Consider the following 70,963-nt stretch of genomic DNA (forward strand, 5'->3'; position numbering starts at 1 on the left):
GCAGTTTAGTTATATAGATCAATGAGACTTTATATTGGCAGATGGATAAGGCAACAGTGCTTGGAGATGCTATAAAGTATATGAAACAATTGCAAGAGAAAGTGAAGACACTTGAAGAGCAGGCCAGGCAGAAATCAATTGAATCTGTGGTTTTTGTGAAGAAATACCAGCTCTTGGGTGACATTAATGATGAACTTTCAAGCTGGGATGAAATTTGTGCCCCATTTGATGAGCCATTACCAGAAATCGAAGCAAGGTTTTGTGACCAAAGTGTTCTCATAAGTATTCATTGTGAGAAAAGGAAAGGGTTTCCTGAGAAAATCATTTCTGCAATCGAGAAATTTAACCTAACAGTCATCAACAGCAACGTAATGACATTTGGGAGTTGTGCTCATATCACCATTGTTGCTCAGGTACTTTGATTCCAGTATATATATATATATATAGGAAACCATTAATGTAAATTTTTGGTAAAAATACCTCTACAATCCCTCTCAATTTCAATATTCAGCAAATTGGTCATTCTCAAAAAATCGGACCAATTTAATCTCTTTCAATTCTAAAAGTGAGCAATTAAGGACAATTAATCACGGTGTTATGTCATTTCTCAATTGTTATAATTTTGAATAGTATAATAACAAATTTAACCCTCGATATTTAAATATTTTGTCAATCTGATTTTGATTCTAAAAAGTTCAACAAATTTAGCCTCATCATTTATACATTACACAAATGTTGTGGGTTAAATTTCTTAAATCATGACCAAATTGATAAGATGTGTAAATTTTGAGGAATAAATTTGTTATTATATCAATTAAAATTATGTAAAATTGATGGAAAACATTAATGTTGTGATTAATTATCCTTATTTGCTCACTTTTGAAACTGAAAGGGATTAAATTACTTTGATTTTTTTAGAGGGATCAATTTACTCAATACCAATATTCAGAGGGACTGAAAAGGTCTTTTTACCTATTTTTTCTTCAATGATATTCATATTTTTTGCAGATGGATATGGAATTCTGCATGACAGTAAAGGAGCTTGTGAAGAACCTACGTTCATCTTATATATTTCTAGTGTAACAAACTTCTCTTTAGAAGATCGGAATTACATATATTGTTATGAATGCTATTAGGTGGATATTCAATCTTTCACTTTTTATCTTTCTTTAACTTTTCACATTTCAACTCCTTGTAACCTTTTTCCTATTTATGTATTATGAAATGAGGAGTCTAATCTCCCTATATATATATATATGTAGGAGTATACTACTTGGAATGATGATGAAGATGAAGAGAAATGCAATAGAAATCCTCCTTATTCTCATATATTATTATTGTGTTCTTTGCATTATTATTATTATTATTATTATTATTATTATTATTATTATTATTATTTCATAATACGTTATCAACACAAGTGCTTAAATTAATCCAAGAGCTTTGCAATTTTCATTAGTTTGGATCAAGGTATGTAATACATTTTATCATGATGTCCATTATGATAAAATTACTTGTAGTTCTACTAACCCCGTAATTTGTTAAAACTTCTAACATAGGCAAATTTACTTATAATTTATTTTGTGACTAAATTGTTGTAATTATCTGAGTACTGTTTTGTTATGTTATGCTTGAAAGTTTTGTTAAGGGATTACTTATGTTTGCTTGAAAGTTTGTTAAGAGACTACTTATATTTATATTAAATTTACATTGTAGTTGTATCATTAATGTCGAACCTTATAAAACTTGAATTTTTGGCTCTTGATATTACTGGAAAGAACTATTTATCCTAGATGTTAGATACTGAAATACATTTAGATGCAAATGGCCTTGGTGAAATTATAAATGAAGAAAATGAAACATCTAGTCAAGATAATGCCAAAGCTATAATATTTCTTTGCCATCACCTCCATGAGGGATTAAAGACTAAATATTTCACTGGTAAAGATCCACTTGTCCTTTGGAATAGTCAAAAAGAAAGATATGACCACCAGAAAACCGTAATACTTCGTGAAGCTCGCTATGATTGGCTGCATTTGAAATTAAAAGATTTTAAATCTGTGTGTGAATATAACTCAGCTTTGTTTAGAATCACTTCTCAATTGAAATTATGTTGAGAGAATATAACTGATGAAGATCTATTAGAAAAACATACTCCATATTTCACACAAATAATGTTGTCCTGCTACACAATATCGTGAAAAAGGTTTTAAGAAATATTCTGACTTAATATCTTCTGTTCTTGTGGCTGAGCAAAATAATGAACTTTTAACGAAATATCATGAGTCACATCCAACTGACTCTACTCTATTCCCTGAAGTGAATGTGACATCATACAGCAGAAAGGAAAAAGGCCACGCTAGCGCATGGCCTTGCCCATGGTCATGGTCACAGTCATGGTCGAGGACGTGGACGAGGTGGTCATTTTAGGAATACCCACCAGAAGCGGGATCATAATGATGGAAAGAATGATAAGTATACAATTGGGAAAGTGAAATGTTTGTGTTACCGTTGTAGCGGTAAAAACCATTGGTCCCGTACCTGTTGTACACCAAAGCATCTTGTGGAACTATATCAACAATCATTGAAGGATAAATGGGAGAAAATAGAGATAAATTTTGTTTGTGAGAATGACGAAGATGATTATGGCATTGTTGATACAACTCACTTGGAAGCTGTTGATTTCTTCACCACCCCTAAAGGGAATAATTGATCTTTTAATTTCATTATTATAGTCTTAAAGAATAAATTTTGTACTAGTTTGTTATGTTATTAACAACACGATTATTATATTATGTTTTGAATCATTTACAAAAAATTTTATATTATTTAAAAATTTATGTGACATTTATTTATTTTCTTTGAAGAATATGAATACTTCTCAAATTCAATTAGTGATAAATGGTGAAGACATATGCTTAGCAGACGGTGCAACTACTCATACTATACTTAAGAATAAGAAATATTTTTCTCATTCGACAATGCAAAAAAGCTAGTGTGAGTACTATATCAAGTAGTACCAAAATCATAGAAGGTCCTGGAAGAGCAAATATATTGTTGCATAGATGAACTAAGTTTCAAATTAATGATGCGTTATACTCTCCTAAGTCTCAAAGAAATTTATTGAGTTTTAAAAATATTCACCATAATGGATATCATATTGAGACAATAAATGAAGGGAATGATGAATATCTTCACATTACAAGTGTGATTCAAGGAAATAAACATATTTTGGAAAAATTGTCTGCACTCTCCTCTAGTTTGTACTATACGAGAATTAGTACAATTGAAGCACATGCTATAATAAACCAAAAGTTTACTAATGACTTTATTATTTGACATTACCGGTTAGGCCATCCTGGTTCAATTATGATGTGAAAAATTATTGACAATTTATGGGACACTTATTGAAGAGCCAACAGATTCTTCAAGCTAATATTTTTTTATGTGATGCTTACTCTCAAGGCAAATTAATCAATCGACCATCACTAGCCAAGATAAATTATGAATCTATCACTTTTCTAGAATGGATACAAGGAGATATATATGGACCAATGCATCCTCGTGTAGACCATTTAAACATTTTATGATTTTACTCAATGTTTATACTAGATGGTCACGGTATCCTTGTTATCAACTCGAACCTAGAATTTGTGAGGTTATTTACTTAGCTGATCAAATTACGAGCACATTTTCCAGATTTCTCTATCAAGACAATTCGTCTTGACAATTCTGGTGCATTTACTTCCCAAGCTTTCAATGATTTTTGTATATCTATTGCAATAAGTGTTGAACATCCTGTAGCACATTTTCATACACAAAACGGTCTTGCTGAATCATTAATCAAACGCCTTCAATTGATTGCATGACTATTACTTATGAAGTCAAAACTTCCAATTTCTGCTTGGGGCGTGTCATACTACATGCAGCATCACTAATTCGAGTTAGGCCAACAAGTTATCATAAGTTTTCTCGTTACAAATGATTTTTTGTTAGGAAACAAATATTTCCCATTTGAGAATTTTTGGATATGTTGTATAAGTTTCGATTGCTCCACCACAACACTCTAAGATGGGTCCTCAAAGGAGGTTAGGAATATATGTTGGACATGAATCCCCATCAATAATAAAATATCTTGAGCCATCAACGAGGAATTTATTTATCGCTCAATTTACTAACTATCATTTTAATGAGTCAGTTTTTCCAATGTTAGGGGGTGATGGCTGTCAATTCCACCAATATAAACCTACACCTAATTTTCAAATTAAAGTAGTATATGGAGTAGGGTCGATCCCACAGAGACTGAGTTTACTAAAAATTGCTTATATCTCGACCAGATTTATGTCTGGGCAATTGTCGTGCCCGCGATATTTAGGGGGGGAATAAAATATGAAACCTGAAATAAACACAAAAAAATGTAAAAAGTAAAAGATGAAATAAGAAAAACAACGAAGTAATATGAAGAAAAATCAATTAAACTTAGCTCAGCCTTAAGCACGGGTTTTCTCGTCTTTGACCCAATCTTCGAAATTAGGTGAACTCCTCTTTTTCGATAAACTAGTTATAGCTACCAAGGACGCCTTGGACACTAACTCTTCCTTGTGTAAATTAGTTATGGAACGTCCTATAACTAACCCTTACCGATCGAACAACCTACGAAACGTTCGTGATTTAGAACTTAGGCAGCTTTGTGTTCTAGAAGAGCCTGGCTCGAACTAATGCCCTTAAACGTTGGGACATTTAAATTCGGTTACTACTTCCCTTGGCGGAACCAAACAGCAATCCCCACTTGGCACGCCAATGTGTTCACGGAAGACCAATTAGACAATCGATCCCTTCAGAATTCCAACTGTACGTCTAGCCACACTAACTCAAACGACGTCTTTTTTGACTTAGTATTGACTTGACTTTGTGAGTTGACGAAGTCATACTCTTAATCCGGAGAAATAATAAATATCGAAAGTTGGGAGTTAAACAGCTCGGGTTCGAAACTCACGGGTTTTTTGACGGGGTTAACACCGACTTAAATCTGAAAGGGGTTTAGTGTGGCATGAATTTAATCATGCTTGAAGGTTATGGATTGTGTTTTGGCTTTGTGTGAAGGATGATGAAATTTTGGAAAGGAAAGGGGACTTGGATAGCAATTGAACCAATTTGGGTAAAGAAACAAAACCAAATGAAAATTGACAGAATGCTAAACTTCAATTTGAAAAGGGAAAATGAGAGTATTTCTATTCCAAATAGAAGTAGGAATACAAAGACAAGAGATGATTTTTCTAAGAACTAAAAGCCCCTATTTATTTAGATAGGGTTTACTAAAAATAGCTTAATCCTAATAAAATAAAATAACAATAATAATAAAACAAAATAAAATAATATCTTCTATTTTTAGCTATTTACAAAGTCAAATTTTGATGTTAAGTCCTTGGCCTTCCCATCTTTATGATTTGGCCCCAACTCAATGATTTGTCCTTCAATTTGGCCCCCTTTTTTGCTCGTCTTTGACCAATTACATCCCTGACAAGATTAAATCATAAAAACATCAATTAAGCAGGGATTAATTCAGAAATAAACCAATTTAGACACATGAATTATGTAAATTAATGTGTTTATCAACTCCCCCCTACTTGGCTCATGCTTGCCCTCAAGCATGTTGTTCTTTCAAACATTAAATTTATTCTACAATTCATTAAAAACCGAGCCTCTTTTCCGCATACATAATCAATGTAAACAACTTAGGCAAATATAAGTAAATGCTCAAGATACAAAGTTTGAACATCAAGTGTCATAAAATTGAAATATGTAAACTAAACAATTCTACTAAATTGAGTTTGATTTCAATAATTTGCAAGGCATTATTTAATTAACTAAGCATTAAAGAAATAAAATTATCGACGTGGACAAACCTTTTTACGCGAACTAGGATGACAACCCAAGCACCCTAGCCCGGTTACTCAGTTCAAACAGTCTTAAAATTTATTTATTTATTATATATTATTTCTCCCCCTTTTTTTTGTAAGCTCAGCGGAATGTTTATAAGTTATCGACTCGTCACTCGAACCTTTTTACGCAAGATAAGATGACAACCCAAGCACCTTACCTCGGTTACTCAATCCAGTCACATTTTCGAAACTTCACTCATAACTTGAACCTTTATTAATTTACTTATTTATTCATGCACAAGCAAATATATTTTCCAAACAATCAATTTATACAAAAAATCTAGCTACATATAACAACTTTAAAACAAATATCGATTAATCTATATACTTGAACATTATAATTCAAAATTTTCCCAATTTTTCCAAATTAACTAAGTATGAGATTAAAGGCTCAATGTTTAAATAAATTGTCGAATGAACTTAATGCAAGATTTAACACATGCAAAAGAGCAAAAATCATGCATGTTTACCATCCATCTCCCTACTTAATCAATGATTGTCCTCAAGCATATATTATATGAAAGAAAATTCAGCAGCCCAAATGAAATAAAAAAGAAAAAGTAAAGGATACTCCCATATATGTTAAGGATGTTGTTGGTGTTGGGAGTAACGATTCTGTAGGACGTCGAGGATTGTGGAGACTTGGGTTTCCATTGTTCCAAGACGAGATTCGATTCGATTTAAATAGTCCTCTACGGTTAGAGGTTGTTCCTCTTGTTCTCGAGTAACGAAATGTAGGCGTTGGCGAAAAACCATATTCCCACGAGCAGTCCGTGTACCTGGAGGAACAAAATAACACGCAGTAGGGGTGCCGGCAAGCAAACCCATAGAATCCAAACAATATTTATCTAGGTTGTACATATGATATGCACATGTCAAGGACGAGAAATCAATTTCAAAAAAAAGTGTAGAGGTTAAGTTCGTGATATACGACCCAAGTATTAGAGGACGATTACAACGCAAAACAGCATGAAATTTTTTTGCAAACCAATATCCTAAATTAACTTTATAATCGGAATGCATACACCACAAGAAAAATAATTCAGTTCTCGTTAAAACAGCGGATGAATCGTTTCGTCCCGAAAAACTAAATGCCAAAAATCGGTGAATATATCTTAAGGCAGGTTCATTTACCAATAAGTCTTTTGTGGTTTTCGGATTATAAAGTTGATTAGAATTGGTTAACACACGGTAGGCATCTTGAGCATTAAAGTCGCTCGGAATGTCTAACAAAGTAGTATGATAAGAGTCGGATTGAATATTGTCAGGGTCAACGAAACCCATGGCAATATTAAAATCAGATATCGACATTTGAAAGTCTTTTCCAAGCAGACGGAAACAAACAATGCCTTGTGTTTCAATAGTCTGTAATGCACTAACATTGAAGCTAAATGTGGTGTAAAACTCATATATCAGCTCATAATATGCATCACAAGAAATGTTTGTAAAAGAGCTCCAACCAATAGCATCAAAATAAGTAGTCACAGTATCATGAATATTTAGCATATTAAGAGTGGTGAAATCGATTTGCTTACAGACCGGGAGTGTGCGTTGTTGAATGTCATCCTATCGTGTGCGATGCTCTGGGGTCGCAAAATCTAAAAATCCTCGCAATCATCCTTCGATGGGAACGGTGTTGGCACGACTTCGTCTATTACGTTGGCTATTTTGTGCTGCTCGCACATATGCGTCGGGTGAGGGGGTGGACTTGAAGTTTCAGCAACATCAGTAATGCTGTCCGGCGGTGTCGTTGGTTCATGTGTCTGTTGTCGACGAATTCGAGTGGTGGACGATCGTGTTTGGTGTTGACTGACACGCGCATTTGAGGTTGAATGAGCCTCGACGTGGTTGCGAGATGTCTGAACCTCGTTCAAGTTACCTGCATGATATGTCAGTAAAGGTAGATTAAATGGAGGGTTAAGTGTCGACCTCTCGGGACTATCGGGGCTGCTGTCCGAATGCTCTGGTTCGACCGGAGTCGAACGTTGTTGGCGTCGTGCTCTCGTTGGTGGCGCAGTTCGTCTAGGAGGCGGTGGAGGAGGTTTATTATCGTCAACATCGACGATAGGAGGAGCGGTGAATCGGTGCCAATTTCGATTGAGTGAAACCGGGATATTGTCTGTCGCTTGGTTTCAAGTTCAAACCATGGTCCCGATTGTAGCTCCAAAAATAGATGTTTCAGATGGTCTCGGCAGCGACGAATAGCGGCGGCGTACAGCGGTGATGACGGCGATGATGGCATGTACGGAAAAGGCAACAGCATTTTGGTGCAATTTTTGGCCGATTTTTGAATGGTAATGGTGGGGGTGTCAGTTTTGTATGGTTTAAAGGAGAAGAAAATGAAGGAAAAATAGGGGTTAGGGGAAAAGGAGCAGCGACGCATGGTAGTGGTGGCTCTGAACGGTGACGATGGTAGGTGGTATTGCTCCGTTCGACAGTGGTTAGGTGGTTGGGGGTTGAAGGAAAGGAGGAGGGAAAAAGGAAAAAGAAAAGAAAAATGGAGGGGGTTGGTTTCAAGTTTGTCGGCGTGAGGTGGAATGGCGAGGTGCTACGGCGGTGATGAAAGGCCGACGAATGGTGCTGTGACGGCGACAGTCAGCGATGGGGACGGCGTGGCTTGGTGTTGGGTTAGGGTTTTGTTTCAGTAAAGATGAAGAAGATGAGAAGAATTTGGGAAATTAGGGATTTTGTTTTTTTTTGGGTGTTTTAATTTTCTTTTTCTCTTTTTTTTTTATTTTCTTTTTATTTTCTTTCTTTGGGTCATCTAGGCCGTTTGGCCCATTTCTTTTTGCTCACTTGGGTTTGTTTTGGGTATTATGTAGTTGGGTTGGTATTTGGGTATGGGTGAATTAGATTAGGTGTTGGATAAGTGGATTGGGTGGTGGGTATTGGGTATGGTAAGTTAATTGGGTTGGTTAGGAATTTTATGGGTGGGTGTTGGTTTTGGGCTTTGGTGGTTAATTTGGTTTTTGGGTTTTGGGTATTTTAGAATGTGGGTAAATGGTGTGTTGGGTATTTATTGGATTTGGGGTTTTCTGTAAAATGGGTTAGTGGGTAAATGGGTTTTATGAGGAGGATTTTATTGTCACCACATTATCAAGCCGTGCTCACGCCACCTTCATTACTCGTCTTTTTGAAAATTAATGACTCCTATAGTGTTCCTGAAAACATCAAATTGACTAAGTTAAATAAGAATTAATTTATTTATTTACATACTAATTTACTTAAACTAAAAATAAAATAAATGAAAATAAATAAAAATAAATTTGGGTTGCCTTCCAAAAAACCGCTTTTGTTTAACATCGTTAGCTTGACGACTTGTTATTCAAACTTTGGGATCATCGAGAACAATTTCCTCAATTGTGTGTGTTTGAAATTTCTCGAAAAATGGTTTTAGTCGTTGACCATTCACTTTAAAGCGCTTTCGTGTCTCTTCACTTTGAATTTCCACTGCACCATTTGCAAATAAATTAGTAATAATAAACGGTCCTATCCATTTGGATCGAAGCTTACCAGCGAAGATTTTTAAGGTGGAGTCGTATATGAGCACTTTTTGTCCTATTGAGAATTGCTTCCTAGTGATGAACTTGTCATGAAATGCCTTCGTTTTTTCTTTATAAACTCGAGCATTTTCATATGCATCGTTTCTGATTTCCTCGAGTTCCTGGATGTCTCATTTTTGAGATTTTCCCGCAAACTCCATTTTTATATTACACTGCTTAACTGCCTAAAAAGCTTTGTGCTCTAACTCGACCGGAAGATGGCACGGTTTACCGAAAACGAGTCGGTAAGGTGACATGCTTATTAGTCCCTTGTAAGCTATCCTATAAGCCCAAAGTGCGTCATTCAGTCTCAAACTCCAATCCTTCCTGTTAGGTTTAACTATCTTTTCCAGAATAGACTTGATCTCTCGATTTGACACTTCGGCTTGCCCATTTGTTTGTGGATGGTAAGCGATGGCAATTCGTTGAGTCACTCCATATTTCTTCATAAGTGCACTTACGAGCTTATTGCAAAAATGAGTTCCTCTGTCACTAATTAATGCTCGTGGAGTGTCATACTTAGAAAAAATAGGACCTTTAAGAAAGTCAACTACAGTCTTAGCATTATCATTGCGAGTGGCCTTTACCTTTATCCACTTAGAGAGATAATCAACAGCTAAGAGTATATAAAAATTACCAAAAAAAGAAACGAAAGGACCCATAAAGTCGATGCCCCACACATCAAAAATTTCACAAATATGAATAGGAGTAAGAGGAATCTCATTTCGACGACTAAGGTTGCCAACTCTTTGGCATTTTTCACAAGTTTTGCAGAAATAAAAGGTATCACGAAATATGTTTGGCCAAAATAATCCACATTCGAGAATTTTATGTACGGTGCGTTTAGGTCCAAAGTGCCTTCCACATGCATAAGAATGACAAAAAGTTAAGATAGATTGTACCTCTGTTTCTGCTACACAACGTCGTATTACCTGATCCGACCAATACTTCCAAAGGCAAGGATCGTCCCAAATGTAATATCGTGCATCCTTTCTTATCTTATCTTTTTTAGACCTTGGCAAATCTGAAGGAATAGTACCTGTGACGAGGTAATTTACTATGTCCGCATACCAAGGATGCACTGCATTTGCTGAAAATAGGTTTTCATCTGAAAAGTTGTCCTTCAATGGTGTGTCATCTACTGGAATCAGTAATCGACTCAGATGGTCAGCTATTAGGTTTTCGCATCCTTTTTTATCCCGAATTTCAAAATTGAACTCTTGTTGGAGTAGAATCCACCTGATTAATCGGGATTTTGCCTCCTTCTTACCTATTAAATATTTCAAAGCAGCATGATCAGAAAAGATAATTACCTTAGTTCCTAATAGGTAAGATCTGAATTTATCTAAAGCAAACACAACAGCTAATAATTCTTTCTCGGTCGTTGTGTAATTGCTTTGGGTAGCATCCAAAGTCTTCGAAGCATAGTAGATAACATGAGGCTCTTTCCCTATTCTTTGGCCAAGAACAGCTCTCACACTTTGGTCACTCGCATCACACATGATTTCGAACGGGAAGTTCCAATCTGGTGGCTGCATTATGGGAGCGGAGACCAATTTCTGCTTCAGCACATCGAACGCGTCTTTACAAGTCTGGTCAAATTCAAATTCTTTATACTTTTGTAACAGACTACAAAGTGGTCGCGCGATTTTCAAGAAATCTTTCATGAATCATCTGTAGAATCCTGCATGGCCAAGAAACGAACGAACTTCCCTCACTGATGAGGGGTAATGTAACGAGTTAATAATATCGATTTTTGCCTTATCGACCTCGATTCCTTTCGAGGAAACTATATGACCCAAAATTAATCCTTTGTCAACCATGAAATGGCATTTCTCATAATTTAAAACAAGATTAAATTCTAGGCATCTTTGTAATATCTTTGCAAGATTATTGAGACATTCATTAAAAGAGTTACCATATACCGTGAAGTCATCTATAAAGACTTCGATGATTTTCTCGACGTAATCAGAGAATATGCTCACCATGCATCTTTGGAAGATGGCCGGAGCATTGCAGAGTCCAAACGGCATCTGTCTATACGCAAATGTTCCGAAGGGACACGTGAAAGTCATTTTGTCTTGATCGTCCGGAGCCACTGGAATCTAGAAAAATCCTGAGTACCCATCGAGACAACAATAATAGGACTTACCGACTAATTGCTCGAGCATTTGATCGATGAAGGGGAGTAGAAAATGGTCTTTTCGGGTAGCTGCATTCAACTTTATGTAATCGATGCAAACCCTCCATCCATTTTGGACTCGTGTAGGGACCAGCTCACCTAACTGGTTTTTCACCACTGTCACGCCAGTTTTCTTGGGCACGACATGAATCGGACTAACCTAATCACTGTCAGAAATCGAGTATATCATTCCAGAATCTAACAGTTTCTGGACCTCCTTCTTTACTACCTCCATCATGGGTGGATTGAGGTGCCTTTGAGCATCCCTCTTTCATTTCGTGTTGACTTCGATGGAAATTTTGTGTATACAAGTGGATGGACTTAGCCCTTTTATGTCGGCTATCGTCCAACCAATAGCTTTCTTGTAATCTCTCAAAACTCGAACTAGAATTTTCCTCCTCGTCTTTGGTTAATTTGTTTGACACTATTACCGGTAAGGTTTCTTTCTTTCCCAAAAAGACGTACTTAAGGTGGTCCGGTAATGCTTTAAGCTCCAAGGTCGGTGGCTGCAAAACCGAGGGCAACATTTTAGTTTGGAAAGGTAATAGTTCAAATTGGTTACCTCGGTTTGTCAAGAAGGTTGCGTTTTCAATTGATTGACAATCTCTTGCAACGGATCTTCGATGACTGCGAATTCCTCGAAGTGATGTAAAACTTCCATGTCAATGTTTCTGTAAAGGACAGTTTCCAACTCATCAAAGTCATGATATTCAAAATAAGATTGAGTTAAAAAATCTAAAATATCAATCCTAGAAATATTTAATAGTGAGCTAGGATGACCCATGGCCTCGTAGACATTGAATTTCACGATTTCGCCATCAAACTCCATGGTCAGTGTCCCACTTCGAACATCTATTTTTGCGTTTGCGGTACTTAGAAACGGCCTTCCAAGCAAAATTTCAGACGAATTAGTTGAATTATCATCTTCCATATTAATAATGTAGAAATTTGTAGGGAAAACTAATTCGTTAACTTTAATAAGGACGTCTTCAAGCAGCCCTTCGGGATAGACGACTGACCTGTCCGCCAACTGGATTATTACTCCTGTCTCTTTTAAAGGACCCGCGTTAATCAGCTTATAAATAGAATAAGGCATAACATTAATGGAAGCCCCTAAATCACACATGGCTTTCTTAATGCCTCCATTACCTATCTCACAGGAAATAGAAAACATACCTTGGTCCTTGTATTTGGGCGGAACTTTCTTTTGCAGTACTGCGAAGACATTTTCTCCTACATTCACTCTTTCGTTACCTATTAACCTCCTCTTGCTAGTACACAACTCCTTGAGGAATTTTGCATAACGAGGGATTTGTTTGATAGCGTCGAATAAAGGGATATTTACCTCCACCTTCCTGAATGTCTCGAGGATTTCTTTTTCCTCATTCTCTTTCTTATCCCTTGCAAGCCTCCCTCGAAAAGGAGGTGGCATCACAACTGGTCTCTAAATTTCTGATTCTGGCCTGGCTGTTGGATCAGAGATATGCTTTTCTCGTTCCTTATCTTGCCCATGACTTTTGGATGGAACTGTTTCCAGAACCTTTCCGCTACGAAGAGTTATTGCACTGGCATTCTGCCAGGGGTTCGGCTCTATCTGGGAAGGTAATCTACCTTAAGACTCCAAGCGATTAACTGCCATCGAGAGTTTACTAACTTGATTAGTTAACTCTTGTATTAATGCGTCTGTCTTCTATTGATATTTTGCAACATCGGCAGCAAGTCTTTTCACAACAACTTCTAGAGATGTGCTCGGCTTGTGTTGTTGTTGTGGTTGTTGCAGAGGTCTCGGTTGGTATAATGGATTGTATCGGGGATTAGCTCCATAATTCAGGTTAGGATGATCCTTCCACCTGGGATTGTAGGTGTTGGAGAAAGGATCATAGCGTCTTTGCAGAGGTCCCAGAAAACCTCTGACAGCATCAACATGTACCGTTGAATTGTCGTTAAGGATTGGGCACAAATCCGTCGGGTGTTCGACGTAATACAAATTCCACATAGTTGGGTCAGACTCTTTTTTTCTGTATGCAAAGATTGAACAACATTCGTAAGCTTATCCAATTATCTTCTAAAGATGAAACATTTACCCCATTTACCCGCCGTGTCGGTTCCGAATTCGGTCGATACTGTTGAGAATTTGCCGCCATGGTGGATATTAGTTCTCTTGCCCTTTGAGGGGTCATATTAACAAGCGTCCCACCACTAGCAGCGTCAATCATCTTCACTTCCATAGGGAGCAAACCCTCGTAGAAATATTGAAGAAGTGATTTTTCGGTCAACCCATGTTGAGAACAACTTACACACAGTTTTTTGTACCACTCCCAATAGTCGTAGAACGATTCGCTTTCCATTTGGCGAATTCCCACTATGTCCCTCCTAAGCTCAGCTGCTCGTGACGCTGGGAAGAATCTGTCAAGAAATACACAAGATAAGTCATCCCACGTTGTTATAGAACCGGGGGTAAGTAAAATAACCATTCTTTTGCTGTATCAACTAAAGAAAAAGGAAAGGCCCGAAGATTGATTTCATCTTCGGGTACTCCCTGGGGTTTTATTCTTGAGCAGACCATGTGGAATTCTCTCAAGTAAGTGTGCAGATTTTCGTTCTTCAAGCCTCGAAAAGTGGGCAAAAGGTGAATCAAGTTTGGCTTCAATTCGAAAGGGGTTCCTCCGGTTGGATGCATAACGGTGTTTGCTCGTTGGGAGCAGCGGCTAGTTGACGAATGGTTCGGTTTGCCATCCTTTCTGATTCACCGAGGTTGCCTTTTGTTTCAAAGAGTGGTTCAGTCTCAGGTTCAACCTCTTCGACTCGTTTCCCACGTCGAATTGCCTCTGTATGAATTACCTCGCTCAACTTTTCAACATCGGATTCTAGAATCCCTTGTCCTAGCTCAACTCTTGCTTTACTTGCACGTTTAAGAGCTTCTGTCCCTTTTCATCGTGCTTACGCCGATTTCTCAATCTCTAGGTCGTATTCGAGATCTCCTGATGAAGATCTGGTCATGAAGACGATTTAAACAATTGTAAGTGTTGCTAGTCCCCGGCAACGGCGCCAAAACTGATGGCTGTTGATTCCACCAATATAAACCTACACCTAATTTGCAAATTAAAGCAGTATAGGGAGTAGGGTCGATCCCACAGAGACTGGGTTTACTGAAAATTGCTTATCTTTCAACCAGATTTATGTCTGGGCAATTGTCGTTCCCGCGATATTTAGGGGGAATAAAATATGAAACCTGAAATAAACACAAAAAAACGTAAAAAGTAAAAGATGAAATAAGAAAAACAATGAAGTAATATGAAGAAAAATCAATTAAACTTAGCTCAGCCTTAAGCATGGGTTTTCCCGTCTTTGACCCGATCTTCGAAATTAGGTGAACTCTTCTTTTTCGATAAGCTAGTTATAGCTACCAAGGACGCCTCAGACACCAACTCTTCCTTGTGTAAATTAGTTATGGAACGTCCTATAACTAACCCTTACTGATCAAACAACCTACGAAATGTTCGTGATTTAGAACTCCTGCAGCTTTTCTTTTTAGAAGAGCCTAGCTCGAACCAATGCCCTCAAACATTGGGATATTTAAATTCGGTTACTACTTCCCTTGGCGGAACCAAACAGCAATCCCCACTTGGCACGCCAATGTGTTCACGGAAGACCAATTAGACAATCGATCCTTTCGGAATCCCAACTGTACGTCTAGCCACACTAACTCAAACGACGTCTTTTTTGACTTAGTATTGACTTGACTTTATGAGTTGACGAAGTCATACTCTTAATCCGGAGAAATAATAAATATCGAAAGTTGGGAGTTAAACAGCTCGGGTTCGAAACTCACGGGTTTTTTGACGGGGTTAACACCGGCTTAAAGCTGAAAGGGGTTTAGTGTGGCATGAATTTAATCATGCTTGAAGGTTATGGATTGTGTTTTGGCTTTGTGTGAAGGATGATGAAATTTTGGAAAGGAAAGGGGACTTGGATAGCAATTGAACCAATTTGGGAAAAGAAACAAAACCAAATGAAAATTGACAGAATGCTAAACTTCAATTTGAAAAGGGAAAAGAAGAGTATTTCTATTCCAAATAGAAGTAGGAATACAAAGACAAGAGATGACTTTTCTAAGAACTAAAAGCCCCTATTTATATAGATAGGGTTTACTAAAAATAGCTTAATCCTAATAAAATAAAATAATAATAATAAAATAAAACAAAATAATATCTTCTATTTTTAGCTATTTACAAAGTCAAATTTTGATGTTAAGTCCTTGGCCTTCCCATCTTTATGATTTGGCCCCAACTCAATGATTTGTCCTTCAGTTTGGCCCCCTTTTTGCTCGTCTTTGACCAATTGCATCCCTGACAAGATTAAATCATAAAAACACCAATTAAACAGGGATTAAGTCAGAAATAAACCAATTTAGACACATGAATTATGCAAATTAATGTGTTTATCAGGGGGAGAAAATAAAAATTGGAAAAATAAATAGATTGGAATGAATTATCATTATCTCATCTTGATCCTCATACGCAACAATGTGAATTGAAGGTTCATAGGATAACTCATTTACAAAATTTAGCAAATTAATTGTTAGACGCATTTACTGATCTAAAAAGAGTGACAAAATCACATATACCAGTTGTAAATGCTCCAATCAAAATTGATGTCCCTGACGGACAAACTTTAGTTACTAGTGAGTCTAAAGCACCACGTTTGCAGCGTGGCATATGATAAGAATCCTGGAAAAAGAAAATGAGCAAAAACAAATGATAGCCAAATTGAGGAAACAATAACTTTAAAAGGATCTCCAAAAGAGATTTTAGACATGACTGGAGTTCAATAAAAATCTCAGGTATCTGATAATGAAGAGATCTCAACAAATTATGTCATGCCTAAAATTAAGTGGAACCAAAATAAAAACGACGTCGATGCCATATTTGTAAGCAATGTAGCGCTAAATATTTTGAATGTCAATGTGAATCATTAACCAATGTCAATTGAATAATGTAGACAAATAGATGATTGGCCAAAATGGAAAGAAGCAATTGAGACAGAATTAAAATCTCTTACGAAGAGAGATATAATTTGGACATATAGTTTTTACACCTGAATGTGTAAAACTTGTGGGATTTAAATGAGTTTTTGTAAGAAAGAGAAATGAAAATGGAAAAATTGTGAGATATAAAGTGTTTTTGGTTGCACAAGGATTTTCACAAAGACCTAGAATTGATGATGAAAAGACATACTCTCTTGTGGTGGATGCAACTACTTTTAGGTTCTTGATTAGTCTAGCAATAAGAGAAGGGCTTGATTTACGTCTAATGGATGTAGTTACAACCTATTTGTATGACCCACTTGATAATAACATTTACGTGAAACTCCTAGAAGGTTTTAAATTGCCAGAAGCATCTAATTCATGTTCTTGAGAACATTACTCAATCAAATTAAACATATCCCGTTACGGATTGAAACAATTTGAATGCATGTGGTATAATCGTCTTAGTGAGCACTTATTGAGGGAAGGCTATAAGAATGATTCCCATTTCCCCATGCATTTTGATAAAGAGATTTGGATAATGATTTGTTATAATTGCTGCGTACGTTGATGATTTAAATATCATTGGGACTCCTAAAAAGATTTTAGTGACAATAGAGTGTTTAAAGAAAGAATTTGAAATGAAATACATTGGAAAAAGAAGCTCATATAGTCTTATGTGAAATAATTCAACTTGCATTTTACAACTTAAGGAATGATATATTAAGGGTGATAGAACAAAACATATATCACCAAAATTTTTCTTCACTCATGATCTATAAAAGAATGGAGATATAAATGTTCAACAAATTCATTCAAGTGAGAATTTGACAGATCTTTTCACTAAGATGCTCCCTATTGCTACATTTGAGAAGTTAATTTTCAACATTAGATTGCGTTGTCTCAAAGATCTTAAGTGATGCTTACATGATAGAGAGTAAATTCGCACTACAATTTTTTTGTTGTTGTGATATACTATGTATCAAAAGATTATGTACTCCTTTTTTCTTTCACTAGGTTTTTGCCCCACAAGGTTTTTCCTAGTAAGATTTTTAATGAGGCATATCCTTTATACGATGAACATTCAAGGGGGAGTGTTACGAATACTATTAAGTGGATGTTCAACCTTGCACCTTTCATCTCCTTGTAACCCATTTTCTATTTATGTATTAAAAAAATGAGAAGTCTAATCTCCCTATATATATAGTATACTACTTGTAATGATGATGAAAAAGAAGACAAATCCATTGCAAATCCCCTTTATTCTCATCTATTATTCTTGTGTTCTTTGCATTATTATTATTATTTCATAATATATATCATTGTATGCATTATTTATATTTTCTGAAATTGTACACATGAAATTAAAGCAATTATAATAAGTATATTATTAATTCAACATAAAACTAAGTATATTAAAAAGTATATGTATTATAATTATTCTTATTTAGTATCTACATTGTTGTAAGTGCAATAGAACGCAGGTTCAAGCGTACTAAGGAGTTTTTGTCTTTCTATTTAAGAGTTGAGGAAAGATTATGGGTAATTCTAAAAGAGAGATTTCTTTTTTGGTTTTAAATTAGACACATTTTCTCTCATTTAAAGGGCTAAATGAACTACAATTACAAACAAAAAGAATGGTAAATAATCTTAAATTAAACTTTCCACCCAAACTTTAAGGTTATGTAAAGAAGATATAGTGTTGAGATTACTTTTTTGTTTTTTCGAAATTTTGACACTATCAAGAATGTAAAGATATGGTATTGAGATTATTTTGGAATCTTACATTACTCTCAAAATATGAGATTGTTATTATGGAATCTTATAGTACTCTCGGAATATAAAATGAATTATTAATGATGTGTTCATATTCATGATTTTTTTTTGTTGAGGGTATTATAAATTTATATAAGTTATTTTAAAGTAAATTTATATAAATTTTACACATTAATAATTCATTTTATATCAATACTGAAATGTTCATCACTCATATATTCATGTTGCATTCATATTATTTTTGTTTGATATTATTTACAAATTATTTTTTTATATTATGTATCGTATTATAATAAAAGACGATAATAGCAGTAGAATGACCACAAAATAATAAAAAAAGAAAATTAAAAACACATAGATTTTACGTGAAAAATTCTTTCGAAAAAAACCACGAGTAAAAGAGGAAAAAATTCACTAATGTTGAAAACTGAATGATACAAGAGGAGTTTCGACTACATCTATTTAATGGTTGAAAAACCTTATTCTAATTAAAGTCAAATAGTAAAAGTATAGTTTTATATGGCCTCTCGCCCCCCACATATCTCCTTATTTTGTCACAGTATTTATTTTTTTAGTAAGTAACGAGATTCGAGTCAAACAAACTCTAACATATTGTAATGCCTCGATTCATTTTATATTTTGTATAAATTTTCATAAAATTCAATATTTTAACTATTAATTTATTATCTTATTTTTCTTTTAAAAATTATTGTATATGATGGAGATTTGACAAACGTCTCAATCTTAATCATTTTGTTTCCATGGAATTTTTTAAATTTTGGTTAGAAATATATATTTTTTGAACAATGGTTAGAAATAATTCTTGATTTTGCCGACATCAGGCTACGTTTTTATTTTAATTTTCCAAATCTTTTATTTTTCTTGATACATATGCTTTATTCATAACCTCTCATTTTCATTGAAAATGAAAAAAAAAAAAGAAAGAAAGAAGCTTTACATGTTTACTTATTTGTCAAATTCAATTTTGACATTATGTACCCCATAATGAAGAAGTTATATCAAATATTAGTGGTTGTGTTTTGTTCCAAATCTCACTATTATGTTCCACATTTTCCCTCATTCTTTCAGAACTTCTCTTCTCTATGCACACAAAACCCAAGTATTAATTACAAAACAACATTGAAAGAAAATGATGACATATTATTTAAAAATTAAAAAAAAATTATTTACCTTCATTTATGATAACATGTTATCATTTATTCACTGACTGTTCATGAAATTTTACACTATTCATATATCAAATATACATAAAACATAACCCGATTATGAACACATGTTAAGCATTCAATCCTGGAGATGTCTGCTGTTAGAAGTTGTGTGACTCAAATTTCTGTTAAAAATAGAACACAAGTAAACTACTGGACTAGGGTCGCAACCAAGGGTGGCGATACGATACAGGCTACACAAGTAAAATCCATATAGAAGTTTACTTCCTCTATTTGATGTTGATTAGAATAAGATGTTTTAATCTTACTGCATTACTTTTATTTGACTTTAATTAGAATAAGGTTTTTAAACCTATAATCTAAATTTGACATAATAAATTTTCTTCTCCTCTACCAATAGTTTTTTCCCAAAAGGGTTTTCACATAAAATTTTGTGTGTACTTTTCTCTCTTTCTCTACGATTCATTATCATTATTCATGTTCTATTATCGAAACCATTTTTTTGAAAAAGGGGTCGTCTTTTAATTAAAGAAAATGAAAATGGGAGTCGCCACAGATCTTTTTTGTTTAGGTGTGATCGGATCACCTCGTAATTTAATTTTTTAATAAAATATTTTGTTTTACTAAAACAACAATTTTGGTCTACGAAATTTGAAAAAACGGGTTCGGGAGTCGTTTACACACGAGGAAGGATTAACACCCTCGTAATGCCCAAAATTGGTACCTAATTGATTAATTAATGTCTTAATGTTGAAAGTTGAAAATCCGTAAAGAATTTAAAAATACGATCCTCCTTTTTATTAATGATTTTTTTTAAGAAAAATTTGCTTGAATAAATCAAAACGGATGATAAAGACCTTCCTATCCCGAAGTAATAAAATGTCACATCTAGTACGTTAGGACATAACATTTTAAACCCTCGAGAATAAGCTTATCCTTTGATTTTTAAAACTCATGTGTTTTAATTTTAAAAGGTTATTCGGTCATTTAGATCAAACGAGAGAAATCGAAACCTAGTACGTTAGGGCACGATCTTTCGAATTTCCAAACACAGAATATTACCTTTATTAGAGAATATTTTTTTATGAATTTTAGGGTGAAAATTGATAAAATATTAAAAATGATATATGAATGAAATATGCTATCGAATGGTGACAATATGAGTATACTAACAACAGTTCATAAGATACAATTGCAATAATCATGTGGCTTAATATCAATATTAACAATCAACGATGTATGAAATGATAACAATAACGATAGATAATAACAATAATAAGAGTAAGTAAAAGGAAATATGAAATGCATAATAAAAAGGAATAGATTAACCCGTAATATTCAAAAATAAGGGATAATAAATAAATGAAATAAATAGGTAGATACATGACATAAATAATATTAAATATTTTTAAAGTAAGGAATTATAAAATAATAAATAAATAGAGTCTAAACATGAAAACAAATAATGAGTAAATAGATAGATAGATAGATATTACATATAAATATTATTTAAGTTTTAGTCTTTAAAAGGAAACAGATAAATAAAAATACACAAATGATGAAATCAATTAAGCCAGGATTGAATTGAAATAAAAACAGAATTAAAAGGAACAAAACGAAATGAATAAAAATATTGGGCCCAAACTGTGATACGCGAATGAGATGGGGGACCAAATTGGAAAATATCCCCGTCCCCCAGAATGCATAACTTCACTATGGACTGAAATTGAATAGTACAAAAATTACAGGGCCAAAATAAAAGAAAAGAAAAAGGGAACAGGACCGAATTGCAAAATGCCATGAAAGCGGAGGGATTGGATCCGCAAATAACCTATCAGAGTAAAAACACGTGGATCCCCTTTTGGGTTGGGTCAGAACGCGGGTTGAGGGCTATATACAGTGCTGTTTTAGGGCTATTGAAGTTAGCCCTAAATGACGTCATTTACAAGGCCTATAAAACCATTTTTTTTGAAAAATTCATTTGTTTTCATTGTTTCTAAAAAAAAGGGGGAGAAGACCGATTTTTCTCTAGCTCATGCGAACTCCGGCCATTTGGGCCACCGTGGTGGCTTTCGGTCGCCAGCAAAGGCATCGCCGTCAAAGGTGGTCGGAGAATACCAAAAAAGGGCCATTTCAAATGCCTCGCTATCCCCGTCCCAAATCCGAGACTAAGACACTCAAGAGCCTCACAAAATTTTAAAGAAATCGAGGAAAACTTTCGGTTTCCTCTTCTCCGATCATCAGAAAAAAAGGTAAAAAGATTGCGGTTTTTTTATCTTTCTATATACACAATATTTGAAAATAAATAGGCTAAAAAAATGAGAATACCTAGTCTGTTTTTGATTGATATTTGCGAGTTCGTAGTATGCCTTTTTTTGTTGTTGTAAAAAGAACACATAGATTATTACATGGCTTTTATAGTCGAAGCAAATACAACCATTGTACTTTTCGTTTTTGTTCTTTTGTGCTGCTGTTTCTTTGCCCTTGTCTCGTGTCTGTGCAGGTACAGAGGCCAGATGGCGTGGAGGCTCGCAGTGGTGGTATAGGGAGTATGGCGGTGACGTGGCACTAGAGGCTGGAGGTTGCGGCGCACCTAGGGCTAGGGTTCCCTAGGTTGGCTGAAATTGTTTTAGTTTTTGGGCCATTTGGGCCTTGTATTTTTAGGCTAGGGTTTACTTCATTTTGGGCCATATTAGGCCAATTAGATTTGGGTTGTAATGGACTTTGACTTGGACTTAATTTATTGGACTTTATTGTTGTTTAGTTTTGTATTAATTTTTAGTTGTTGGACCCCGGGCAAATTTGGCCCATTACATCTATTAATTACAAAAAAAAAGGTAAAGAATCTATAAGGAGGATGGGAAGACATAAGAGTCTATTGTCATTGGACAATACGCATTCAACCCAATGCTGGTTCATTAGTTAAGGGTGTTCATTCTTTATGCATGTTATAGGATTGGATCATAAAAATTATTTGTTAGTAATATGTGTGGCAGTGAGTTACTTCTATTAGTAGTATATGAGTTGTAAAAAAAATATTATTTTAAATATGTAACTTAAAATTAATTTTAAAAAAATACGGGTTTCAAGTTTTAAAATAAAAAGCATGGGATGGTTAAGCTTTTTTTTACTTTATAGGTTTATTTTTTTAGTTAATTGAATAATTTATAGTTATTTCATGTAATTAATATATTGTATTATTTTTTAAATTTTAAAACATAATTAGATATTGAGGCAAGTTTTTAAAGTGGTTGTCTACGTGCCGATGAAAGTGGCCACTGCGGTCATCACAACGACAGATAGCTTACTTGTGTTTAAAGTTGTCAATTTTTGAAACAAGATCTTTGGGGTATGATTGATGCTGAAATTATGGAAGTTTTCCAGTCCATTTATGAAGATCAATCCAATTGAAGAAATATATCTTAAGGATTGAATTTGATTGGATTGGAAAACCCATTCAAACTCTGGATATGATATTGTAGGAGTGAAAATTGCGAACGTCAAAAAGATTAATCTTCATAAACCTTAAAACAGACATAAAAGATACCTTGCCAATACTTCGTATGAAAAGATTCTGTTGAGGCAGCTTTGAAGAGTGCTTAAAGCAATGCTACGAGTAGTGCCCATTGGCTTTGGCACTACTCAGCATCATAATGTACCATATATAGAATTGACAATTTTTATATTTAATGACATTATGGATGAATGCATGCCATTCTACAATATTCAAACCTATTATAGGAACATATCTAGAAGCTTGGTTTGGATTAGATCAAGCAAATTGACTTCCCTAGTTTGAGGTGATTGAATTAGATCAGGTAACATGGTAACATACTCCAAGGACTTGAAGACTGATTATGGTCATATTAAAGATATTATCCTTTTTTATTATCTTGCTATTTAATTTGGTGAGAATATTGATTGTACTTGATCTTTATTTTAAAAAGCTTTAAACTCTTATATATTGAAAGGCTTGTGTATGTAAATTGGTGTGGATAATTTTAGAACTTATTTTGTTATTTAGAATTTGTTTTGTAAATTGCATTTTGTAAGTAATTAAGTGAGCCACTCAGTTTTTATCTTAAGTTTTCAGTGGAAATTTAGAAGAGAGTGATCTAGATTTTAACTGCAAAAAAGAGGTTACTAATATGATGAGTGTTAGTGCTTGTAATAACTTGTACGAGGTGTTAAGATAGTGGATTGATAAATGCCAAAAGTAACATGTTTTAGCCTCATTCTTAATGCATTTTTGATGATTATTCGATTTAAAATGGTGAATTTTATGCTTCTAATTCTTTAAATTCATGTTTCTATACTTAGGAAAGTATTTGGGAGCAAAAGGAGAGAAAATCGGGAAATCAAAGCAAGTTTCAGGAGCCACATAGGCTGCTGGGTCATTCCACACGGGCAGGACACACGACCATATGAGACACACAGGTTGCCACACGACCATGCACCAGATCGTGTGGAAAATGCAAATCGCACTCCAAACTTGCGTGAAAGCGCGCTTTTAGGCTTTTCGGGCATTTTAATACCTATATATGACAAAAATAAGAATATATGAGGGAGCCGTAAGAGAATACTCAAGAAAGCAACTCGAAAAATACCACTGAAGTCGACTTTGAAGAAGATTTCCATCAAGATTGAAGATCTCCTTTTGATTTCTTTGAAGTTTATTATGAGTTTTTTTTGTTTCTTGTGGTTATATTACCTTTGGGATCTTTTTATTTGCTATCATGAACTAATTTTCTAAATACCTAGGGAGATGAACCGTAAGATGGATTCTGTTATTTGAATTCTATTTTTACATAATAAATACTTGAATCTTGTTCTCAATTATGCGTGCTTAATTCTTGGTTTAATATTTCTAGACTATTAATCCATGTTTGATGTGCTTAAATTAGAGAGGGAATAGACTTTGTTTAAGAGTAGATCTAACGTAATTGAGTGGAGTTGCATATAATCCCAGAAATAGGATGAAATAAATCTATCATATTAGAGTCAAATCTAACAGGGGAATCTATAGATCGAGTTAATGCGATAATAGGGGTTTTAATTAGAAAGAAATTTCAATTAATCAACCTAGAGTCAATTGCTCTTAGTCTTGAAGAGAGATATCAGCATAATTTAGGGATTTTTACGGATCAAGATACTAAGTCGAGAAATTGTGCAATTTAGATTGATAATGACAAATGAAGTTTAGGTGGATTCTTTCATGGGTATTGCCTCACTTCTTGGTTGTTAATCGTTTATTTTCCTGATTTATTGTTTGTCATGTTCTTTGGTTAATTAATTTAATTAATTTTAATTTTAACCAATCAGTCCAATTTTTTGATTAAATAATAGACAGACGGTAATTACTATTACTTTTATTTGCTCACTATTATTATACTATTAATTAATAAATACACTTTTTTTGAATTTTTAATTAATTTTGTGAACATCATGAATTATCTCTTTGAATAAAATCTTGCAGAAGTAAAACCGGTCAACAATCTTTATTCTTTGTTCTTTGTTCTTTGTTCTTCACCCATGCTTGAAACAACTAGCATTGATCGTAAGACAGCTTGTGGCGGTGCGCAATTTCTGTTTGCAATTAATGATTTTAGAAGTGTTTTTTTTTCAAAGTTGTTCCCTTAAATTTTATGATATTATATGTGTGATCGGGCAATAATGCATTAAAACGACTAAATGAATGGTCAAAAACGAAAAGAGAAGGACCTGACATGAATGCAGGAGGAAGCAACTCATCAATCAATGGTTCTATTGAACCTTACAAAATACGAATTCCTCCATTCAATTTTGCGTCAGAATTTTTATGATTATGAATTGTACCAATATATATTGACTAAGGAAGAGGATATAATATTAATGCATTTCTTATTCAAATTTAATTGTGAAAAGAAATGTCATTTCATTCAGAAAGTAATTGAAAATATGTAATGTATTAATTTGAATTTATTTTGAATAAATTATACTTAATGTTATTAAATTATTAATAAATTTATGTTTTGGTCATTTAATTTTAAAAAATTTTAAAATGGTCATTGAGCTATTCAAAAGTTCATTTAAGTCGCTGGACTGCTAAAATTATTATTGTATGGCCTTTTCTATTTGTACCGCTTGTACCAATAAAAAATTTTCTTTCCCATCCTCCTCTATAGCTTAGTTTTCTTTTTATGAAATAACTTTAAGCATCATAAATCTATGAACTAAAATCTAAATAATTGACTGTTAGATCGACTTCGATCTAAAATATGTTATTATACTTATCGATGGGTGATGATCCACCGTATAGATCATCGAATCATACCCTAAAACTCGCTAGCATGACTTAAAGAAAAACTTAATAACCTAGTGACTTCAAAACTTTTGAATAATTAAAAGACTTAAATGAAAAGTTTATACAATTTAGTGATTATTTTAAAATTTTCTAAAATTAAGTGACTAAACATAAATTTATTAATAGTAGTAGTAACCCCAGTGTTAATCATATCAGCCTGACACAAAAAAGTCTCCGGTTTAAGATCGCTTGACGGTGACGGAAATGGGGACCGACAATACGGTAGGAAGGAAATAGAAGCCGACAAATTCGTTCTTTAACGCACGTCACCTTCCCCAAGATCGTCCTCCTCCACCAGTAGTCTGATATTTCATTTTAGTACATATCTTTGTGTAAATTATTGGTTTAAATTTGTGTTAAGTCCCTATATTTTTTTTTAAGATTTGAAACTTAGTTTTTATATTTTTATTTTAAGAAATTGGCATATGATAAATTTAGTCCTCAATATTTATCTTTTGTCAATTTAGTTTTTATTATTATTTTAATCTAATTCAACTATTAACCTTTCAAAAAGAGTCCAATCACTTTTTTAAATAAAAATATTGACAAATTAAGCCCTATGCTTTTCAAAAACATCAATTAAGCCCCTATACTTTTTTTGCATTAAATTCAACCTTCAATGTTAAAATTCCAATCAATTAAGCCCTTTGACTATTACAGGAGTAATAACAACCATTTTTCTGGGCGTTTTCGCCACGTGGCACGTCAAGATTATGTAATGTGATGAAAAATTGTATTTTTTAAAATTAAAATCATAAAAATATAGAATATAATAAAAAATATAAAATCATAAAAAATTGAAAATATTTAAAATTGAAAATATAAAAGAAAAAATATAAAATATATTATAAATAACAAAAAAATATATAAATTATCAATTTTATTAAAATAATAAAAATTAAAATTTATATAAGTTATGAAAAATAAAAATATGAAAAAAATTAACAATATTATAAAAATATTAACACGTGCAAAAAATAATAAGAAATATAGAAAATTTAAAAATATATATTACTACAAAATATTCAAAAATATAATGTAAAATTAAAAAAATTATAAAAAAAGATTATATAAAATTAAAAATAAAGTATAAAATACAAAAAATCTACAATTTTACATACATCGTCAATTGTTACTTGCCTTCTCGATGTATTTATATTTCAAAACACTTCCCTATCATCAACGAGACATAGGGGATGAAAACATTTTTAAATTTATAATAGTATATTTTTAACACTCGTAAATATTATATTTTTAAATTTATAATGGTAATGCTATTTTTTACTTTCATTTTTTTAGTATTAATTTTTAAAAGGGATGATGTGCTTCAGTACTCAAACACACTTTCTCTTGCCCTGACAACAATATCGATACTAATTAAAAATTAATTTTTATTTTCATTTTTAAAAAAGGATAGATTAATTCCCATTTATCGATGCAATATTAGTTTTTGGTGAATTTTTTTTCTCTTATACACATATCTAATGCATCATAGCCAAGGAGTTAGCAAGGGCCTCAACCCCCTTAAAATGGAAATTTTTTCATTTAGGTCTTTTATAAATAAACTTTCTAAACACATCAAGCTTGTTCATTTTCAACCAAACATAATTACAATGTAACTAAACAAGGAACTTGCTATTGCAGCAAACATATAAGCTGCAACATGCATACAAGTTGCAAGCTCTTCAACAAAATCATCACAGTAGTATGGTTGCCCACTTTTCAACAAATTTCACCTAACAGTCATTAACAACATTGTAATGACATTTGGGAATTGTAATCTTCATATCACCATTGTTGCTCAGGTACTTTCATTTCAGTATTCACTGCAAAAAGCCCTTCAATGGGAAGTCATTAATTTACTTTTTTTTTCAGATGGATATAGAATTCTGCATGACAGTGAAGGAACCCGTCAAGAAACTACGTTCAGCTTTTGTATTTCTAGCGTGACAAATTTCCCCGTTAGGAACTTTATATATAATTTCTATTATATGTCTTTTAATTGGATGGCAATAATTTAATGAGATAAAGTTAGTACTCGATATCATTTATATCATTTCGCATGTCTTTCCTTGGATTCGGATAATAGGCTTGTTAACTAAAAATCCCTGGTCCTATCAGTTTGTTTTTATGCTTTCTACAAGAAAAGCTTATTTGATGAGAGAGTTTAGTGTACATGAACAAGAGTGAGGCTGCGATAATTTAAGATGGATTTAGCTTAAATCATAACTTTTATCATGAGTTCATAGTGAATTCCTCACTGGGTAATACCATGATTGATTTCATAGTTACTATTCATAGCTGTTTGGATTGGTTTAACAGGGAATGTTGTGTTGAAAACCATATTTTCCTTCTTCGAAATTTGTAAATGTCTTCGATAAAAACTATCATAAACGATGATTGTTGGTGCCAGTTACGCTATCTAGATGCAACGTCAATTGAAACTTAGTTTGCATATAAAGGACTATGTAACTTAACATATTTGGTTGAGATAAATTTTTTTATTTTAACTTTTTAAAAGCACATTTTAAAGATTTTTAGTGGAAGACTACTTCAATAAGATCTCTACTACTTTATTCCATATTGAAGATCTAATCGAAAATAATTTTGAGGAGATAAAGTTTCACATTAATTGTATTTTTAACAAGAAAATTTATGTCTATTTAAGAGGGCTTGTTTATTGTTTTATGGACGAAATTGAGAGCAGTTGTTTTTTGTGGTGAACTTTATGTAAATTATTGTAAATAAAATATTATTTTTGTAATTAAGCTTTTAAGTAAAAAGTTTATATCAGTCAAGTTACAACTTGACAAGTGATCAAGACCACACGTAGGATGTTCTTGCCTTACATACTTTTATTTTTCCATGGTTAGATTATTAATTGTTTCAACGTTTGGAACATTTGTCGCATTTCGAGTCGGTGACAGCTGATATAGACCAGTGAACCATTAAGGAACTGATGCATGGAGAAAATTTTAATGGCAGGGTGGAAATATGTTCGTTTTTCCACCGACTTTCTTCGACATGGCGGCCGTGCATAGTGCAGACCCCAGTCAAACGTGGCGGCCATTGTTTTTCCAGTTTCCTACACTTCATGTCTTACCCATTTCCATACATGACATCACATTCCCACTGAATTTAAGCCTTAAGCTGATAATTATAGTCTTTTGATTCGCCAGTTATAGCAACTGTATTTGCTGACCCTTTTAATCTTCATTGACTGTAAATACTGCAGACAAAGAAATATAGTGATTTTTATGATATTATCTTTACTTCCTTAGATTAAACCCAGTTTTCTCCACCTGCAGGCTCAATTAGCCTTCATTTGCTACCATGTCTATCCAACAATGGCTTCTTCCCATGTTTCTTGTTTTTGTTTCAATCATCGTAATGTCCTGTGCCGAGTCCGATGAGTTGCAGATATTGTTAAAGTTGAAGTCTGCTCTAAAAAAATCAAATACTGATGTTTTCAGTTCATGGATACAAGGAAGATCTGCATGTAATTTCAATGGAGTTGTTTGTAATTCGAATGGATTCGTAAAGGAAATCAATCTTCCCCATCAACAATTGGTTGGTTATCTTCCATTTGGGTCCATTTGTGAGCTAAAATCATTGGTGAAGATTGATTTTGGGGATAATTTATTGTATGGTAAGGTAACTGATGAAGACATGAAGAACTGTACAGGGTTGCAGTACCTGGATTTGGGGTTGAATTCATTTTCTGGACAAGTCCCTGATTTATCTCCTTTAAATGAATTGAAGTTCTTGAGTTTGAACAGTAGTGGATTTTCAGGCCATTTTCCATGGAAATCACTGGAAAATCTCAAGGAATTGACATTCTTAAGCCTTGGTGATAACCCATTTGCTTCAAGTCCATTTCCACAGGTAGTCCCATACCTTGAGAAATTGTATTGGTTGTATCTCACAAATTGTAGTCTCACTGGACAGATTCCAGAGGGAATTCAGAACCTTACTCGGCTACAAAATCTCGAACTCGCTGATAATACATTGTCCGGTCCGATCCCTGCAGGGATTATCCAACTTGACAAACTTTGGCAACTTCAGCTTTACAACAACTCATTGTCAGGAAACTTGCCTGTTGGATTCGGTAATCTCACGAGTCTAGTGAACTTTGATGCGTCGATGAATATGCTTCGAGGCAAATTATCGGAGCTGCGGTCCTTGAACAACCTTGCTTCTTTGCAGCTCTTTGAAAATCATTTTTCAGGTGAGATACCTGAGGAGTTTGGTGAGTTCAAGTACCTTGTAGAGTTATCAATTTATAGGAACAACCTTAGTGGTCGAATTCCCCCCAAAATCGGGTCGTGGTCGGATTTCATTTTCATAGATGTCTCGGAGAATTTCTTGACGGGTCCTATACCACCAGATATGTGCAAAAATGGCAAAATGGTTAAACTTCTTCTGCTGCAGAATAACTTAACTGGCACTATCCCTAACAGTTATGCAAACTGTAAGTCCTTGGCTCGATTTCGAGTAAATAACAATTTTTTATCTGGTATTGTCCCTGCTGGTATTTGGAGCTTGCCAAATCTTGCCTTAATTGATCTTACCATGAATCAATTTGAAGGTCCAGTGACAGGGGATATTGGTAATGCTAAGTCACTTGCACAATCAAATAATCAATTTTCGGGTGAATTGCCTGCTTCAATCTCTAAAGCTTCTTCATTAGTCTCTATTAATGTTAGTTCGAATAAGTTTTCTGGACAAATTCCGGGAACCATCGGAGAATTGAAAAGCTTAGGCAGCCTTTATTTAGATGGTAACATGTTTTCGGGTACGATACTGGACTCATTAGGCTCATGTGTTTCTTTGAATGATGTAAACCTTGCTGGTAACTCACTTTATGGGGAAATCCCTGATAGCGTTGGATCTTTAGAGAGCCTGAACTCATTGAATTTATCCAAAAACACACTCTCTGGTGAAATCCCGACTTCTTTATCGTCTTTGAGATTAAGTCTTTTAGACTTGTCCGATAACCAGTTGGTCGGTCCAATACCCAAATCTTTATCAGTTGAGGTTTTTAAAGATGGCTTTGAGGGGAATCTAGGCCTATGCAGCTCAAATCTCAAGGACTTTCAGCCATGTTCATCAGATTCTGGTACATCGAGTCATCTTCGAACATTTTTATCATGTTTCATAGCCGGATTACTAGTGCTGGTTTTATCAATAGGATGTTACATGTTTGTCAAGGTAAGGAAGACTAATCTTAATCATCCATTGAAGCAGGGTTCATGGGAAATGAAATCATTTCACATGCTAAGTTTCACTGAAAAGGATATCACCAACGGCATCAAATCAGAGAATTTGATAGGTAAAGGTGGATCCGAAAATGTCTATAAGGTCGAATTGAATGGCGGTAAAAAACTAGCTGTTAAGCACATTTGGACCTCAGATTCTAGCAACGGTAAAAGCTACCGGAGCAGTGCTACTATGATAACAAAAAGCAAATTCCGATCACAAGAATATGATGCTGAGGTGACCGCTTTGAGTGCCATCAGGCATGTGAATGTGGTGAAGCTTTTCTGTAGTATCACAAGTGAGGATTGCAGTCTTCTGGTTTACGAGTACTTACCGAATGGAAGCTTGTGGGACAAGCTACACTCATGTCGAAAGATTGATATGAGTTGGGAACTGAGATATGCCATTGCATTAGGCGCTGCTAGAGGCTTATTTGCACCATGGATGTGACAGACCCGTTATACACCGTGACGTGAAGTCAAGCAATATTTTGTTAGATGAAGATTGGAAACCGAGGATTGCCGATTTTGGACTTGCAAAGATTGTACAAAATGGTAGTGGAGGGGATTGGACTCATTTTATAGCTGGAACTCATGGATACATTGCTCCTGGTATGTTCTTTCTTTATTTGTTTATGTCGGACTCATTACAATGCACAAATTTCACTACCATTTATGTTTTGGTTGCAGAGTATGCATACACGTGCAATATAAACGAGAAGTGCGATGTTTACAGCTTTGGGGTCGTATTGATGGAATTGGTCACCAGAAAAAGGCCATTAGAGCCCGAATTCGGAGAGAACAAGGACATAGTACACTGGATCTATAATAAACTTGAGAACAATGAAATTTTGGATGAGGTGGTGGACATGAACATGACTGATGCATTGAAGGAAGATGTCGTCAAGGTGTTACGCATTGCGGTCCATTGCACGGCGAAGATTCCGGTTCTCAGACCGAGCATTAGAACGGTAGTTCAAATGCTTGAAGAGGCTGATCCTAGTAAACTCACTGATATTATTGTTCATTGAAAAGGTTATGCTATGGTCAGATCAAAAGTTTATTGTATCAAAAAGTCAGTTTTGTTGAAGGGTTTCTTTGTACAGAGTCAGTTTTGTTGAAGGGTTTCTTTGTACAGAGGAATTCAAAACTCCCCATAAAAGATTGAAAAAAAGATTTCCAATGGTGTAAGTTGAAATTGAGATTGGTTGCATGTTATGTATAATTTTAGTATGTTTGCTGGAAGAAAACAGAGGATGAGGATGAACAAATACTAACAAGGAAAATACAATAATCCAAGATTCCAAAATGCTTAATTTTTCTCAAGATTTCTGATAATTCATATATTCACATAATCTTAATAAATTAAACTAAAGATCATGCAGATAAACCTAATATTGCATAATTAACAATTTTAATATCTTTTTCATCAAATATAAATAATTTCTTCATGAATAAAAATACCACGATAAATTGATTTTTCCTCCTTAATCTTTTTTCTATTGTTACATAACCGATAATGACGAAGGCTATAAAGCTTTTTATTAATATCTTTTTTAATTTTGTAACCCTAATAGATAGAGGGAGAATAAATTAAAATTAAACCACTTGATTTTAAACTTATTTCAGTTCATAAATATAAATTAAAATTTTACAATAATGACATAAAACTAGGGGCAAAATTAAATTGTAATTTTTATGATAGTAAAAATGCAATTTCACTATTTTAATAGCTATAATTTTTAAATAATTAAATCAAATTTTTATCATTTTTTGGGGGCCAAAGTGCAATTTTACCTTTACTAATTTAAAATTTTAAAAAATTTTAAGGGCCTAAATGAAAATTTTTTCATTTTAAGAGAGCCGGGAAGCCTCCTAGCTATGCCCTGCATAAAACAATTGAATCAACCATTATAAACAAATTTGAATTTTTTTTTTAAATATCATTACGTACCCATGTTTATAACTTATCGTTGTAATTCTTAATTTGCAAACATTCTCATAAGAGAAGGGATTTGTATGAAATTATGATTCATTTTTAATAGGAGCATGACAAATCAAATTTTTCCTCATAATTTTAGCATTTTTAATTGGATTTAAATTTGTTTAGGAGGAAAAAGTAAAAGATCAAGAGGAAAATTTTGATTTGTCATGCTCCTATAAAGGGATAACATGAAATCATAGTTTTATACAACCCTTTCTCTTCTCATAAATTTTGTAAAATGTGCCGACGAAGAACATATGGTACACATATAGTTTAGTCCATCCAATTGTCAAAATACTAATCATAGCTAAGATAGTTTTGTGTTGATGAAGTATCAATGCTATCACGACATAATCTTACACAACATATCCCCAAATGTGAAAGTTTGAAAATTTTCTTTTAGGATTCCCATCAACGAGTTTTACACTAACCTCAAACTCTTATAGACGTTGAGTTCAGCGTAAAGTCAATTAAATGATGGGAACCAGATTCCCTCTTACCTCGAAACCTCAAACGTCCTAATGTAGTTATGGTACTTTTGTGACCATCTGGATTGTTTGGAAGCACCGATATACTAAAGTCTTCTAGGCATCACTAAGTTGCATAGTCAGCCGCTTAATATTACACAAATCTCACTGAAATTCAACCAGCTGTCTATTGATGCATTTTTGCAGGGATCCTAGCTCCAGATGGATAAACATACTAAGAGAAAACATTTAAATACATTGGAAGCTCCAACAGTTGGCTAAGCCAAAGTGTCCAAATTTTCTTGTGTTGCTACCCTCACAAACATTTCATATTGCTGACCTTAGTTTCTAGGTATATTTACGTTCAATGTTTGTTGCTTTCTTTCGAGATATGTACCAAAGGAAATTGCCTTTCTTTTGAGGTATAATTTGTCTTTTTCAATTGTTTATATAAAACTTCTTATCTAATACTTATAATTATTTCTAGTTTGAATTTTTCATAGAACATAATTAAAACACGTAAATCAAATTTTAAATAATTTTGTACGTATTACATGAATAATTTGCTCTTTTTAATATAATGTCTAAAACTAGACATAGCCCCTTCTCAACCCTTAAATAGAAAGATAATGTGCTTCAGCACACTGGAACCCATTTCCTCCCTGGTAACAATACTAATACCAATACCAATCAAGCTAAAACTTAATCAGCTAATAAATACAAATTTAATTTAATCCAATTGCTTTAAACATCCATGACATTACATTGCATTTACCATTTTATATCTTAGAAAACTATTAAATTGATGAAAAGAAATCCATTTGAGTACGACTTCAATTAATCATTTTCGATAAAAAAAAGGTAGAAGCCTCGACTGTACATGTGATGCAATTGGCATGATCCAAAGTGATAAGCCATTTGTCATTCAATTTCAATGGCAACTAACGTAGACACGTGGGACAAAATTATAAATTATTGCTTCTTTACATCAAACTTTACGGAATTAAAGACGTCAAGTACATAAACAATAGCTTCACTCATCATTCACCGCTCGCCTTTCTTCTATAAATGCTGTTCGTCTTGATTATTCATTCCATACATGGTTCCTAAATCAATGGTTGAGCAGTATACAGTTGGAGTTGCAGTTGTTATAGCCTCTCTTTTGGGGTTTGTTTTCTTGTACTACAATTCTTTAGTGAGATTTCGGGGACTAGGCAAGCTTAAAAGAAGAGCTTCGATGGAGTTTCCAAAGGAAAACCGTATAAACAAAAATGGAAGCGGTGAGGATGTTGGGACTACGGATATTATCATAGTCGGCGCTGGTGTGGCCGGTGCTGCTCTTGCCTATTCTCTTGGAAAGGTCCCTATATATATATATACTTTGATTTTAAATTGCATCAGTTCATATTAACTCGGGTTTTAAAATTTTTAAGTCATTTTAAATTTTAATCAAATAAAGATCCGATCCAAGTCATTTTAATCAAATAAAGTAGATTAAAAATGTTTGAGCAAAAATGAAAATTTATCATTGCAATACCAACTTTTTGGGGGCAATCTAGTTTCACGATTGGTTTTGGGTTTCGTGTCAGTTTTGGATTAAGATCAATGATCTCAAATTCAGGTCAGAATTAATAAATCCACTCTTGACCATTCTTCTCTGTTTGCATGTTATAGGATGGACGTCAGGTGCGTGTAATTGAGAGGGGCGCTGGTGAAAGTCTAATGCCAGGGGGCTACCTCAAGTTAATTGAGCTAGGGCTTGAGGGTAACAAACAACTTAAACAACAAATGCGATATGATGTTATGATGTTATTTATATAGTTATTTTCTAAATTGGATATTACCATTGTAGATTGTGTAGATGAGATTGATGCTCAACGAAATCAAGGTTATATTCTATACAAAGATGGAAAGAATGCCCCCATATCTTATCCTCTGGAAAAATTTCAATCCCATGTTGTAGGAAAAAACTTTCATAATGATCGATTCGTTCGAAGGTTGCGGAAGAAAGCTGAATCTCTTCACAAGTACTTTATCTCTTTCATCTCAATTTTTCTTCAATTTCAATATATAATATCGAAACATTAATTTTAATAGATTAAATGACTAGGTAATTCTTTCGATCCATTTCTTCTTAACAAGCCCCAAATTCATCTTATGGTGATATATGATAATGTAGTGTAAGTTTAGAACAAGGGACAGTAACATCTTTGCTTGAAGAAAATGGGACTATCAAAGGAGTTCACTACAAAGATAAGAGTGGTCAAATACTGACAGCTTACGCTTCTCTCACCGTTGTTTGCGATGGCTGTTTTTCAAATTTGAGACGCTCTCTTTGCAATCCAAAGGTGAAAAAAATGCTTAAGAAATCTTGTTAAATTGGGTTAATTTTGGTTTTAGTCACTGAAATTTCAGATGTAATATATTTGGTTATTTTCCTATAATTTGATTTTTCTATTTTATAATATTATTTTTAGGTCCAAATTGGCAACATTAAAGTGATGACTTAAAATTTATTTTTATTATTTTTCGATCACACAATCAATCATGTCAAGCTAATAATAAATTTATATGTAAAATCCTCAAAGCTGATTTTGAAAGAATTTTCACGTAGTCACATCAATAATATTAGTAATATTATTAATTTAAACCTACTAATAATATTATAAAGAGATGAAATTATGTTAAGTTAAAGATAGCATAGAAGATTGATTAAAGCCAATAATTAGACCTATTAAATTTTTTTGAGAAAATATACATAAAGGTCTTGATTATTTCTGTAGGTTGATGTCCCCTCTTATTTTGTTGGTTTTATCTTGACGAACTGTAAACTTTCGGATCAAAATTATGGAGCAATCATATTAGCAGATCCTTCACCTATCGTATTTTATCCCATTAGTAGCACTGAAATTCGTTGCATGGTGGATGTTCCTAGTCAAAATCTACCCTCTCTTTCCAATGGTGAAATGTCCCATTACTTGAAAACTTTGGTGGCTCTCAATGTACTTGGATTTTTCTTTTATTCTATTCATTAGTGTAATTTGATTGATTTTGCATACTAACAATATGATTCATACATTTTAGGTATTTCCTGAAACATACGACTCCTTTATATCTGCAATAGAGAAAAAAGATAACATAAAAATAATGCCGAACAGAATCATGGCTGATGCTCCACACCGGACTCCCGGTGCCCTTCTCATCGGAGATTCATTAAATATGCGACACGCCATAACCGGTGGGGGAATGACTGTTGCACTATCTGATGTTGTTTTACGAAGGGATCTTCTAAGACCTTTGCATGATCTATCCGATGCATCCGTTGTTTGCAAATATCTCCAATCTTTTTATACTCTTAGGAAGGTATTACAATTTCATGTTTTATATACATTTTGAAAAGTGAATGACAATGAAGAAAATGATATTATTTTACACTTTAATTACATGCAGCCAATGTCATCTACAATAAATATACTAGCCAGTGTCCTACATAAGGTTTTCAGTTCCTCTTCTGATCCTACAATTGAAGATATACAACATGCATGCATTGGATATTTGAGACTTGGAGGTGTATTTCAAGTGGACTATCAGCTATGATCTCTGGTTTATGCCCTCGTCCATTAAGCTTAGCATTTCATTTATTTGCCTTGGCAATATATGGTGTTGGACGATTGTTACTTCCGTTTCCTTCTCCCACACGCTTATGGAATGGGGCTAAACTCTTTTGGGTCAGTATCTCTACTAAACATTTCTTATATAACACGAATACAGGCTCAGTATAAATATATAATAATAATATATTTGATATATGAATAATTATGACGTATTTTCTTTTTCTTTGTTGTTTTTCAGGTTTCATCAAATATTATTTTCCCCATTATACACTTTGAAGGAGTTAGACAAATGTTTTTCCCTCTAACTGTACCAGCATATTATAGAACTCTCCCTAGAAATAAGGACTTAAGAGTCTAAAAAGAAAGCTTATGGATTATTAGCAAAAAAATTTTGTGAACAATTCTATATCAATGTTCAAATCTGTGTTATTTTCATGTATTGTGTTTAAAATGTTAAATAAGCGAGTTAGTATTTTTAACTTGGGTTGGTAATCTTTGTATCACGTTTAAAATATTAAATAAGTGAACTGTATTGTATATTTTTTGAACCCATAGGTGCTTGCCCATTCTTTGTACATAAACCTTTGTGAGGTTTTCGTGAAATTTCAATAGTTCTTCCACTTCCAGGATAAATTCTCCTGTTTGTGCCTTATAAAAAGAACCAGCAGGTTGGTGGATTATTACCATGATGACATAACATAATAAAAGGTTCTTCTAACTCACATAATGAGGCAAGAAGAATAGCTAAAAATAGCTAACGAATAATAAGAAAAAAAATAGAATTAAACAATCATATAGGCATTTTTTGTGCATTGCATATGGCTTTACAATGAAATTATCTTTTTTCTTGAATTGAAAAAAGAAAAAGAGAAACTATTAGATCCAGACCACTAAAGAATCCAATTACCACCCTTCTTTTTTTGTTAGGAAAAGTTTAAAAATATTATTCTCATTATAGGTTCTGATTATAACTGTTCTTTTTGACAAAATCTAGAACTATTTATAGTCCCTCTCCAACTCATAAATAGGAAGATAATGCGATTTAGCACACTCGAACTCACTTTCTCCAGCATTAGCAACAATATCCATATTAATCGTGCTAAAACTCAATCGATGTATTTTTAAATATTTTGAATATGTGATAAATAAGCTTAATATAAATTATTTAATATTATAACATTGTTTCTAATAAGACAACATCGTCTATTTTTCTTTAAAAATTAATAATAACCATGCATGTTTTAAAAAATTCCAAATTTTAATATAAATTATGTTTTAAAATAATAATTAATAGGGTTAATTTCACCAGAAATCCTCACATTATAGCTCAAATTATAAATTAGTTCCTAAATTTCAAAACGTTCTAATTGAGTCTACAACGTATAAATATTATATCGATCAAGTTCTATTTACATAATGGATAGCCTGAATTTGGCATGGGTCATATGTTTGTACCTATTGCATAGGCATCTTATAACTATTGTGATAAAAAATTAAGCAGTGTCATCAAAATTTAGGATGATTATATTTTTTTAATACATCAAATCTAGACTATTCATCCAATAAATGCATACATGCTAAAATTTTGATTAACGTACGTCATATTAGAGGTAGCATTTAATACATAAGTTGATTATTATAAATTGATGATGGGATCTAATTAATATTGATACTCGTTTCAATATCTGTTAAAGTTGCTTGAAGAGACTATAGTCTTATCAACTTATTTGCACTCCAATTAAACACCACTATTGAACTAAGTTGTATAAATGGAGAATCATTTAGCTTCCATTCATAGCTAAGCAGTATATATAGTTGGAGTTGCAGGGGTTCTAACTTCTATTTTGGGGCTTGTTTTATTGTACTACATTTCTGTAGTAAGATTTAGGGGACTCAACAAGATGAAAAGAGCAGCTTCAATGGTGTTTCCAAAGGGAAACTGTGTAAACAAAAATGGGAATAGTGAGGATGTTGGCACTACGGATATTATCATAGTCGGTGCTGGTGTTACCGGTGCTGCTCTTGCCTATTCTCTTGGAAAGGTTTTTTTTTTTTTTTCTTTTTCCTACATAGCTTCATCATCTCAATTTAAGTGATTCCGGTTCGCGTCATTTAACATCCAGGTCTAATTTTTTGGGATTTTTTTTTTATATTTTGGGTTTGGTTGTTTCAAGTTTAATTGTTTCTGTCAGTTCTGAGTTCAATTTGGTTTAGATTAAATTGTTTTGGGTTATTTGAATTTTTTTATGATCAATTTAATTAGATTAAATTTAAATTTAAATTTATCAAATTGAGTTTTTAGATTTAAATCAAAATAGATAATTTTTTTTATGTCACGTGACTATTAATAAAAGTATTTTTTATTACAAAATGTTACATTAATAAATTTAAAAAAAATATTTCTAATTAAACTTAAATTTTTAAATTTAAAATATAGGGGAAACTAAATTTCTTATAAAAAAAACATGGAGCATATTCTAACCACGTAAACTTCATCACTAGCATACGCTTGCACCTAATTGCACCTAATTGTACTGGTCTGACATTCATTAATTGGTCGGTGAGCTTATAGCTGAAAGTAATTATAGAAATAAAGAAAATATTTATGACAACATTAGGAGTGAGGTGGTGGATGGTGTTATAATTTATTACTATTAAGTTAAATAATTGAGTATGAATAAAATTTTTATGTTTCTTTAATAAACGAACGAATACGAATAGATATGTATTTAGTTCGTTTATGTTCATGAACAAACTCGTTTATTGATTCATTTATGACTCGTTTAATTATTAATGGTATTTTCTTATAAAAATTCTATTAGTGTATATTAATAAAATTATCTTAAAACTCGTTTATGGTTTGTTTGTTTATTATTTATTAACATTGTTCGTGAATATATTCATTTTATATTCGTGAACATATTCGATTAATTTAAATGAACATGTCCATGAACATTAAATAAACGAAAATAAACACACATAATTTTAAATAAACAAACATGAATAAAAATTTGAAATTCTTAATGAACACAAACTGAACACCAACAAGCTTAAAAATAAACAAACAAACATGAACAGAGGTTTGTTCGATTAAACTCGATTCATTTACAGCCCTAATTGCAAGTATACTTTGGTGATCTTTATACCAAATTGAAAATTAAAAAATTTGTAATTAATTTGAAACATGTATAGATTTCTAGTAAGTTTTTTTTTTGTATTTTTCATGTTTATTTTACGATTTATGTTTGGAGTTCATGACTGCCGCTCTTAATAATGTTGACTCAAAAGTTCAAACAAGTGTTTCCCCTCAAGGATGTAATATGCCTTACCATTGCAAAAGGGTTAAAATATGCTATAGGTCCTCATACCCTTCAAAATTTTGAAATTTAGGTTCTGTATTTTTATTACCAAGAATTAGTGATACGAGTCACAAAAGCCCAAATTCTTGAAGGCGAGGCCCAATAAGAAGATTCCAAGCCCAATCAAGAAATCCACCCATACTTAGTTGAAAATCAGGCCAAATTATCAAAGTGGCCCAAGTTGTAAAGTTTTATTTTTATTTATTTATTTTATTTAGTTTAAATTTTTATATTCAGTCCAAGAGTCCCAAATAAAAGACCCTTGGCCGAATTTCCATATTAAAATAATTAGGAGTTTTTTTTTAGTTTTAGTTTTAGTGTTCTAATTAAATTAGGAAAACATTTGAAAGGCCTATTTATATGGCTTGGCCAGCCACCCTACATTACATTACAATTACATTGAAAATTTCAGATTTGATTTGAGTGAAAATTCTCTTTGAGTTCTTCAAGGATTTTCTCTTGAGTTTTCTTTAGAAGTTGTTTTAACAATCTTTTTGATTGTGGGAGCCATCTTCAACCTTCTTCTTGCCATTGATATTCTTTGGAGGAGAGATTAGAGCCGTTTGAAGGGAGTTGTGAGATCTTTCGAGATTTCAAGGCTTCTTAGGACTTATCTTTTAATTTCTTACTGTCAATTCTTTCTTTATTTCTACTTGTGCTGAATCATTATCTAATCTATTTTCTGTTCTTATTGTGTTTTCAGCCTTTTTCTATCTTAAGGAATCAGCCCAAAAATCCCTAATTTCTAGGGTTTTTCCATGCTCTTTTTGGGTGAAATTAGATTGTCGAAATTTGGGGAAAACTATCTTGGTGTTCAATTGGGCAGAATCACAATCTCCTTGAGGGTTTCAAGAACCCTAACACTTATTTCTATTCTCAATTTGATTCTTTGCTGATTTGGGGATTTTATTTCAGATCTGAAAATTCAAAAAATCTAATCTTTTAATTTTCTGTTTCGTTTCAGATCTAATTGTTTAGGGTTTTCGTAGGAGTTTCTCGTGACTTGGCAACTCGATCTTGGTCCGCGCGCAACCCCGTATCAATTAGTCTCTTTACTTTTTCAATTTTCAAATTTCAAGTCTAATTGTTAACCTTTTTACTTTTTTGTTAAATTTGTTTGTGTGATATTTTGAGATTTAAAATAAAAAGACTTACTTAGTATAATAAAAAAATGACATTATAATAAATTTGAATTTAATAAAATAGTTTTAAAAGTGCTAACAATTTAACTCAAATCTGAAAGTAAAAAATTAATAAATAAAACATGAATCACAACTTCAATGGTTTTCCTTAATAAATCGATATAATGAATATTATTATTGACTAATAAATAATACTAGTTGCAACTTGCTGCAAAGGGATAAGCCATGTGTAATTCTATACTGACATTGACAGAGCTGCCATGAACGAATATAAATTACTACCATCTTTACGCTAAACTTCGACGAAGAAAAGACGTGAAGTACAAAATCGGTAGCTTCATTCCATACATTGTTCTTAAATCAATGGCTGAGCAGTATATTGTTGTGGTAGCTAGTGTTATAGCCTCTCTTTTGGGGTTTGATTTCTTGAAGTACAATTCTTTAGTGAGATTTTGGGGGCTGACCAAGCTGAGAAGAAGATCTGCTTTGGAGCTTCCAAAGGAAAACAGTGAGGCTGTTGGGACTACAGATATTATCATAGTCGGTGCTGGTGTTGCCGGTGCTACTCTTGCCTATTCTCTTGGAAAGGTCCCAATATTTCTCCTTTGTCCTCGAGTTCCCATAAAGGTTATTGAAAATTGGATTTAACTAAGATACCATACATAATAATTCTTCTCAACTTATATGTTACAGGACGGACGTCAAGTGTTAGTGATAGAAAGGGATTTAAATGCCCCTAATAGAATTGCTGGTGAAAGTCTATTACCAGGAGGCTACCTCAAGTTAATTGAATTAGGCCTTCAGGGTAAACAAGAAAATTCATGGATTTAAATAGCGGATGCAATATTATTTTTACAATATTATTTCTTTATATAATTTTTTTTACTTTAAATATTGGTATTATAGATTGTGTAGATGAGATTGATGCTCAACGAATTTTGGGTTATATTCTATACAAGGACGGAAAGAATGTCCCTGTATCTTTTCCTTTGGAAAAGTTTCAGCCTCATGTTGCAGGAAGAAACTTTCATAATGGTCGTTTCGTTCAAAAGTTGCGGAAAAAAGCTGCATCTCTTCACAAGTACTTTCTCTCCTTTCTCACAATCATTCTTCAATTTCAACATAAGATGTCATAACATTTATCTTAATTATAATAAATGACTTGTAGCTATTTAGGCTTGTCAATTGAGCAGGTGGAGTTACTTTTTGGTTAAATCAATCTAGATTGGATCAAATTTGATTTCGAGTTTGATCGTGTCAAATATTTTGGGATTAGGCTGAAAGTGACATGTCTATTTCTGTTCCTATGATTATGTTTCAACTTGTTGCAGCAACTGATCAGAAAGAGTACATTTGAAATTTTACCTTTCTTTACAGCTCAAAATTCATGTGTTGTTGATATGATAATGTAGTGTAAATCTAGAACAAGGGATAGCAACATCTTTGCTTGAAGAAAATGGCATTGTCAAAGGAGTGCACTACAAAAATAAGAGTGGTCAAATGCTTACCGCTTACGCTCCTCTCACTATTGTATGCGATGGTTGTTTCTCAAATTTGAGACGCTCCCTTTGTTATCCTAAGGTGAAAATTCTTGGAAATCTTGTTAAATTGGTCTAACATTAGTTATTGTCTCTTTATTTTGTGATTTGATCATTTTATTTTAATTCAATATAATTTGATAACTTTATTTTTATAATGTTACTAGAGAATTAAAATCGACAATATCATTAGTTGCTTTTGTTAAAGTACCGTGACATTTTGTTTTTTAAAAAAAAGTTTAGGTCATCACTTTAACGAGTACAATTAAAGGTATTATCCATTTGGATCTACTAATAATATTATAAAAGGTGAATGTACTTGGCAAGATCCTCTATTATAGGAACCAGATCAAATTAGTCCTTATACTGTTAAATATATCAATTTGATCCTTTTACTGTTAAAAGGAATCAAATAAAGCCAAATTTCAATAAAGTTAACATTTATTGATTCAAAAAAGTAAGCTCACTTTTAATATAGTTGTACTTTGAAAGCTTTTTATGATCATGCAAATGAAATATTTTGTTTGAAGTTAAACTGTAAATGAAAAAAATAATTTTCATGTCATTTTTAAAACAGTAAATATGAACTTTGTTCCAATTTAATTTTATTTGATTCTTCTTAATAGTATATGGATTAAATTGAACCATTTAATAATAGGGTGACTAAGTGGACTCAGGCTTCATAGGTACTTAACTTTGGCTGAGCTAAAAAAAGAAAGAGACCAAATTTTGTCAAATTAAAGCAAAGGGATTAAATTTTATGTTTAGCATGGTAGAGAGTCTAAAACCATAATTAGACCTATTATATATAAAGGTCTTGATTATTTCTGCAGGTCGATATCCCCTCTTACACTGTTGGTGTTATCTTGACCAACTGTAAACTTCCGATTGAAAATTATGGAGCTCTTATATTAGCAGATCCTTCACCTATCCTATTTTATCCCATCAGCAGCACTGAAATTCGTTGCTTCGTGAATATTCCTAGTGAAAATGTACCTTCAGTTTCCAATGGTGAAATGGCTTATTTCTTGAAAACTTTGGTGGCTCCAAAGGTATACTTGGATCATTCTTTCATTAATTCATTAGGGAAATTTGGCTGAATTTATGGACAAACTATGACGTATAATACATTTCAGGTTCTTCCTGAATTGTACAATTCCTTTATATTGGCAATAGAGAAGAAGAACAACATAAGAACAATGCCGAACAAAATCATGGCTGCTGCTCCACACCCCACTCCTGGCGCTATTTTGATAGGTGATGCATTCAATATGCGACATGGTATAACTGGAGGAGGAATGACTGTTGCTCTATCTGATGTTGTTATACTTAGGGATCTTCTAAGACCCTTGCATGATCTATCTGATGCATCTGCCATTTGCAAATATCTCGAATCCTTTTATACTCTGAGGAAGGTATTGTAGTTTCATGTTTTATATGCATTTTGAAAGTGAATGGCAACGAAGAAAATGGGTATAATTTTGCACTTATCTACATGCAGCCAATGTCTTCTACGATAAATACTTTGGCTAACGTCGTACAGAAGGCATTCAGTGCCTCATCCGATCCTGCAATGGATAATATTCAGCAAACATTGTTCGGGTATTTGAGACTTGGAGGGTTTTTCTCATATGGAATATCAGCTATATTCGCTGGTTTATGCCCTCATCCATTAAGCTTAGCATTTCATTTCTTTGCCATAACAATATATGGCGTCGGTAGATTGTTACTTCCATTTCCTTCTCCCAAACGTTTATGGGATGCGGCTAAACTCCTTTGGGTCAGTATCTCTATCAAACATTTCTCATATAACATGAACACAAATACAATATAAATATATAATATCTTAAATATAATAATGATATATGAAAATAACCCGAATATGATACAAATATATAAGTTACCATGTTTACAATTTCCGCCTTTTTTATATTTGTTGGTTTGCAGGTTGCGTCAAGTATTCTTCTGCCCTTTATACACTCTGAAGGAGTCAGACAAACATTTTTCCCTCTAACTGTGCCAGCATATTATAGAACTCCCCCTGGAAATAAGGGGGAAAACGTCCGAGAAGAAACTGCATGCATTAATTAGCAAGATTTGTTTTGGACAATTCTTAGTCCTCAACAAATTTTCATATCTGTTACTAGTTAGCATGCTTATGTAGGTTTGGTAATCTTTTGTTCTCATGTTTGAAATGCTAAATGAATGAGTTTGCTTTCTTAAGTAGGTTTAGGGCTAGTTTGGCAATGCTTTTGAGAAGTGCTTTTGATAAGTACTGTGGAAAAGTGCTTTTGAGAAGTGCTTTTGAAAAATTTGGTTTAAAATTTGAGTGTTTAGCATTGCTCTCAAAAAGTGCTTTTGAGAAATAAAATGTCCATTTTAGACATGTTATTATCAAGTAACAAATATGCATTTAAATAATATTTAAATTAGTTAATATTATTATATTTTAGTAAGAATATAAAAAAATATATTATAATTTCTTGTTAATATTTTAATATATAAAATATAAATTTTAAATATTTTTAAGAAATAAATATTAATTATTTATAAAATTTAATTAGAGTATATAAATTATATTTTAAATATTTAAATATAACTATTAAATATTTGTAATTAGTATTTTAAAAAATATTTTTTTATTTTTAATTAATGATTTTAACACATTTGTAATTAAGTACCAAGAAAAAAAAAGAGAAGTACTCTATTATTTAAGGGGTGAAAAAGTAATTAAGCACTAAAAGTGCTTTTGGGAGAGGAAAAGCTAAAAATTTTAACTTCCCTGTTTCAGAAGTGCTTTTCAAAAGCACTTCTGAAAAGCTAAAAATTTCAGCCAAAAGCAACTTGTTCTGCACAGCTTTTCTTCCAAAAGTGTTTTTGGAGCCAGAAGTGCTTTTGAAAAGCAATGCAGAACTGGCCCTTAATGATCCTTGTATTCTAATAGGTTAGCATTCTTAAGTAGGTTCAATAAGTCTTCTGTCCATATTTATTTTATGCTTGTAGAAGGCCCATTCCGCCTGTGCTTGATAAAGTCAAAAAAAAATTAAAAAAAAAATAAACAAATTAAAATTGTCCTAAGTCCATTTACAAATAATAGGCCCAAACAAATGACCCAATAACAGATCAAGCCTAACCCAACCAGGCTAAAACCCAGACAACTCAATTAAAACCCGACCTAGTTACAATGGCCCAATGCCCAAACGGCCCAGGACACTTTTGAACAGAAACCCTAGGATTTCTTTCCCTTGCGCCGCAGCCAACAGTTTCGTACTGGCCTCCAGCATAGCCCAGCGCCACACGTGCGCCTCCGTTCTTTCATGCTCTACGCCCACGAACGGTTTCTCCACACTCGCCACCCTCCAGCTGTACCTACAACAGACTAACAAACGAAAATAACAAGCAGCAATTGACAACAAATAATAACAAATTACAGCAAGGAAATTTGTACTTTTTCTTTTATTTTTATTTATTTTTTCGGCTATAAAGCCGAGGAGAATCAAATGTAAAAGGGGATGGATACGCACATTGAATACAAAGAAAGCAATCAAAATTTTAGAAGGTGATTTCTAGTTCAAGTTTCTCTAAATTTTTGAATTTTCTTTCGATTTATTCCTTTGGGTCTTTCATTATTGCATTCAAAAAAACAAAAGGGAAGTCTTACCTTGCAAATATGCCATGGGTTTCCTTTTTGCTTCGTTGCAATCGAAGCCGAAAAGGGGTTTCAAGGCTGAAAAACCATCCCTCAAAGCTCGAACGCACTGGTTGCCATTTATGGAGGTAAATCGGTGTTTGAAGGAGGGGATTTAGGGTTTGCCAAATAAGAAGAAAGGGGGCTAGGGTTGGTTCGGCCGAATAGATTCATTTGGCTTAGTTTTAGCCTTTATAAAGGAGCAAAAATGGTACCGTTTTAATCCTGTTTCAATGGCCCCAAAACGGTGCCATATAGGCTATGCCCGATCCGACCGGATTCGGTTACCCAGGAGGATCCGCGTGTTCTGCTTAAAGGGAACATTTGCGCAATTGATCCCTCCCTTTCGCATGGTCATTCAATTGGGCCTTATTTGTTTTTCTTTGTTTTTTTAATTAATCTTTGTAATTCGCGCATATATTCAATTTGGTCCGCGCTTAAACGCTGTGTTTTGGGAACTGGAATATGTCCAGTTTTGATCCCTGGGAATTCGCACGCATTGCGCTTTAGTCCCTATTTTAATTTCAATGGTTTATTTTATTTATTAAGTATCTCTTTTAGTTTAATTTTATTTTAATTGAGTCTTTTTAATTTGTGTAGTTCATTATTTTTTAAAATTCACTTAACATCCATTTTTTTAATTGTTTATATATACATTTTGAATTACTTTAATAATTTTACTTTGTCTATTTTTTATTTGTTTAAATTATAAAATTATTATTTTAAAATTTTCTTGTATATTATATTGTTTTAAAATTTTTGTATAATATTTAATTTAATTACCCTTATATATTATTATTTATGATAAAATTAGTTTTATTCTATATACATGATTAATCCCTTGTTATTTTTATATGCAATTTCTTTTAAATTTATTTATATATATTTCCTTTCAAATCTATTATGTATATAGTTTATTCTTCAAAAACATATTTTATCATATTTTTGTTATTTAAAATTCTTTCATGTACTGTTACCCCATTATATAATATTATTATTATTATTATATGTATATTATCAACTTCAAGTAGACATGTTTTGTTTTAAAATATTTTGTACATTATTTACTCCAAACTTCTTCTTTCATAATATTTATTTTAATAACCACCTATATATTACTAATTATTCTTCTTCTATCATGTGTTGTTCATTTGTAAATTTTCATATATTTAATAGTTTTCAAATTGTTTCTGTAACGTCCCCCTACCCGATACCGTTGCCGGAGTCAAGCAGGAGACATTACAAAACTTATCTTAGCACTTAAACAGTTTTCGTAGTAAACTATCCATCTGCGTCACGGTCGCTAAAAAAATCATATATCGAGTTACAAAACTCAAAATCCAATTCCGTAAATTTTCCCTGAAACTAGACTCATATATCTACTTACTAATTTTTTTCTAGAATTTTTGGTCAGGCCAATTAGTACAGTTTATTAGAAAAAGTCTCCCCTGTTTCAGGGTTCGGCTACTCTGACCCTTGTGCACTACGAATCACATTTTTTCCTGTACAGAAATCCAATGACTATGCCATTTGTTTCAATTAAAAATAGACTCAATAAGGAATCCATACATATAAAGTTTGAGTCCTAATTCTTAATACACAATTTATGGTGAATTTCTAAAGTCAAAACAGGGAATCCAGAAATTGCTCTAATCCTGTTTCACCAAAACGTAAATATCTCATAAAATACAACTCTTTTACCTATTTTGTTTCTTCCATATAAAAATAGATTCATTAAGCTTCAATTACATATTTTATTCATCATCTAATTCACTTTATACTATTTTTGGTATATTTTCAAAGTTGGACTACTGTTACTGTCTAAATCTGTTTTAGTATAAAATGTTGATAACTAAGTTTATAACATCTTCATTTCTTCTCTCTACAATATTTACCAACACTTCCTCTTATTACTCTTCACTAACATATCAAAACATACCATACTTAAGGTTTTGGTAACATTTACAAAACATACCAAAATATCACTTAACAACTTAGATACTTTCAAAATGACCAAAAGACATCCTAGGTACAAAGCCATTTTCCAAAAAGATAGAAACTTCACCAATTTGAGTTCGGGGATCGGCTTGTATGCTGAGTCCTTATACTTTCGTACCTAGCCTGCTCACGGAAACAAACCGTACGCTGAGAATACTCTCAGTAGTATTTCTATAAACAATAGCTTAATCAACTTTAAAACATGGTAATTCAAACACATTATTGCTATTATTCAATATCAATCAGTACTTTAATAATCTTTACTTTATTTACCCTTATTAACATAACTCGGACACTGACGGATACACGGATCCAACCCACACTCCGGGATAAGCACATAGTGCTTCATCGGAATAAATCCGAAACTTTAACATTATAGTACACAAAGTACTTCATCAGAACAAATCCGAAACTTTAACAGTAGTCGACACATAGTGTCTCATCGACTCAATGTCGGAATATCCCAATACTTCCAATTCCTATGACATGTCAACTATATCCGACTAGCCCGACACTGTTAATAGGGTATTCAAAATCACATTCATTTCAATATGGTAAAAATACTTACCTCATTCACTTTTTCATACAATATAAATATCAAATATAGCAATAACGATTAAGCTCGGTTTATAGAAATACAAACCACTATTTATCGAATTTAATCGATATCTTCGTTCACTTTCTCTTTTCCCTTCTTTGATGACATATCCGGTGCTACGTTTGCTACTAACAATCATACAATTAAAAATCATCAATATACTAATTCATAACACATTTTCACTTTCTATCAAACTTTTACAAAAATTCCAATTTCGTCCTTTTTCCATTACTAATCTTTTTTCTTTAACTTAAGCTTCATATTCTCTTTTAATCAACTCATTAACAATTTCTAACTCATAAAATTCATTATAAAACATAAATTTTGAGCTCTATTCAACTTAATCCCTATTTAAACCTAACTTAGAATTCTTTTAATAAATCACTCAATTTTCACTTCTAACTTCAATTTCTATCAATTTAACCCATAAAACCTCAATTTATTCAACTAAATCAATATCTAAAAATTTTCTATTTTTCTTCATTTTAACCTCATACATGTAGAACTTTGAATTAGGCATCCATAAACATAAAAATTATAAGAAAATAAGCTAAAACATCTTACCAATCAAGCTTTAGGGCCTTAATCTTCAAATTTCCCTTTTCTATTTCTTTCTTTCTTTATTTCTTTCTTTCTCACGTTTGCTCTCTGTAACTCTTTCTATCTTTCTTTCTTTTTTTTAACTTACTCATAAATCTATATTCAATATAATAATATTAATAATATAATATTATTCTAATAAAATAACTTAATCTATAAGAAAAACTACCTTAACACATTTAATATCTTTACCAACTATTACACATGTTATATCATACATTCATACACATGGCACTTAGGGTCTAATTCCTAGATTAGTCCCTTTACTAATCTTTAATCTATAATTAAACTTTCATACCGTATGCAATTTAGTCCTTTAAACTAAATTCAAGCTACTTCACTTAATTAAACACTAAATAACCATTCAACTATAATTCAAAAATATTTCTAATAAATATTCATGAATTAATTTCACGGAAACAGTACTCAAGACTCAATTTCCGATACCGTAACTTTCGGTTCATTACAGTTTCCATATTGTTTTGTATTTTATGTGTTGTTTTAGTTTTCATATTATTTCACGTATTATTGTTTCATATCGTTTATTTGTCTTTTGTATTATTATTTCAATTTTTGTTTATCTATGTTCAAAACTTGTTATATTTTATTCTAATTTGTTTCTTGGATGTGAGCTCATTGCTATTATGTGTATGTTAATTTGTTCTTTTTTGTTCATTTGTATAATTTTTCATCTATGTATATTGTTCCATGTTTGTAACTTTGATTTTTCTACATTATTGCATCGTGATTCAAATTTTAATGTTTTGATTAATATTGGTCGTCTCATTTTTATTTCAAGTAAGTCAAGTAAAGGGGTTTTGAGCCGGTTTTATAATTGTTTATTTGAAAATTTCTCAAAACAGAGGCAACGTTTGATGTTTAGAAATTCGAGAAAATCGTGCCCTAATGTGTTAGGTTTCAATTTTCCGTTTAACCAAATAACCAAACGTTCTTTTAAGATTTCGCTCGAGTTTTCTTAATTTTAAGATAAGGCAATGTTCTGTATTTAGAAAACCAAGAAATTGTGCCCTAATGTGCTGGGCTTCGATTCTTTGTTGAACCAAATAACCGAATATCTTTTTTGAATTTTCAATGCCTGAATTTTCGAAGATCAAGAGTCGATTTTGATTTCAAGGGTTTAAAAGGTCATGTCCTAATGTATTGGATGTTATATTTTATTCCTTCGTAATAAGAGAATTTTAACATCCAATTCGAGTTGTTCAAATGTTTTAAAAGAAACCGTATTTCAATTTTTTTTAAATTTTAAGCATAAGGACATTATTTAATCAATTAGGTACCAATTCTGGGCGTAACGAGGGTACTAATCCTCGTACGTAACTGACTATCGAACCCATTTTCTTAATTTTATAGGCCAAAATTAATTTTTTTAATAAATCAAATGTTTTATTAAGTAATTCAATCACACCTAAACAAAAAAGATTTCAAAATAAAAAATGGTTTCCCATCCCCAATTTCTGACACCCTTACAGGGTATTCAAACTCTTCGCATTCAAGGATAATCACCTCATCGATTCTTTTTAGGCGATTAGTAGTTATTAACATTCCTACCCTATTGTACTCAAGGAATTAGATTCCATTAAAACCAACTCTCCCCGTGCAGCTGCAATTTTCTTGAATGTATTATAGTTCCAAGCATGCTGGGGGATCCCATAAACTGCCATCCAAGTGGTTCGATGCTTCAAGAAAGAGAAACGAGACCAATAAACAATTTCGACAAACCATTCTTTTAGGAAAAGACCATTGTAATTTCTCATCTAAGTTATCAAAGAAAAAGTCTTAGAGGGAGGGAAATTTGGTTTAGAATATAGAGGCGAGATTGATATTTGAGAAGTGAGTGAAACTTAAATTATAGTCTATATTCATTAATCAAGAGCGAAACTAAAGGGGTTGGCAGCGGCTAGTCCCTTTTAAAATGAAAATTTTTTCATTTAAGTTAAATTATAATTTATAAAATTTTAAATTAGTAATGATAAAATTATATTTTGGTCCCTAAAATGATAAAAAAAATTTAATTTAATTCTTTAAAAATTATAAAAATATAAATTATTAAAATAATAAAATTAAATTTTTACTATTATAAAAATATATAATTCAATTCTGGTTTCCTAAAACAATTTTTTTTTGTAATTTCTAAATAAATGCAAGTAATTTGATTTTCTTTTTGTAAGTAAGAAAGTTAAAAAAAAAAACCATTTATCTTTTTGAATTGCGCGGAGTGGGGTAGTTCTATTCTATCATCTATCACATCTGCTTTAAATTAAATTAAAAAAACAATTTTTTTCGGAAAATTAAATTAAATTGTCTTTTTCACTTTGATTTTTTCTTTGACTTTTAGCAATAAAAGTTTTTTTCAAGGTTTAACTAGATATTGAATTAGGTATTTAAATTATTTTTTAATTGATTTAGATATCTAAATTTTGATTTCCTTATTGAAGTTAGAAAAACATGTCAGTCAATAAACCCCAACTATAATCCCTAAGTTAATTTGCAAGTTCTTAAGCTTGGTGGTAATGGGTTTTGTAGCGACGTAAAAATTTTGGTTTCGGTCGCTAACTGCGGCGATTTATTGAAAATTTGAAAATTTGAAGTTTGATTTTAAAATAAAGAGGGAGTTGCCGCCGATCCTTTTTATAGGTATGATCGGACACCTTATAAATTTATCTTTGAAATGAAAAGAAGGCTGAATTTAAGTCCACGTTAAAATCCAGAGAAGAAATTAGGGTTCGGGAGTCGGTTACGCGCGAGGAAGGTATTAGCACCCTCGCGACGCCCAAAATTGGTATCTCATAAACACGCGTTGTCTTAATTTTCAAAAATAAGAGTTCAATGTAAAATTTAGTCGTGATCCGATTAAAAGAATACGAGAAATTTTAGTTTATTCCGATTTTTGAGAAGGGTATATCGATTTAACACGAGTCAATTGTCGTTCACCCAACATAGCGATGAACTCGATGACTTAATGTTAAATCGATACATTGCCTTGATTATTGAAATTATTTAGCAAAACAAGAATATGATTTTCAAAATAATGTGAAACAAAGTTGATATGTAATAAGAATAAATAAATGGAAGAGCTATAAATATATTTGAAACAAATAACAAATATGACAGTAATATTGAAGGAAAACACTAATAATGCATGCAAGATTAAATGTGATATAGTATTGAATACAAGAACACAAAGAGAATACGATGAATATACACATGAAAATAATTAAGAGTATATATGTAAAATATGTATATATAAATATTAATGGTATTAGAAAGATATATAAGATAATAAAAATATATAACTAGTAATGTTAAATATATATTCATAATATTTACATATGTACATAAAATAAATATTGAGGAACACATGCACCTAAAGAACATATATATACCAATATATATAATAATATTATGAAAGGGAACGAAACAAATAATGCATAAGATTAAAACGAAGTTTTGAAAAATTATTACCTATATACATATATAATAATAAAAATGGATACATGAAATGACATGAGAAATATACGTATGAATTTAGTATACAAAACTAACAATTAAATAGAATCATATACATGCACGGTATTAAAATGTATATACATACATAATAATAATGTTGGGACGCCTATTAATAATATTACATAAATATATACATATATGTATAATAATGATGAAAATAATAATAATAATAATAGTGAAAATAAATAATATAATAATAAATATAATAGTAAAAAAAGATAATACTATATGAAATGTGTATATATATAATAACATATATATGCTAATATGAATAATGATAATAATACTAATAATAATAATAAAATACGAAGAAGTATATATAATATAATAATAATATTAAAATACAATAATTAAAAATAATATTATATATAAATATATACAATATTCACATGTAAAAGAAAAATGTATACTAATATATAGTAATAATAATAATAATATAATATTGGAAATAACAATAATCATATTAAATAAGGAAACAAAAAAATGACCAAAAATGAACTAAAAACAAAGCTTTGGGGCGAATTTAAAAAAAAAATTAAAGGGGAAAGGACCTATTTGAATGCGGGTAAAACCATGGGGTATTAAAAGTGCAAAATTTCAAACTTTCCAAAACGCTGCGCATATACGGGGGTTAAATTAAAAACTGAGCAAAATTCTGGGGTCAATTCAGAAACAAACATAAACCTAATTTAAAACACCAAAAATGCGGAAAGGCCGATTGCGCAAATAGCCCTTCCGCTCTTAAAAACACGCGGATCCTTGCTGGGGCGGGTCGGGTCGACCCGACCCACCCTTGAAACGGCGTCGTTTTATTGGTTAAAGGGGGGGACCAAAACGCACCGTTTTGGTCCCCTATATAAGTTAAAATTTTTTATTTTTTTCATTTGAAACAGAAGAAAGAAAAAAAAAAGGGAAGAGGAGGGAGAGAAAAGAGGGAGCGAGGAAAGAAGAGAGGGGAGGGGAGAGCTCCGGCCACGGGGGACGGTCGCCGGAGCTTCGCCGGCGCCGGCGCCGGCCACCGTGGAGGGGTAAAAATTCTAATTTTTTTCTTTTTTTGCTTTTTATTATTTATATTATATTTGTATATCTAAGTAAAAAAATTGGATTTTTGCGCGTAAAATCGAAAAGAAACAGAATGGAAAAAATCAATAATCACCTCAGTTTTAACTTTCGATTTTTAGCACCTCGTATCTTCTGATTTGGTGCAATGTTTTGGTTTTGCGTTTGAGATTGATTTTGTATGCTTGCTGCTTTGAGGATTAACCACGTTTCTGTTTTTTATTTTCTTTTGGGAAAAAAAATTCAAAAAAAACCTCCTTACATCAGTTTGAATGGCCTTTTTATAGCCGAATGTTCCAAAGAATAGTACAAAAATATTGTTTCTTCTATTGGCTACTGCTCTGTTGCTGCTGTTGTTTTATTTTCTTCTTGCAGGTACAGGGCCTGTTGGCATGCGCACGGGGTTTGGCGTACGAGGACTGTGGAGGTATGGGACTGTTGTAGTGGGGGTATGGGGCTGTTGTAGTGGGGGTATGGGGTTGCTTCATGGTTGCGGCGCAGAACAAAAGAGGGAGGGACTTAGGGTTGCTGAGATATTTTGTGTGTTGGGCTAGGCGGGCTTTTATGGTTTTTGTATTATTTGGGTCTTTTAGTTTAGGTTTGGGCCTTTCAATGTGGAAAATTGGGCCTGTTTTGATTTTTGGGCTATTGTAAAATGGACTTGAATTTTGGTTTTTGTTTAGGCCAAAAATTGGCCATTACAGCTGCCCCTCTTTGCTCATTGTCGTGTAACGAGAATGGGGCAAAGACTCCAAAATGGCCAATTTTGTTTAGTCCCACTGAATCTTAACTTCTTGGTACTTCTTTTTTTCTGATAGCCTCGTTTCATCCCACTGCATCTTCTGATATACGCCTTGTAGCTTCAATCTACTCCAATGTAACTTCAAGGATATGAGATTTGTAGCTTCGATTTGCTTCCATATAACTTCAGAAAGATGAGATCTACAACTTTAATCTACCCTTCTATCGCTTCAGTGAGATAAGGTTTGGGTCTTCTCTTCTGCAACTTTAGAAAGGCAAGATTTGATACCCTCGATCATTTCCGCTGCGACCTCAGGGAGACAAGACTTGCAACTTTTGACCTGCTCCACTGCAGCTTCAGGGAGACCAAGTATGGTGTCTTTCATCAGCTTCAATCTTTATTCTTACTCAGCATGTGATCTTGAGCCCAACTCATTTCTCGCAATATGAATTGACTCTTTAAAAATAGACATTAAAAACAAAAATTGAAAATATCTCAGCATGTGAACAAAGGCTCAACTCACTTCTCGCAATATGAGTTGATTTTTGAAAACAGATTTTGAAAATACCTCGGCATGTGACCCGAGGCTCAACTCACCTCTCGCAATATGAGTTGAAATTAAAACACAAAAATTGAAAATACCTCAGCGTGCCCCGAGGCTCAACTCACCTCTAGCGATATGAGTTGATTTTGAAAAACCAAAATTAAAAGGCTTAACTCACCTCTCGCGATATGAGTTGATAACACAAAAGTCGAAAATACCTCAGCGTGCCCCGAGGCTTAACTCACTTCTCGCAATATGAGTTGATTTTTTTGAAAAACAGATTTTGAAGAGCGGAAATTGTAAATACCTCGGCGTGTCCCGAGGTTCAACTCACTTCTTGCAATATGAGTCGATTTTTTGAAAAACAGAAATTAAAAGGCTCAACTCACCTCTCACAATATGAGCTGATCTTTTTTTTAAAAAAACATAAACTGACGACAGAAATTTAAAATACCTCAACCTGCCCTGAGGCTCGACTCACCTCTCGCAATATGAGTTGAAATTAAAACACAAAAATTGAAAATACCTCAGCGTGCCCCGAGGCTCAACTCACTTCTCGCCATATGAGTTGACTCTTTTTTTTTTAAAAGCATAAATTGAAATTACCTCAACGTGTCTTGAGGCTCAACTCCCCTCTCGCATTATGAGTTGATTTTTTTGAAAAACATAATTCGAAACATCAAAATGCCAAAACCTGTCATTTGGTAGAGCTCAGAAGTCTTTCTGTTTTGATTCAATGCAGCTATCATCTCGACATCTTGCTCTAGTAGATTACCTGTTATATGCCCTGTATGATGTTATCATGATATGCACATGTTTGTCTTAAGTGCCTTTATGCCTACATGATTATGCAGTGTTCCTTAAGCATGTTTGTCGTATGTCCTTTTTCGTCACGATTCTTGAGGATCTGCGTTCGTTGCTTTGATTCTCGACTTTCTCTTCAGGCCTCATACCTGTCTTCGAACTTTACGAGTAATCGACGTTTCTCAGATATCACCCTTTTGCCCCTGGTTAAACTTTATTCTTGCTTTGAAGATCTTGCACTTATCAAATTCTTATCCGGGTAAAACTCAACATTTCTTTTGTTCAAAGTATGTCATTTCACCATTTATCATGTAAACAAACACATAATGAGATGCACGAACAATGGTTATGTAGGGACAAAACTAATATCTCCTATTTATTTATTTCAAGTGTGGCAAACAAAGAAAGTTAACCAATGAGAGTAAAAAATGTCAAAAAAAAGAAAGGGTCGTATTCAACTGATACAAATGCTCTAGATATTCAACACATGAACTCTTCCACGTTCCTCAATCAATAATCTTTTCGAGCATGGCTTCTTGCGTAGAAGATTTCAAGCTTTCAGAGATGCTTCTTGCGAGTATTGATGGAATCAAAGCTTTCAAAGCGCCCTTTTCGGGTTTTCGCTCTGATCCCCTTCCTTTTTTTTATGCCCTTTTCGGGTTTTCATCTCAAGCATAATATTTCTTCACTGCATCTGAGTTCACTGGATTCGGTAGCTCCTTCCCATCCATCTCGGTAAAGATCAAAGCTCCGCCTAAGAATGCCTTCTTTACAACGTATGGTCCTTCCCAATTTGGTGCCCATTTTCCTCACAGGTCTTTTTGTATTGGGAGAATCTTTCTCAGCACGAGTTCTCCTTCATGAAATTCTCTTGGTCGTACCTTCTTGTCATGGGCTGCGATCATTCTCTTTTGGTACATTTGCCCGTGACAAATTGCCCTTAGACGTTTTTCTTCAATGAGGTTCAACTGATCATATCGAGCTCGAACCCATTCTGCTTCTTCTAACTTTGATTCCATCAATACTCGCAGAGAGGGGATCTCAACCTCGATAGGTAGCACAGCTTCCATTCTATAGACTAGAGAGAAAGGAGTTGCTCCCGTAGATGTTCGCACAGATGTGCGATATGCAAACAAAGCAAATGGAAGTTTCTCGTGCCAATCTTTATATGTCTCAGTCATTTTCCCAATGATCCTCTTAATGTTCTTGTTAACTGCTTCAACAGCCCCGTTCATCTTTGGGCGATAGGGCGAGGAATTATGATGCTTTATTTGGAACTGCTCGCACACTTCTTTCGTCATCTTATTGTTCAGATTCATGGCATTATCTGAAATGATTCTTTCAGGCAAACCATACCGGTAAATGATTTCCTTTTTCAAAAACTTGCAAACTGCAGTCCTCGTCACATTGGCAAACGAAGCAGCTTCTATCCATTTTGTGAAGTAATCGATAACCACAAAAATGAATCGATGTCCATTTGATGCTTTTGGAGAAATTGGCCCTATAACATCCATGCCCCACATAGAAAAAGGCCACGGAGAAGTAATGACATGAAGGGGCGAAGGGGCTACATGAATTTTGTCGCCGTAGATTTGACATTTGTGGCATTTTCTTGCAAAATTGATGCAGTCACTTTCCATCGTCAACCAATAATAACCGAGTCTCATGATCTTTCTGGCCATATTGAAACCATTGGCATGCGTTCCGTAAATTCCCTCATGGACTTCCTCAAGTATTTTCCTAGCTTCAACAGCATCCACACATCTCAAGAGCAACTGATCTTTCCCTCTCTTGTATAGGATATCCCCATCAAGAACAAATCCCGTTGCCATTCTTCTGATTGTTTTTTTGTTGTTCTCATTTGCTTGTTCGGGATATCTTTGATTCTTGATATATTCTAAGATATCATGGAACCATGGACGTCCGTCTGCTTCTTTTTCAATGCTACAGCAGTATGCAGGGACCTCGTATATGCTCATTTTGAGGGGCATTATTTCTGCTTCTTTACTTGCTTTGAACATTGAAGCCAAAGTGGCCAGGGCATCAGCTAATTGGTTTTCTTCTCGAGGGAAGTAATGAAAAGTTATTTCTTTAAATTCCTTGATCAATCCATCTACTAAATCACTGTACTTAATCAATTTTGGATCCCTCACTTCCCACTCTCCACGGATTTGATAAACCACTAGGGCTGAGTCCCCATACACCTCTAAGATTTCGATGTTTCATTCAATAGCTGCGCGAAGCCCCATGATACAAGCCTCATATTTTGCTACATTATTGGTACAGAAGAAGTTCAGTCTTGCAGTAAACGGATAATGATTCCCCTCTGGTGATACTAGGATTGCTCCGATTCCATGCCCTAACACATTCGACGCACCATCAAAGCACATCTTCCATGACTTCTCTTTTGATGACTCGGATTCTATTTCTGAGATGCACATTAAGTCTTCGTCTGGGAAATTGAATCTTAAAGGCTCATATTCTTCTGTTGTTCAAGTTGCTAGAAAGTCAGCTATTGCGCTTCCTTTTATCGACTTCTGACTTACATAGGCAATGTCATATTCTGAGAGGAGAATCTGCCATCGCGCCATTCTTCCTGATAGTGCCGGCGATTCCATCATGTATTTTATCGGGTCCAGCTTTGAAATCAACCATATCGTATGGTACAACATGTATTGTCTAAGTCTCCGAGCTACCCAAACCAGAGCACAACAATATTTCTCAATGGACGAATATTTTGACTCATATTCAGTGAACTTTTTGCTGAGGTAGTAGATCGCTTTTTCTTTCTTTCCTGACTCGTCGTGTTGCCCTAGTATGCAACCCATTGAACTTTCGAACACAGTCAAATACAATATCAATGGTCTTCCAGGAGTTGGCGGTACTAGCACTGGAGGACTAGAAAAATATTGTTTTATCTTATCAAAGGTCACCTGGCATTCCTCGTTCCATTCTCCCGGATTATGTTTTCGAAGAAGCCGAAAGATTGGGTCGCATTGGTTGGTAAGTTGAGCGATAAATCGGGCGATGTAGTTTAATCTCCCTAAAAATCCTCTAACTTCCTTTTGCGTGCGCGGAGGTGGTAATTCTTGGATGGCTTTTATTTTATCTGGATCAACTTCGATACCTCTTTCACTGACAATGAAGCCTAGCAGCTTTCCCGAGGTAGCCCCGAATGTACATTTGGCTGGATTAAGCTTTAGCTGAAACTTTCTCAGCCTTTCGAACAACTTCTTGAGGTTCACTACATGCTCTTCTTCTCCTCGAGATTTAGCAATCATATCATCGACATAGACCTCTATTTCTTTATGCATCATGTCATGGAATAATGTCACCATAGCCCTCTGATATGTTGCCCCAACATTCTTTAACCCGAATGGCATCACCTTGTAGCAGAACGTTCCCCACATTGTTATGAAGGTAGTTTTCTCCATATCCTCAGGGGCCATCTTGATCTGATTATACCCCGAGAATCCATCCATGAAAGAAAACAATGAATGTTTTGCTGTGTTGTCCACCAATGTATCAATATGTGGCAAGGGAAAATTATCTTTTGGGCTTGCTCGATTCAGGTCACGGTAATCTACGCACATTCGTACTTTGCCATCTTTCTTTGGTACCGGGACTATGTTAGCCACCCATTCTGGATATTTGGAGGCTTGTAGGAAGCCAGCGTCAAATTGCTTCTTGACTTTCTCTTTTATTTTCAACAGCATTTCGGGCCTCATCCGTCTTAATTTTTGCTGGATGGGCTTGCATTCTGGCTTTAATGGGAGCTTATGGACCACTAAATCTTCATCTAGCCCTAGCATGTCCTGGTATGACCATGTGAAAACATCTTTTTATTCACGGAGTAAAGTGATCAAACTATGCCTGGTACTTTCTGAAATAGAAGTCCCAATCTTCACTTCTTGTTTCCTCTCTTCAGTGCCCAAATTTATTGTTTCCAAAGATTCTTCATGAGGCAGAATATGTTTATCCTCTTGTTCCACCATTCTTAACAATTCAGGAGACGAGACATAATCTTCAGCATTTTCTTTGGCTTCAAATTCTCCTAAGCAAACAGCCTTCTCAAAATCAATTTCAAGATTCGTAACGGGCTTATTCATGTCGTCAATATTTGAGCACCTGAAAGTTGAATGGAAAAGGAAGCTATAGAGGGACATCCAAGTATTGGAAACAACAAACAAAATGTTATGTCATGGCAATGAGGCAAATGTAAGGATAGGCTATGAAATGAGAAAATGATCATGAAATTAGTGATAATGCGAAAAATCATGACAAAATGCATCTTCATTGATATTCATTTAAATGATAAAGAGCGAATGCAAGCTCTTACAAGAGAATTCTATTATATCTAAGGACACAATAGAAGGTTAATGTTTAGCATTACTCTGAAGACTTATAAACTACAAGAAGCTCCTCAGCAGTCCAATTGTTCAACATGAAACCAGGAGGGCAAGGGCGTATCCTCGAGACATTTTTACTTGCACCAGTCTCTTTGTCAATGACATTTATACTGACATTCTGAAAACCCCTTTCAATTAACCCCAGCATGTTTCGTGGATCATCTTGTCCAGGGTACATCATTCCCGCAGATGTAAATGTTTTTGACAAAGGAGGGTACTCTATTGGTTCCCATTCTGGTTCTCGGCCCAAAGTTCTTGCAATTCTTCTCTCTTGATCCCTCTTCCACTGTCTTCTTCTTTGACGCATGTCAGGCTGGAACCCCAAATCGTATCGGGCCTTGTGGTGCTGGCTTTAAAGCCCTAACTATTCCTTGCAGATGTCTCCCTAAACCTCTTCTCGCACGAGCTCCCCTTCCTACGGTCAACTTGACACCCATTCTGGTATTTCTTGACAGTTTTGGCATCAGAAATCTGTTTCCCTCAGCGACGAAAGTGGCATTGACGAATTCAAGGGATCGAAATGAACATTTCACTGCGTCCTTGCTTACTTCCAGGTATGGCGCATCAGCAGAGATAGATGCGACAATGTCTTCTTCGCCCTCGACTGTGACCAAACAGCCATCCATGATAAATTTCAACTTTTGATGGAGGGATGATGGGACTGCTCCAGCAGAATGGATCCAAGGTCTTCCCAAAAGACAGTTATAAGAGGGTGTAATGTCCATGACTTGGAACTCGACCTCATAGATGTAAGGGCCCACTTCCAAAGGGATTTCGATCTTCCTATAACTTCGTGCATCGTCCCGTCGAATGCCCTTACCGTGGAATGACAGGGCTTTAAGTAGGACAAATCTATCGGTATTCTGGAAAGCATAGCCAATGGCATAACATTTAACGCTGACCCATTATCGATGAGTACGTTCGGTATTATGTAGCCCTTGCAGCGGGTCGTGATATACAGCGCTTTCACCGAGCCTCTACCATTTGGCGGTATCTCATCATCACTAAAAGAGATGAAATTGTCCGCATTCAGATTGTTAACCCACCTATCAAGCTTTTCGACAGATATGTTGTTGGCCACATAAGCTTGATTTAACACCTTCAATAAAGCATTCCGGTGTGGCTCTGAATTTAACAGTAGAGATAGAACTGAGATTCGTGCTGGCTGCTTGCTCAATTGTTCCACCACACTATACTCGCTGTGCTTAATAAATTTCAAGAATTCTTGAGCTTCTTCCTCATTCACAGGCTTTTTAGTTTCTTGCACGGGTGGAATTTCTTGCTCAACTTCGACTTCGTGCATCACTGCTTTCCCTTTTTGCTTCGAGTTGCTACTTTTCTTTACCGGTTCATCTTCAATTATGGCTTTGGACTTTTCAACTTCCGGTGTAACGATATTAACATCATATCTCCACGGTACTGTTTTGTTGTCCTTATACGGGAAATGAGACGGTACTTCAATTACCATCTGTGGTTTCAATGGCTCTCTCATCGCGTCGTAATAAATTTCCAACGGTCGATCAGCACTATAAGGGGGCCCTGATGATTGGCTATCAGAGATGCATACTTCTCTTTCGTTGGCATCTTCCCTCTTGTTAAGAACCTTGATCTCCTTATTATCCATCTGATCTTGAAGTAACCTTTTAAAGTCCTCACATGACTGAATGTCATGTCCAACAATCCCATGAAAATTGCAAAAACTTTGGCCTTCTTTTCCAAACATTCTATCAGAGTGACAGAGCAATCCTTTCTTAACCAATACCTCCCAGATTTTCTGCAGAGGCGTCCTTATTTCTGAAACACATCTTCTGACCTTCCATTCATCCTCTTTCCCCACTGTGCTCACATTTCCTTCGGTATGGTTAGGGAACGGGTTCCCCGTGGCGTTACTAGCACTATCGAATCGTAGGATACCCGCGTCAATGAGTCCTTGAACTCTTCTTTTGAAAGCGAGACAGTTCTCAGTAGAGTGCCCCTGGTTCCCTACGTGGTATGCACAACTAACGTTTGGATCGTACCACTTTGGGTATGGAGGTTTAAGGGGTGCCATGTAATGGGGAAAATTAGCTGTTTTTCCAAAAGTTTTGGGTACAATTCCCCATACGACACAGGGATGGGGGTAAATTGCAGTCTCTCAGGATTATGCCTTGCTGGTCTTGGTTCGTTTCTGGGTTGGCTTTGGGCAGGTACCGTGTTTTGTGGGAAAGTGGTGACGGGTTTTTGGTTGTTCGTGGCGTATACGGGGTAGGACGAATGTGGTGCTTGGTAGTAAGGGGTTTGAGGGGGATAATAGAAATTCGGGGGTGGATAATTTCGAGGTCGAGGTTGGTTAGGATATGAATTGGGAATGTAACGACTCCAGTCCCACCATGTGGGCTTCTGGCTCTTTCTTCCTTACGGGTGCTGCTTTTCTTGAGCCTTCTAATCCTTCCATTCTACGCTCTTGACGCATTCTCTATGAGTTCACCGGATATTACAATATCCGCGAAATCCTTCGTGGCACTTCCCACTAATTTGTCATAAAACGGTGCCTTTAAAGTATTGATAAAGAGAATGGTTATCTCCGTTTTTGTTAGTGGGGGTTCCACTTGAGCTGAGACGTCTCTCAATATCTGCGCATACTGTCTAAAAGTCTCTGATGGCTTTTTCTCCATCATTTGCAAGGTCATACGTCTGGCACCATATCCGATACATGCTTGTACTGATCGCAAAATGCTGACGCTAAGTCCTTCCAAGATCGAATCTTTTCTCTACTAAGTTGATTGTACCACCGAAGAGCTGACCCTGTTAGACTATCTTGAAAGCAATGTATGAGTAGTTTATCCTCGTTCACATAACCGGTCATTTTTCGACAAACATAATGAGATGTGCTTTTGGGCACCTTGTCCCATCATACTTCTCAAAATCAGACACTTTGAATTTCGGGGGTAAAATTAGATCAGGTACCAAACTGAGTTCCTTGGCACCTAGTGCGGAGAAGACTTCAGTGCCTTCTATTGCTTTGAGTCTTTCCTCTAGACTCCTATATTTTGCGTCATGGTTATCAATTTCAACTTGGCTACCTCTGCTGGGTCATCCAGATCTGAACTAGTGGATCAGCAGGACTAGCCCCTGGGTTCGACGCGAATATTCCTTGCCCCAAATTAGTGGGTGGACAGGTGGCATAGGTCGATGTTCCAAGCCAGTGGGTTCCCCTTGAGTATACCCTCTTTGTGTTGTATATGCGGGCGGTGGAGTGAATCCCGGGGATAGAGTGGATCCTGATCGTGGTGAATTCTTGACTGAGGTTCCTAACATCGGGGTTCTGCATTTTTCCTTTGACCAAGTTGTCATCATTCCATCATTTTAGCCATATGATCTCTTTGCTCGAGTGATTCCTCTCGAGATCTCACCATTAGGTCTCTCGTCTCTTATTGCGATTTGGCCAGTTGCTCTTGTAATTCCTTTTGAGCCCTTTCCATCCTTTCAATTCTCTCATTGAATTCAGCTTCCATTACTCTACTTGTCGGCGCGTTTTATAGGAATGACGTGGTTCCAGATTTGAAATCTTGCAACTGCGGATTATACGGTTCTTTAGTTTCGGTGGATGATTATGGTGATGTGTACACGCGATGAATGAATGACTGAGTATATGAATGGATGAATGTCTAAAGAATAAATGATGCATAAATGTTAGTTATGATAAACATGCAAGAATTTGGTGTTGATTTCAAGATAGCCCCATATTTAGGCATTTCATTTATCAACATAGTCTATTACACAAAGTTTCATTTTTCCAACGGTTACACAAATTTCCTAGCCACATTGCCTTGTTTCTTCACTTGCTCTAAAAACTCTGATATGCTCGATCTTTGGCTTGAGGGAATTGGCAACTGAGAACTTCGGCTTCATCTGATAATTGAACAACTTGCATAGCCGCTTTGCGAATTTCATTGATCAAGAAGTCGAGTTGCATTTCTTTTCTTTGAGAGTTCCTTCATACGCGTGAATGTCCCTTCGTACTGCTCACTCTTTCTTCTAGAGCCTTCAGGAGGTTATCTAATTGTTGTTGACGAGATTACAGCATATTTTCTAGATCTCGTGTTTTCCTTTTTAATTCTTGATGTTCAGACTGACTATTCGCAATTCTGCAGTCACTATTTCATACTCGGCGTTTTCCTTCTTAACTCTATCACAGCGCGCGCAGCCTTTTCCTCCTTTTCTTTGCTTTTCCCTTCAAAACTCCATTCCTCCCTTGATATTGCTAATTTCTTCCTTCCATTCTGCTGTCGACTTGCCCAACCCGCTATTCTTTATAGTGTTTCTTAATTTCTTGTTTTCCAAATGAAGGTCCTTAAGTCGTTTCTCACAATCTCGGCTTCTCTTTGTACTTTTTCAGTTCTGACCTTTCAACCTGAACTTCAATCTTCAGTTGATAGTTTTCTTCTTGAAGGGCACTAAGGTCCCGAGACATCTTGGCCTTTTCTCGTTTGAATTCTTGTCTTGCCATTTCTAGCTCAGACGGGTTTCCTCGAGAAAGGATTCTGGATGGTGTAGTTTGTTGACGAGATTTGCTGACTATTTACCCGTTCTTCCTCCATATGTCGTAATCTTGGGTAAGGGTATCAGCATACAAGGCTAATTCCATGAAATAATTTCCTTCCAAGACTTGCAGTGTCCGGACTCTCTTCATATATCCTTCACCCGCGAAAGCGAACTCGAACTGTGCCAATCCTCCAGTTGCGGGGAGAATTGTCGCGAAGAAAATTGCCTTTGGACCAATAGCGGAGCATATCCAACTCCTCCCCATAACCCAAGTAAAGGTACCCAATCTTGGCTTCCACATTTGTATAGAGAACTGAAGGACGGATCCAGGGTGCTCTCCATGTTATATCCTCGGCGCGAAGATTTTGAAAAACTGATACCCAATGTGCTCGGTGACTTCCTTCGGCCATTCTTTCTTGAGGTAAGCTTCTAGCGGGGAGAATGTTTTAGAAAACATATGGAACGGAGTGCGCTCTACCTTCCAGAAGTGACTAAAATCCAAACATTGAGCAACTGCGCGCATCCGATAAATCGTCCTCCCCTTTTCTTCGACAACTACTCAGGGACCTGAAGGTCTCGGCTAGGATGGTCGGGACAGGGTTGATTCCTTGTTTTAACCTTTCGAAGAAATCAACTACTGCAACTTCGAGATGTCCGAGAACTTTTGGGAAAATGACCAAACCATAAATGGCCAAAGCGAATAGATTTACCCTTTTCAGCATGTGGGATGGTTCAGAGCCAAATCTCGTAGGGGGACCATGGAATGCAAATGGTTTATTCTTCTTCTTTATCTGTTTTTCAGCCCATGCATCAGTCATGTCTGTCAGTCTCACTAACTTTTTCTTGAGGTCATCGGCTTAGGCTCCTTCACATATATTTTGCCGAATTGTACATTGTCGATGCGGAGTAAAGCGCATACTCTTCTATGGTTGGAGTCATGTCTTCTTGATTGAAGGTTAAACACTGATAAGCTGGGTCCCAGAACCGAACCATGGCTTGAATCAACTGTTCGTCTACCGGATGGTGATCAAGTGAGCTATATCTCCATACCTCTCAGTGAAAATGCCCTATGTCTGAATCCCACTGATTCCAAATTCGAACCAAATCCTCAAGGTTATTTTGGCGAACATTTACAGTTATATGTTCGGGCAAATGGCAACACACCCTTCCACTAGACTATCCCCTTTTCTCTCTGAGTTTTTAGAGACCAGTCCCGAACAGCATTCTTCTCGGTTATTTGTGTAATTACTCCTCCATCAGAACCCGTTTTTTGGCAACCAACCTTTAATCACACCTTCCTATATGATGCCTATGATGCATGATAAAAAATAAAAACAAACTTGGTTAGTAAACACAACAAATATAATTTGAAAAACAAATTAAACTACCCAATCCAATTCTTTTGCATAAAGAGTGTAAATGAAAGGCAAAGGCATTTTCCCCGTGTACTTATTTTGGTGACTATAAGCGGACAGAGGTTCGGCATGGCTCTAATTGGATAGCTCGTATGGTTCATTATATGCAGTCTCGGTTCTAGACAGGTACTCGAATTGCTCGTACTATCATCTGCTAAGATTAGCACGAAGCCTCGGTCATAACCCATCACAGGCTCACGAGTTCAATTCGAGGGATTACATTTACTTATGCCTATGCGGAGGGACAAGTTAACTCACGAAAGCATAAGTTATATGTAACCCGAAAGTATTCACTAGCCTGTGCGGAGGGACGAGTTAACTCACGAAGGCGTAGCGTTTACTTTCATTAAACGGACGGAGCCGGGTAGAGAACTCATGTTATGCGAAAATGCAAGTGCACGGTGGGTGGGAAACTCATAAACCTTTACGTTTTACTTAAAGAAACTAAACAAAATTAAAACCATAAAAATTGAAAACTGAAAAACAACCAAATAACAAGTTAGAAAAATATTTACAACATAATGCGATGCATGACTTTTCGAAAACAAAAATTTGAGGATCACGACTAAATGTTGATTTGAACAAGGAATTTTCGAAAATTTTGACAACGCGAGTTTAATTCTAGACACGACTCTCAAAAAGCTTGTCCCCAGTGGAGTCGCCAACTGTAGCGACGTAAAAATTTTAGCTTAGCTTGGTCGCTAATTGTGGCGATTTATTAAAAAAAAGTTTGAAATTTGATGTTTGATTTTGAAATAAACAGGGAGTCGCCACCGATCCTTTTTCCTAGGTGTGATCGGAAACCTATTAGATCTCTTATTAAAACAAGTAAAAGGCTGAGTTTAGGTCTACGTTAAAATCCAGAGAAATATTAGGGTTCGGGAGTCGGTTACGCGCGAGGAAGGTGTTAGCACCCTCACGACGCCCAAAAATTGGTATCTCTAACACGCGTTGTCTTAATTGTCAAAATAGGAGTTCAATGTAAAATTCAGTCGTGATCCGATTAAAAGAATACGAGAACTTTTAGATTTCTTTTGAAATATATCGTTTAACAGAGGCAAGCGTTCACAACATAGAATGATATTCATGATGTAATGTAAACATAATTGCCTTCGAATTGAAATATATGGTATTAAAAAACATAGTATCAAAACATGACATAATATATACATGATATGATATTTAAAGAATTGTATAAATATAATGATATTCAAGAATATACAAATAATATGGTATTAAAGGTATATACATAGTATATAAAAGAAAATATGTGTGGAAATGTATAAGAAATAATATAACTAGTAATATTAAAGATATATACATAACATATATAGAACGTATACAATATACATACCTTAGAAATGATAATAAAACTATTTTGTACACTACACAAATACATAAATACATATATAAATATATATAAATAATAGTATTAGAAATATATATAATATTAGATATATATAATAGTATAAAAGAAAATATAACTAATAATATTAAAATATATATAATAATATATATAAATATAATATTAAAAACTTATATACATCACGTATGTGAAAAATACATATAATATTAAAACATTTACATGATATAACATATTAGAAATAAATAGCAGCTAATAATACTAATATTAGAAATATAATGAAGTATAAAAACGAATATAATAATAGTAATATTAAATAAAGTAATTAAAATAGTACTATATATAAATGTATGAATATATACATAAATAATATACTATGTTAATATTAATAATAATGCTAAAACTAGAAATAATAATCATTAGTAGTAATAATACTTTAAAAATAATTAATAATAATAAAATAATAGTAATAATATTAATATGTAAAAAATGAAAAAAACGAAAAGACTGAATCGGCCTAAGAACAGAATTTCGGGGCGAATTTAAAAGAAATAAAGAAATAAAGGACCAAAATGAACACGCGTGAAAACAATGGGACCAAAAGCGCAATATTCTCTATTACCCAAAACGCAGCAGCAGGAAGGACTAAATTGATAAACGGGCAAAACTCTGGGGCCAAATTAAAATATTAAAAACCTGATTGTAAAATCATAAAAAAGCGGAGGGGCTGAAAGCGCAATTAGCCCCTCCACTTAAAAACACGCGGATCCTGAGTGGGTAGGGTCGGGTCGACCCGATCCAGGGGCCTAAACGGCGCCGTTTCGTTTAGTAAGGGGGGACCAAAACGGTGCGTTTTGGTCCCCTATATAAGTTAAAAATTTTGTAAAAATTTCATTTGGCATAGCAGAGAGAAAAAAAAGAAAGAGAAAGGAAAAAGAGAGAAGGGAGGAAGAGAGGGGGAAAAGGGGAGAGCTCCGGCCACGGGCCGGTCACCGGACGGCCATCGGAGCCTCACCGGCGCCGGCACCGTCCACCGTGCACGGTGGCCGGAGAGGTAAAAAAAACTCAAATTTTTTATTATATTTACTATGTATGTTTACGTAAACCAGTAGATTCAAAGAAAAATGAATAAAATTAAAATAACAAAAATGAAATAAAAATAATATCACCTTAAATTTTGGATTTTCGGCTTTTGATTTCTCTGATTCGTGTTATACTTGTGTTCTTATTACTGCTTGTGTATTATTTTAAAACTGTTCTTTATATTGATGAAAAAAAATCTCGCCCTTACAAATTTTGATTCGGGTTTTATAACCCATTTTCTTTACATCCATCCTCTATTATTTCTGTCTTATCTTGCAGATGTTGGGGAGGTGGAGGTGACCGGGCAGGTGGTAGACAGCATAGGAGAGTGGGAGTGGTGCTGGTGGCAGACAGCATGGGAGAATGGGAAGAGGCAAGTGGAGTCTAGGGTTTGGGATTGGGCTTGGATTTTGGGCTAGGTTAAGTTTAGGTTTTGGGTTTGAGGATGGGTTAAATGGTTTAATGGGCCTGGGTATTTTGTAAACGAGCCAAAATTGGCCTACAACAATATCGTATTATCTTGATTACAAATTTTTATGCATCAATTAATATTCCAGTGTTTATTACAGATGTTTTATGAATCAGAAAGTAGTTCAGAGTTGTTTTCGCAGAATCGAAGTCTAGCTACAGTTTCAGTCTCTTATCAGATTTTTCTATGGTTCAGTATCATCCTATCTAGAGTATCCTAATAGGGTTTCAGTACAGACAGATAATTCAGGAAAATATTCAGAAAAGTTCAGAGTAATACTTACAGACTTGAGCCGGAGATTCGGAATGCCACCTTCTAAAGATCTAAATTTTGAAAATCGAGTTTTTCGCATTCTTTATAAAATTTTCGTTTTTGAAAATCTTTGTTTTTGTAAACCCATTCCACAGCCGAGTTGTTGCAACCTAGCTCTGATACCACTAAATGTAACACCCAAACCCGGCCCAGAAGTTATGGCCGGATCCGGCATGCCACATCAAAAACGTAAAAAAAAATTTTTCCATTCTAAGTCAAGAAAAACGTACTTGATGTTCAAAAGATTAATTCATTAAAGGTTAAAGTGAATGGAAGCTGTGCACCAGGTAGGAAACCGGAAAAGAGGTGGTGAGTCCATCGGACTGCTTAAGTACCAAGCTCCATTCGGATCAATCCTAGACATGCATACTGCCATTGCCACACCTTAACGTCATGGATATTTCTAGGAAACCGATTTGATTAAGTCATTTTTAGGAAAAGTGATTAATTTTGGAAAATACTTTCAT

General features: G+C 34.1%; 2 protein-coding genes, 2 long non-coding RNA genes and 2 pseudogenes across 5 annotated transcripts in view; 5 read left to right on the plus strand and 1 right to left on the minus strand.

Moving 5' to 3' along the window:
* The window catches only part of LOC107922040 (transcription factor bHLH19), a 2,128-nt gene extending 800 nt beyond the window's left edge, over positions 1 to 1,328 (plus strand). The window contains exons 3-4 of one of the 2 annotated variants that reach the window (XM_041111679.1): positions 42 to 413; positions 1,009 to 1,328. In XM_041111679.1, coding sequence (XP_040967613.1) covers positions 42 to 413; positions 1,009 to 1,083 — 447 coding nt within the window. In that variant the 3' untranslated portion in view covers positions 1,084 to 1,328. The remainder of the gene's footprint in view (positions 1 to 41; positions 414 to 1,008) is intronic. The other variant, XM_041111680.1, reaches the window with a different exon arrangement.
* A 19,905-nt stretch (positions 1,329 to 21,233) lies between these two features.
* LOC107934985 (uncharacterized) lies at positions 21,234 to 22,418 on the plus strand. Its single transcript, XR_001694119.2, has 2 exons — positions 21,234 to 21,907; positions 22,159 to 22,418. It is a non-coding gene; the product is annotated as an uncharacterized lncRNA (long non-coding RNA).
* Positions 22,419 to 28,822: 6,404 nt separating this feature from the next.
* Positions 28,823 to 32,447, plus strand: LOC107934975 (receptor-like protein kinase 7; annotated as a pseudogene).
* Positions 32,448 to 34,719: 2,272 nt separating this feature from the next.
* Positions 34,720 to 37,869, plus strand: LOC107934967 (squalene monooxygenase SE2-like; annotated as a pseudogene).
* A 4,202-nt stretch (positions 37,870 to 42,071) lies between these two features.
* LOC107934957 (squalene monooxygenase SE1) lies at positions 42,072 to 45,583 on the plus strand. Its single transcript, XM_016867487.2, has 8 exons — positions 42,072 to 42,410; positions 42,516 to 42,627; positions 42,729 to 42,903; positions 43,235 to 43,403; positions 44,194 to 44,412; positions 44,497 to 44,775; positions 44,862 to 45,140; positions 45,308 to 45,583. The coding sequence occupies exons 1-8, from the start codon at positions 42,186 to 42,188 to the stop codon at positions 45,449 to 45,451; spliced, it is 1,602 nt and encodes a 533-aa protein (XP_016722976.1). The 5' UTR covers positions 42,072 to 42,185; the 3' UTR covers positions 45,452 to 45,583.
* An 832-nt stretch (positions 45,584 to 46,415) lies between these two features.
* On the minus strand, positions 46,416 to 47,604 carry LOC107934950 (uncharacterized). The gene is made up of 2 exons (XR_001694114.2): positions 47,022 to 47,604; positions 46,416 to 46,729 (listed from the first exon to the last, which is right to left on the minus strand). It is a non-coding gene; the product is annotated as an uncharacterized lncRNA (long non-coding RNA).
* Between the last annotated feature and the right edge of the window lie 23,359 nt (positions 47,605 to 70,963).

Source organism: Gossypium hirsutum, chromosome A04 (assembly GCF_007990345.1).
Source record: "Gossypium hirsutum isolate 1008001.06 chromosome A04, Gossypium_hirsutum_v2.1, whole genome shotgun sequence".
Classification (NCBI taxonomy): Eukaryota; Viridiplantae; Streptophyta; class Magnoliopsida; order Malvales; family Malvaceae; genus Gossypium; species Gossypium hirsutum.

Coding starts and splice junctions, on each gene's coding strand:
- LOC107934957 (XM_016867487.2), top strand. CDS start 42,186: ATGGCTGAGCAGTATATTGTTGTGGTAGCTAGTGTTATAGCCTCTCTT. Junction 44,413..44,496: donor AAACTTTGGTGGCTCCAAAG/GTATACTTGGAT, acceptor AATACATTTCAG/GTTCTTCCTGAATTGTACAA. Junction 44,776..44,861: donor CCTTTTATACTCTGAGGAAG/GTATTGTAGTTT, acceptor ATCTACATGCAG/CCAATGTCTTCTACGATAAA.